Source organism: Lactuca virosa, chromosome 1 (genome assembly GCF_052849685.1).
Source record: "Lactuca virosa cultivar CGN04683 chromosome 1, Lactuca_virosa_CGN04683_v6, whole genome shotgun sequence".
Classification (NCBI taxonomy): Eukaryota; Viridiplantae; Streptophyta; class Magnoliopsida; order Asterales; family Asteraceae; genus Lactuca; species Lactuca virosa.
The window spans coordinates 51,088,268-51,160,356 of NC_136426.1; the positions used below are offsets into that span (position 1 = coordinate 51,088,268).

A 72,089-nucleotide genomic window follows, 5' to 3' on the forward strand; every position below is an offset into this window, starting at 1 on the left:
TTTGGAGTGTGTGTGCGTTTTTCTGTAGGGCGAAAGCTGTAAGGGAACCACCATGACGACCAACCATGATGGCTGCCACCCTCTACCACCGCGGCCACCATAAGGGTGGCTGTGTGGGTGTGTTTATCTTGATGTGTGTGGGTTTATTTCGAGATATTGTGTTGTAAAATTGTAATCGGTGACGGAATAATCAAAGAAAACTCATAACCACCACCGTGAGGTGGTGGCTGCCGCCTTTTGCCGCCACCAGCCGCCGTGTTGGGTGGCGGTGTGCTTTTGCTTGTGTTTAGACTGCTTTTGGGATGTTTGGACATAATTGGACTAGAACCATAACCACCACCGTGAGGTGGTGGCCGCCGCCGCGAGCCGCCGTTGACCACCACTACCCGAGGTGGTAGTGGGTGGTGCGCGACTTATGAAACCCTAGTTGACCTAATGAAACGCTAATTGATATAACGACTTAGCTTTTGGGCCCAATTGGTGTGTTTTGGGTTGGAAACCCTAATTAGGGTTTAGAAAACCCTAATCTTTGAGATTTTAATTTGGACTTATCGGGACCCACGTTTTGGGCCATTGGAATTGAATTATGAATTACACCCGATCACACCATATGATTTATCTAGTAGAGTGATGGACTTAATGGATTAAGTCCTTAATGGGTTAAATAAGAAATACTTAACACTAATCGTCATTTTATGTGAAAACCCTAATCTTGCTTGGGCCTTAAGTTGGCCTTTTTATTAGGCTTTAGTGATTGGGCTATTGATGGGCCATCCAAGAACAAGCATATGGACTAGAATATTGGATGGGCTTTAGGGCGAGGCCCATGTGAGGGGTTTGTGCCCAATTTGGAAAATTAAGCCATAGATAGGCCATAACTGGGCCTTGATGATTATGAGATGTTGGACCATTGGAAAGCCAAATGTTTGGACTCGAATAAATGGTTGGGCCTTAGGGTAAGACCATGTAAAGGTTTCGGCCCAATTTGGAAAATTGGGCCATATGTTGGGCTTTGATTCATAGTTTGACTTTTGGGCCTTTGGGTTGGGCCTTGAGTTGGAATCAAGCTAAGATGGGGGTAAGTATTTTACCCCAAGCATGGACTTATGGATATATGTTGGAACCCAATTACTGATTGGGTGTTATTTTGATGTTGACACTTCGGGAATCTGTCATCCAGCAGCTAGAGTTTTGTCCGCGGGACTTCAGCAGTGTGAGGTAAGTTACCTTCCAGTAGAAGTGGGTCTAAGGCACCAAGGCCGACCCACTAGTAAGAGTTATAGTAGAGATGATTGTCTTTGTGATAATTATCTGGTATGTTGCTATCTGTTATGATTATGTGCTAGTATGTTATGATGTTATATGATATGTGATAGGAGGGGTAGGATAGACCCTAATACCGGTCGATAGGGCCGAAGGGGTATGCCAGCACCCAGATAAGCTAGGCAGTATATGATTGTGCTATATGGTAGAGTAGGGGGTGAAATAGTCCCCGGTACCGATCGAAAGGACCGAAGGGGTAGGCCAACACCCTGATATGCTAGGCTAGGTACCGGCCGATAGGACCGAATGGGTAGGCCAGCACCTCGATATGTTAGCAGTTACCGGTTGAAAGAGACCGAAAGGGTAGATCAGTACCCGAATATGTTAGACAGTATGTATGTGATATGGTATGTGGTATGATGGGGGAACTCACTAAGCTTTGTGATTACGGTTTTCAGTTTTTGTTTCAGGTCCTTCTTCTTCGAAGGGAAAGGAGTCGATACGGTAGTAGCGCATCACACACATGATTTTCCGTACATGAGATTCTTGGGATTTGTACTCTACATTGTTACTATTTGATGATACGGTAGCAGTAAATAAATGGTTAGGCCTTAGGGTAAGACCATGTAAAGGTTTGGGCCCAATTTGGAAAATTGGGCCATATGTTGGGCTTTGATTCATAGTTTGACTTTTGGGCCTTTGGATTGGGCCTTGAGTTGGAATCAAGCTAAGATGGGGGGTAAGTCTTTTACCCCAAGCATGGACTTATGGATATATGTTGGAAGCCATTTACTGATTGGGTGTTATTTTGATGTTGACAGTTCGGGAATCTGTCATCCAGCAGCTAGAGTTTTGTCCGCGGGACTTCAGCAGTGTGATGTGAGTTACCTTCCAGTAGAAGTGAGTCTAAGGCATCAAGGCCGACCCACTAGTAAGAGTTATAATAGAGATGATAGTCTTTGTGATAATTATCTGGTATGTTGCTATCTGTTATGATTACGTGCTAGTATGTTATGATGTAATGTGATATGTGATAGGAGGGGTAGGATAGACCCTAGTACCGGCTATAGGGCCGAAGGGGTATGCCAGCACCCAGATAAGCTAGGCAGTATATGATTATATATTTATGCCCTAGGATGCTATATGGTAGAGTAGGGGGTGAAATCGTCTCCGGTACCGGTCCTTTAGGGCAGCACCCTGATATGCTAGGCTAGGTACCAGTCGATAGGACCAAAGGGGTAGGCCAGCACCTTGATATGCTAGGCAGTTACCGGTTGAAAGAGACCGAAGGGGTAAATCAGTACCCGGATATGTTAGACAATATGTATGTGATATGATATGTGGTATGATGGGGGAAATCACTAAGCTTTGTGCTTACGGTTTTCAGTTTTTGTTTCAGGTCCTTCTTCTTCGAAGGGAAAGGAGCCGGCACGGTAGCAGCCCATCACACACATGATTTTCCGCACATGAGATTCTTGGGATTTGTACTCTGAAATTGTTACTATTTGATGATATGGTTTTGAGACACGTGATCTATGGATTTTATGAAATAAATTACTTGATGATGTTTTCTTATAAATTGTTTTATGAATCGCTATATTAAAAATGAAATTTTTGGTCTTGAATTTTGGGATGTTACACACTTTTTCCCTTAAGCACTTAATGCTTACAACCAGACGTCCAAACTTCATATCCAAGTCTTGGGGAACGTCATAATCCATAAAGTCATTAACTTGGAACCTTTGCAAGGCTCGGATGAACTCAAACCCTAAATGTAGCATTCTATTTTCACCAAATGGACATAAACACGTGCATGGTTGATCCACAACCATCAAGATGCTAATTTTATGGACTAGGGACCTTAGAAACATCAAGATAAGCAAATCCTAACTTTTGGAGTGGAAGAATTTGTTGGATTAGGTGTCTAAACTCATAACTATATTTGGTATGTACTTGACCCGATAATAGCATGGTCCATTTGGGTTGCATTCACCGGAGCAATTTGATAGGAATGATATTTGAGAAAGAGGTTATTTGTGATTTATTAATATATTATAAGAATAATATATTAATTGAGAAATCATATTATTTAATTGGTATTGATCAAGAATTAATTTGGAATTAATTTAGTGATCAAAAGAGACTAATTAAATTAACAGGGGCTGATTATGTAAATCACTGATACATATAGTTTGGGCTAATGATCCATGATTGATTAGTGATGAACTAAGCTTATGTGAGAGTCCATGAAGTGTTAGTCCAAATAAATTATTTGATCAAAAGCCTAAGTGAATGGATTAGGGTTTACAAGTGACCCTTGGAATTCTACACTATATATGTAACCCCTAAGCCCTTAAAATCGGTACACAAGTATTCTAAGAAGATTATAGATGACTTTGGTGCCTTCTAAACCTCTCTCATAATCCTCCATTTGTTCTTGGTGTTTTGTGACTTATTTGAGATATCACATTTGAGGTGCTAAGCTCTTGTAAGGTCAAGTTCTACAAGCTACAACGAAGAGGTAATCATCTAACTCGTTTTTATGTTTCAAATATCAATGTTGTATGATAGTTAGGCTTCATGCTTTGGGAAATGAAAATTGCATGTATAACTAGAGAAAACTTAGATCCAAAGCATTAGGATTGTATGTGCACCATAAGGATGTTATAGTGCTCAAAACCCATCAGTGGTATCAAAGCCTAGGGTGTTTTCTGTTATATTGATGCATTGGTTAATTGTTCAAAGTTGAAGCAAATTAAAAACTGCACTCTGGCTGCTGGACTCGACGAGTCCATTGCCAGACTCGACGAGTTAGACAGTCTGTTGGCAGATTTTCGGGTTTTTTGGCCAGAATTGGATTAGGATCATTGCCATAAACTGTTTTGTATCATAAAATCTGTTTTTTCTGATATGGTAGTGACCAACCTCATCCAATTAAGTGATAAATTGTCGAATTTTTAAGATGATTACTAGTTTATATGATAAACTAATTATTTGTATTATTTGATTTGAAATTATCTTGCTATAAGAGTTAAATTAGGTCAAGTTGGTATATGATAAAATATATGATTATTTTATTAGTTTAAAATTTGATCTAAATGATTTTAAAGAGTTTCAAAACTTGCCCTCAAGTTATGGAATTTGAAAAGTCTCATTTGTGAAACACTAAATTCTAAAATTCAAGAGTCTTTGAAGAGTTTCAAAACTTGCCCTCAAGTTTTGATATTTGAAAAGTCTCATTTATGAAACATTAAATTCTAAAACCTAGAATTTTAAAAGGTTAAAATTCAACCCTTATACTATTATAATATTAAAGGATTAATACTTATATATATATATATATATATATATATATATATATATATATATGTATAAGACAAGTCAGTCTTACCGTTAGTAGGCCTCATTCACGAAGTTGGTCTATAAGGGGGGTATAACGAAATTGTTTGTAAAATGACGATTGAATGGGTGTCCACTCTTACCCACCGCTTCCTTGACTGGTGGAGGGTCGTTAGCCGAACGGGTAGGATAAGACATTAATTCTCGTTAAAAAGTATAATGATAATTATAAAAACAACTAAATATTTTAATAAATTCCCAATCTTAGTTACTTTAGGAAAAATGTGAAATTGGTGATACTCCATGAAATTGCACTTTGCACCTTGCCAAGTCGTTAGTGGAGCGTGTGTGGTTAACCGACACACTAACTTGGACTAACAAGGGTGGCAAAGGGTAGCTCGATGTTTATCATAGATCAATGGAGCGTGTGTGGTTAATCGGCACATTGATTAGGTGATAAATGACATCGAGAGTACCAAGCACATTTGCATGGTTATTCACACCTTGTTTGTGATCCTCGGTATCTCAGTCACAAACTTGAAGGGCATAATCGAGATTTAAACATGCCATTGAAAAGTTCAATGAATCTCAAAAGAATCTAGGAATTTCAATTCATTTAAAACTTAATTCTAATTTTCGTTTTTCATGGTGGAAATTGGTAAATCGTCATTTACCTACCTTCAAATATTTTGCAATTGGATTACGACATTCCTCTTCCGAGTTGTGAAATATTGTGTTGGGTCATAGCCTTAATATTTCATTTGGGTGTTATATTAAGGATTCTTATCTAATCTAAAACCTTGTCTTTCTTTTCAGATGTCTACCCCAAACGCTGTTGGCTCCAACCCTTCCGACTCTTTCTCCCTCATGAAGTTATGTGTGAGGGTGATTTTCAATGGGTTGAATTTCAATGACTGGATTCGAAACATTTGGATGGTCACTCGTTACGAGGATAAGGAATATGTCCTCGATAAAGAGCTAAAGGAGGTTGATGAAGCAACTGCTACTCCTGAAGAAATTGTTGAATATAGGGCTCATGAGAAGGTCGCGACAAAGGTGTAGTGCGTAATGCTTGCCACTATGACAACTGAACTCCAAAAGTCCTATGAGGACTACTATCCTTTCGAGATGCACCAAGACTTGATGGAAAGGTACCATCAAAGTGCTCGACAGGAAAGGTATGAAATCATTTCCTCCATGATAACAACAAAAATGAAGGATGGAGAGTCCATCACGGCCCACTTGCAAAAGATGCAAAGGTTTGTGGACCGCTTGCTGAAGTTGAATGTCAATTTTGATGAAGAGTTGACTATCGACATTATCCTACACTCTTTACATTTTTGTTATGATCAGTTTCGTATGACTTATCATATGAACAAGGAGGAAGTCACTCTAAGCAAGCTTCAAGGCCTTCTGAGAACTGTTGAAAGTAGTTTAAAAGACAAGTCTGTTGTACCCACTCCTACTACTGCTGCCCCAGTCCTGACAATTGGACATGGTAAAGGGAAGGAAAGGAAAGCTCCTTCAAAGAATCACAATGGAAAGTATCGTGATGGATCCTCTTCTAGTGGGTCTAAAGGCGGTTTTGTTGCTCCCTCATCCAATCCAAATGAAGCAGAGTGCTTCCATTGTCATGAAAACGGGCACTGGAAACGAAGTTGCCCTAAATACTTGCAGGACATTAAGGATGGGAAGATTAAGCCCACCTTCGCAGGTATTTATACTATTCAATCTAACAACTCGTCACATGCTAATTCTTGGGTCTTTGATACAGGATGTGGTTTCACATTTGTTCTAATTTGCAGGGTCTAAAAAGACGTAGGGATGTGGAGCACGGGAAGATGAACCTGATCATTAGGAATAGGAAAGTGCCGCCTGTCACCAAGATTGGAGTTTATTCTTTATTGCTTAATAATGGGTTAGAGTTAGATTTGAGTAATTGTTGCTACTCGTCAGATATGGCGAGAAACATCATTTCTTTTCATGGTTTGTATAAACAAGATTTTAGATTTTCGTTTAATAATGAAATAGGTTCTATTAATGCTTTTTATAATGATACTCTTTATTTTGAAGCATTGCCTTGTAATGGTATATATGAAACTGTGATGGTTGTAGACAACTTAGGAAATAATGTATTGCATATTGATTCGTCCAATGGTTTGGACAAAGCATTCTTGTGGCATTCTCGTCTTGGACATGTCAACAACAAGCGCATAGCCCAACTCCAAAAGGGTGGAGTGTTTGAGTCATTTGACTTAAAGTCAGATGACACATGCGAATCTTGTTTACTTGAAAAGATGACCAAGTCACCTTTCACTGGTACTTATGAAAGAGGTGAGGGTTTGTTGGATCTCATACACATCGATGTGTGTGGGCCCTTCAGATCCGCCACAAGGGATGATAACCGCTTCTATGTGACTTTTACCGATGATTATAGCAGATATGGATATATCTACTTAATCAAGCATAAGTCAGAAACCTTTGAAAAATTCAAGGAGTTTAAACAAGAAGTGGAGAATTAGCTAGGCAGGAAGATAAAGATGCTCCGATCCGATCGAGGTGGTGAGTATCTTAGTATTGAGTTCTACGACTATCTTAAGGAATGTGGAATTATTTCACAATTGATGCCACCTAGGACACCGCAGCTTAATGGTGTAGCTGAGAGGCGCAATCGAACCTTGTTGGACATGGTTCGTTCCATGATGAGTCGAGCTTCGTTACCTATCTCATTCTGGGGGTATGCCTTAGAGACTACCGCCCATATCCTTAATCTAGTCCCAACTAAGAAGGTTGCCAAAACACCTCACGAAATGTGGACAGGGAAGGTTCCCTCGTTGGCACATATCAAGGTTTGGGGTTGCGAGGCTTTTGTGAGACGAGAGACTCACGACAAGCTCAAACCTCGTAGTGAGCGTTGTATTTTCATCAGCTACCCACATAGATCCTTTGGATATCTATTTTATAGACCAAGTGTCAATGTTGTCTTCGTTGCGAGGAAAGGGGTTTTCCGCGAAAGAGAACTTATATAACAAGAAGACAGTGGGAGGCAAATTGACCTTGAAGAGCTTCAAGAGTTAAGTGATGAAGGAACCTCAAACACTAGCACTCAACCTGAGGAGGAAACTCCTGTTGAACCAGTTGACGATTCCTTACCTCTGAGACGTTCCAGTAGAGTTAGAATGGCACTTGAGTTTTATGGTTTCCATATTACTACAGATGGTGATACGTTTATCAGTGATAGTACACTGGTAAATTTGGATGAGCCTAATAACTACAAGGAAGCCATGGCGGGCCCCGAGTCTGCAAAATGGAAAGAGGCAATGGACAGCGAGATTCGGTCCATGTATGACAATCAAGTTTGGAACTTGGTTGACAATGGTCGTAAGACGGTCTGGTGCAAATGGATCTTCAAGAAGAAGACCAACATGGATGGGAAAGTACACACATATAAGACGCGATTGGTTGCGAAGGGCTTTACTCAAACTCCTGGAGTTGACTATGACGAGACCTTCTCACCAGTGGCCAAAATCAATTCTATAAGGGTTATGCTAGCCATAGCTGTATTTCATGATTATGAAATATCGCAAATGGATGTCAAAACCGCTTTCCTAAATGGGAAGTTGGCTGAAGATGTTTACATGAGTCAGCCAGAGGGTTTTGTCGATGCGAAGTGCCCTAATAGAGTGTGTAAGCTTGAGAAATCCATTTATGGATTGAAACAAGCATCTCGCAGATGGAATCTTTGTTTCGATAAGAAAGTCAAAGAATTTGGCTTTTCGAGAAGCGAGGATGAGTCTTGCGTATATGTCAAAGCTAGTGGGAGTACAGTTAGCTTTCTGGTATTGTATGTAGACGACATACTTCTCATAGGAAACGACATTCCAACCTTTCAGGAGGTTAAGTCATGGCTTGGAAAGTGTTTTGCTATGAAGGACCTTGGGAAAGCTGCTTACATTCTAGGGATAAGGATATTGAGAAATAGGAGTAAAAGACTAATAGGACTTAGTCAAAGTACCTACTTGGACAAGATGTTGAAACGTTTCAACATGGAGAACTCCAAGAAAGGAGAATTACCTATCCAGAGCAATACCAAATTGAGTAAGACTCAAAGCCCGAGTACCGATACCGAGATAGCAGAGATGAGCCGAGTACCATATGCTTCTGCAGTTGGCTCGATCATGTATGTTATGACATGTACTTGCCCTGATGTGGCCTTTGCTTTGAGCATGGTCATCATATATCAAGGGAAACCTGGTAGAGCTCACTGGACTGCGGTAAAGAACATTCTCAAGTACCTCTGAAGGACAAAGGACTGGGCCCTTACCCTCGGTGGGAGTAATGACTTGAGAGTGACAGGGTAAAGTGACGCCAACTTTCAGACCGAGAGAGATAATCTCCGCTCTCAGTCGGGCTGGGTATTTACCCTAAATGGAGGAGCAGTAACTTGGAAAAGTTCCAAATAGGAGACTGTAGTTGATTCAACATGTGAATCGAAGTACATAGCAACAAATGAAGCATCGAAGGAGGCGATATGGCTAAAGAACTTCATCGAGGACCTTGGAGTTATACCAGCTGTAAAGGAGCCTATGGAGATTTTATGTGATAGCGAGAGTGCGGTCGCCTTAACCAAGGAACCAACTGATCATGGCAGATCCAGGCATATCGACAGAAAATATCACTTCATAAGACATCGGATAGAAGAAGGACTCCTCGTAGTAAAGAGGGTATCGTCAGAGGAGAACCCATCAGATCCCCTTACGAAGGGACTGAGTAGGGTTAAGCACTTGCAGCATGCTAGGAGTATTGGGCTGAAGGACAATATTAGTTTTAGTGATTAGATAGTTGTTTAGAAACTTGTAATAGATAAAATGTAATTGACATTTGATGATTGAAAAAATGAGTTTTATTTATGAGTAAAGTTACCATCTTGTGTCAATTGTTTACTATTGTTTCAATTTGCATGGTTTAATTTCCAGAATAATAAGATTATTCAAACCATTCACAGTCGATCATACTTTGGAAGTGGGCTATGAGGTTAGACTATCATGACTTGGGTTGTAGATTGTCTAAGGTGTTTAGACATAGTAAAAGTTTGCTACAACGTTCATGAGTGCTCCTGAAATAAGATTTGAGTATTGGATTAAACCCATGCTCACATGAATCACTTCATGGAATTTTATCACGAGTGATTTTTGTTAGAAAAAGGGGATGAACAGATTGCTTGGATTCTCTGAAACTCGTGATTCACTATCAAATTGAATTATTTCGATGGTACAGATCGAACACTCAATTGGATGAAATTCAGAGATATGAAATCAGAGAATGTCTATGAAAATGTTCTTCAAGATGTACCAGAAAATGACCAAAAACGGCTATATGATTCATGTCTGAAAACTGTCACTAGACAGTTACAAACTGTCATAAAAAACTACCAAACCTGTCATTAAACGGATCTCAGGGAAAAAATGGTCAACTTTCTAAACGGACCCCAACCAGGGGCTCTGCCCCTTGGACCCCGCCAGGGGATGCCGTCCATGGGACCCCGCTCCCAGGGGCGCTTCCCCCGGACCCCCGTTCGTTTAGGGGCTTCGCCCCTAAATAACAATGTACTTTGAATCTTGAAAAACTTGAACAAGTGTGCACTACTACATCATCCTAACTTGTTCAATATTCAACAAGATCACTTTTGGTCAACAAATTTTATCCTATTACACTTAAATAATATTGATGATATAAAATCACCAACAATTGTGAGACGATAATATCATATAATCTTCAAGATGTAAAAATGACCATATTACTCTTTTGCAAAAAACATTAGTATTAAATAACATACATAACTTCAAAATTAACATTTTATTTAAAAAAATAATTAAAAATTTCATATTAAAACAAGTTCTAATACCAAATAATTAAAATTGCTTCAAAATTAACAAAGTTCTAAATCTAAATGGTTTCCAAAATCCATAACTTTAAATAAAAAATAACAAACTTTAACTGTCTTCTTTAAATATAATCTTCGCGAAAAGTGTTTTGATAGCTGCGTCCAGGCAATTCCACATTGATAACAAATTCATGTATTTTGTAAACTTCAAACAAACTCGCATGATTTCTAAAGAAGACAACTCCATGGTCTTCAACTCTTCATGTAGGAACATTTTCGTTCTAAATTGAGTATCTACAACATGAAATGGGCAGGAACAACACAAACTCGACAGGTAGTGACAGACAAATGTGCTTAATTAAGCCTCCTAATAACCAGCTTGCATCTTTATCATAAAATAGGGAGAAACAAAAGCTTGGGGGCAATTTAGTCCAAAATTCGAGATCTAACTGCATATGTTATTTATTCCCTGTTTGGGGGCACTTTAGTCCAAAATTTAAGGTTTAATTGCATTTGTTATTCGTTCCCTATTATGCACTCGCACTCCCTGGTGTTATGTGTTTAAGATGATGATGTTGAAAGAATGTCATTTGGACATAAAAAGAGAAGATATAATATTGAATTATAGGGCTAAATAGTTAAGAATGGTAGATAATGTAGTCATTATAAAATTGTAGTATTCCTTTTATCTTGTAAAGACCAAGAATTGGAATCCACAATGTATTCTAACCTTACAAGAATTACAGATCAAACCTCCATATGAAACACAAATATTTTTATTGCAGGTGATTATAAGGTAATCAAGAAAGAATCAAGCAACAAATGACATTAAACACAAAATTATACAGTAACAGAGAGAGAATAACAAATAGATAGCCATAGAAAGAATAAAAAATCGTCGGGATTTTCATTATGTAGATAACTTCAGGCCAGTTGAAATTAATACACATACATATTAACTAAGAGATGAATGTAAGGATAGGAGAGAAAGAAATAAAGAAATCGTTCAAGTGAATGAAGATATGCAACATCTCAAGTTCAAAAAAGAATGGTACCTTGCGATGTTGAGTAAAGACGATAGCAATGAGATCGCGGATTGCTGGAGGGTTCGAATTTAATCTAGAATCAATAATCAAGAATTAAATTATGTATGCGGTTGATTGGTTATGAAGACCATAGGAGACGGTGATAGATAACAAGAAAGGCGGAGACACAAGATGAGACCTATTCGAAGGGTTATTTTTGTCAGATTATTTTTGTATGGAGATGTGTTCTAATGAGTTCCACCTTTTTGGGTGGGACTATTTTTTTATTGAATTGTTCCATTGTTCTTGTCTCAGGTGTACCAAACACCATCTAAAAAACTTAGTGTTGTTCTGTTCCATCTAGTTCTACTCACCAAACGGGGCCTAAGAGAGTGGAATAAAATGGGTAGGAGAAGGGTCACTTTCACAAAGCTTAAGAGGGTTAGAAATCGTCCTTATAAAGAGAGGAAGAAGGGTGGCGAAAAAAGTCAAGCCAAGATGCAAGCAAGAATGAAATCTCAAAAGCCTTATTTATATTATTGGATCCCTTCCTAAGTTTTGTACTCTATCACATGTGGGATGGGATAGCAAATTCAAAATTCTCTCTTATCCAAGAGAGATTTCGTCCAACCCTAATCCTATAAGGGTTCTAGAATATTCTTAATCAACCAACTATTGATTAATGAATATTCAACCATTTAATTAATTAAACTGTTTAATTAATTCCAAAATATTTTACAATTAGTTTATAATTAATTATTAACAGTAATAATTAATAAATTAATTTCCTCTTTATTTATTCTACTCAATTTGGATTTTTGAGGGCAACCCAAAAGGACTTTGTTATTATTAAAAATATTACCAATAATTAATGACATTTGACACTCTTTCCAACAGTACAATCAGTTTTTATGTGGTTCGTTTTCATACGGTTGCAGTTCGGTTTTTAACTGCATAGATTTTGTGCAGTTTTTTTTCTGCATTTTTATATCACGATTAAACATTTCATATTTCACATATGACATAACTTGTTTGGGCATTTAAGACTTTCTTTTTGTTGTTTTAAGAACTCAAAGACTATTAGTCATTATAATAATAAAAAAACAATAAGACAATAATTTAAAACACTACCAACCGATTCAACCTTAGTTTGAGTTATGGTGTGATGGTCAATTGATTCAATATTTTGCTTAAAGTTTCAGTATAATATCATTTTTTTAACAAGTAATATATTAATAATTAAGTAATAAATAATTAATTGTATAAAAATATTTATTTAATGTATAAAAATCGATGCGGTTAGGTTTTTTATTTACAGTTCGGTTTTTAGCGGCTTTTTCAAAACTAAAAACACCACCACACCAAAAAAGATTGTTTTTTGCTAAATAAAAACAGCATCATTGGTTTCCTTTTCGATTTTGAGTTTTTTAGTTTATGCATTTTTTTTTTAAATTTGTGGATTAGTTTTTGTTCGCCCCTAGTTAGTAGTTACTGTTGTGAGAAAGGTTGTTTTGCAAAATTAAAGAATTTTCACAAAACCAATTTTGCAAACTAGATAAGCTTATTTTGTGATAAATGTGCAAAACATGGTTATTTTGTGCGCACTCTTATTTTGGTCGTTTTTTAATTAGCCCTAAAATAAAAGAATTGATGCTAAAATCAATTTCATATAATTGTTAGGATTCAAATCAAACAATACAAAACAAAATTCTTCCGAAAGATATTACGTTTATTTTAAGATAAAACATTCCATATAATAAAATGGCTTTAAGCAACCGCTAGATATACTTAAACTCGGTACTTTAAGCCCCCTTTGTTTGCCTTCATATCGTAAACTAAAAGCCAACACAAATTATAACCCAAAACATGTATTGCTTGCACCCTTCACTCATCTTAAATTCCCTATTCAAAGTTTCAAACCCCCAAAACGTGACCAAAGTTATCTATTCCATCTTTTGACCCATAAAACAAGGGCACCAAGTCCTTATATCTGGCCTTTTTAGGCAGTGACAAAGCACATGAGAGTCCAACAAGTGTTATATTATCTTTTCAGTTACTTCTGTTGAGTGTGTTTCATGGGCATAAGTCACTTCTCATGCACTCAACCTCTAATCATTTGATCTCACTTGCAATCTTTGATACACCTAATTTCCTCTATTTAAACCAATGACAAGTTCATAACTTTCAATCACAAATAAAATCCAAGAAAACTAGCAAAAAAATGGAAATCAATAAGTTAGTCTTACTTTCACTCGCATTGTTTTTAGTTCTAGGCTTTGTGAAGGGCTTTGATTATAGCGAGAAAGAGCTTGAAACAGAGGAAAGTTTGTGGTATTTGTACCGGAGATGGAGGAGCCACCACCACGTGGCGGAGATAAGCCGCCAAGAGAAACTCAAGCGGTTCAATGTGTTCAAGTTCAACCTGCAACATGTTCACAACACAAACAAGATGAAAAAACCATATAAGTTAAAGTTGAACAAGTTTGCTGACATGACTAACCACGAGTTTAGAAGCGTGTATGCTGGATCAAAGATTAGCCATCACCGGATGCTGCAAGGAGAGCGTATTGGAAGTAAGGGTTTCATGTATGCAAATGACGATAATGTCCCTGAATCGGTTGATTGGAGAAAGGAAAATGCAGTCACCCCTGTCAAGAATCAAGGCCGATGTGGTAACACTAACACCTTCTTTTCCTCTTGTGTGTTAGGCTATGTTTCTTTATTTCCATGATAAGTGTTGTCTGAATAAATGATCTTGGGTATGTATTACAGGAAGTTGCTGGGCATTTTCAACTGTGGTTGCAGTAGAAGGAATAAACCAGATCAAAACCAAGAAACTAGTATCCTTATCAGAACAAGAACTTGTGGATTGTGACACTGGTGAAAACCATGGATGTAATGGAGGACTAATGGACATGGCATTTGATTTCATCAAAAAGAACGGAGGTGTAACTACTGAAGATAACTACCCTTACACAGCTGCAGATGGAAGTTGCAACAAAGTAAAGGTACAACTTCTGTTTGAAAGATCCCAGGGATGAAAACTTGTAAATCGGATGTACATGTGAATCAATTTTGGAATTACAGGTGGGAAATCAAGTGGTATCGATTGATGGACATGAGGATGTGCCAGTTAATGATGAGGATTCTCTAATGAAAGCAGTTGCAAACCAGCCTGTATCTGTTGCCATTGATGCTGGAAGTTCTGATTTCCAGCTCTATTCAGAGGTATCTCAAAACTCACACAGACAGATGATATAATTTGGTTTGGAAACCTACAATACAAAAATCAAAGTCGAAACCAAATATATTAATTTTTCGAGTCCAAATCACCAACTGAACACCCTTAAGTTATCCTAAATCGCTAGTTTATGGTGGTGTTTATTTGGATTCTTACGAAAACGAATTTGTTTACGATCAAAAAACCTAAATATGAGCAGTTAATGATACGATTTAACAGGGAGTTTTTACCGGAAAATGTGGAACGGAGTTGAATCATGGAGTAGCGGTGGTTGGATATGATACGAGCGACGACGGAACCAAGTACTGGATAGTGAAGAACTCGTGGGGAGCAGATTGGGGAGAGAAGGGATACATACGGATGCAACGCGGAATTTCTGACAAGAATGGGCACTGCGGCATAGCAATGGAGGCTTCTTATCCTGTTAAGAACTCTGATACAAACCCCAATTCATCATCGATCAGGGATGAACTCTAGAAGAAATGAATAATCGAATTCTTATGTGATCTCAATACTATTTGTATGGCTATGATGGTATATGATTACGAGTTTGATTTTTATCATCAAATAGCTGGGCATTTGCCATTTGGGCTGAGTATATTTTCTCTTGGAACCAATTATTAGATTATTACTTGACTTGATCATTACTATAAAGGTACACTTCAAAGAAAATTATATGGCAATAAACTTTAACGTTGATTTAACCTTCAATGAAATAAAAATGTATATGATAGATAAAGTTGGTTAATTTATAAAATTTAAATATGAAAATACATTGAACTTTTATTTCCTTTGTATAGATGTCAGCCAAAAATGTAAACAAAATTTCATTTTATTCTTTGTTGGAGAACGAAAAAATGGAACAATGATAACTTTGGGGGCGGGTATCATACTTTGAGGGTTGTCCTCGGGTACATGAACAAGTTACGCGTTCTTGAGAAATCGTTTCCTACAGCGCCATCTGACAGAGCCCTTGACCATCGACCAAAAGTACGGCTTAGAATGTTCGATGAGCAATATGAGATTGCAACCTTTATGGTTTCTAGCATGATCCTTGGCCTTAAAAAGGAATTGGATCACTATGAACCATTTGATATTATCAAACAAGCGAAGAAAAAGTTTCAACATGCTGAAATGAGTTTTGGAATAAGTGATAGAATCTTGAGTGGGAGTTGCATCGGATGCAAGTTGCTGAACAAAATGCTCTCACTTTGTTAATAGAAAAAAGTCGTGTTCGAAGGAAGAAATTAAATGGGTTGATGTACGTCATAAAAAAGAAAAAGTGAAGCCTACAAAGGATGTTATTTATTACTATTATGGTAGATTACACACTGTAATCTTTAAGCTGAAAGAAAGTAAAGTTGGAGTGTCCGGTATAAGTGACGACATACTTACAACTCTATGTGATTGAATTGTATTCTTTTTCATTTAATTCATGGGTGTATAGTTTGTGGAACTCATATTTGTAACAATGTGTAGTGATTTAGCAGAAGCCTGAAACTGAATATAGGTAATTTGGGCTCATTTGTAGGCAACAAAACACGAACATCTATCAAAGTCATTGGAAGCTACGGTATAAAGTCATAAGTAGTGATTTGAGTAAATTACATGAATGGTCCTATGGTTTGGGGTAATTTGCACGCTTGATCCCTAACTTATTTTTTTAACTTGGAAAGTCTATATTGTTTGTTTTTGTTATGCGCTTGGTCCCTAATGTTTATTTTTGTTACGCGTTTGATCCCTGTCTTACCTAAAAAGACTATTATTTAAATGGGAAAAAAATGGTGAGTTAGGTTAGGTAAGGTGAGGGGGTGAGGTTGAGGGTGTTTTTATTTAAATAAATTAAAAAAATCAATGACAAAATAGTCTTTTTAGGTAAGACAGGGACCAAACGCGTAACAAAGACAAATAGTAGGGACCTTCCGAGTTAAAAAAATAAGTTAGGGACCAAACACAAAAATTACCCTAAACCATAGGGACCATTCGTGTAATTTACTCTTTAGATGATTGTTATTATGCTCCAATTATGTCTCATAAAACAAATTAATATACATAAAATGCAAAAAGATCCAAATATGGCTTAAATCAAACGTATACATGGATTTGTCATCGACATATAAACAAGAAACGCATTGCAAAATTCCATTTGAAAGGGATTTTGGAATCAACTGACCCCGAGTCTTGTATCTGATTAGGTGTTAGGGATTTTGGAACTAAAGAGCTTCTAGCCTAGCGGTATCAGGTGGTCCTCTCCCACTTTGAGGCCAAGAGTTTAAGTCCCGTCGTGGACATAGGTGAAATTGGGTGTTAGCTTAGGAGTAGATTAGGCAAAAAAAAAAAAAAAAATTGACCCCAAGCCATTTGATTCATATTAGTCATATTTATATGGAAAGATGACAAAGGCTCAGTACTCCAATATTAGTGAAATGGCCAAATATTTATTATGACTCATACATACATACATACATATGCCTGTAGACCTTTTAGAATTGCCAAAAGAGATTGATACAGTTACTTCGTTACATTTACTAATGACTTCAGTAGATATAATTATGTACAATACTCACACATAAACATGAAATCTTTGTCACTTTTAAAACTTTTCAAAATGGAATAGAGAATCGTCTTGGTAAGAACATAAAATCCATTCGACATGATAGTAGTAGTGAATATATGAGTTAGGAGTTCCAAGAAAAACTAACAATTTATGGGATTGACTTGCAATTCACTCTGCATAGAACACCACATTATGCTAGGAAATGCATTTGATGACATGCGAACAATGACATACACCATTTCATAACAAACAAAAAAAGTTTGTCATAAAATTATGTCATCTGTTATAAAATTTAGAAGGTTTGTGATAGTAATAAATGCCTGTCGTCAAATGATGTCATCTTGTATCAAAATTCATGACATACATTAATATATTCCATTGATTACGGTTATAAAATAAAATTAAAAAAAAACGCGGGATATCCTTTCGTTTTTGTGAGTCATCTTAAAATAATGTCATGTCGTCTTATTTTCCACTGTAACATTTTTCATCAGCTTGAAAAAGTCATTTCATGTATCCTCGATCTCAAAGCGATTTTGGATTTTTGGTGCACAAGAAATCGATTACTCACAAGAAATCTACATCCTAGATTTAAACACCGCACTCTTTTTCATTCTCCCTTCAATTGTCTCTCGTCGCCGTAAAAAGTTAAAAGAGTGCTCAAGAAAAAGGTAACATTGGTCTATTTGTTTGTCTGCTTCATCTTAACTTTTCAGCCCTTTTACATCATTTTCTTGATGTTTACCGTGTTTGATTTTGTGGGGATGTGAAATTATATAGTTTGTGATGGTTTTCATGTGCTTATTTTTTTAGCTTAGTTGTTTTTGTTGCTTGCAGCTTGATTCGTTCGACATTTATTTTTGTTGAAATTTATGTAGGGTTATTTCTTTTTTATTTTTGGATCTATTTGGTGTCTGATATGACCTTTGCTTTTAATTAAAATATTTAGATCTATGTTTTGTTTGAATCCCTATATGGATTATGGTATAGTTGATTTCAATAATTCAATTTTCGCTAAGTAGTTATTTTTAATTATAATGAAATTATATCAATCGTTTTCCAACTTACAAAAGTTTTGAACAACTCAACGTAGAGGTAGTTGGAGATACAATTTGAGCAATAGCAAGAGTACTGATAGGAGGAAGTAACATCGTAACAAGAGGAGGTTTAGGAAGGTGTAACTATAAGGAAATATTTTGACATCTTTGTTATATAAGCTTATTACAATTTCAGGAAGGATTCATACCGAATAGTGGTGCTGTGTATATGTGATGTAAGCAAAGATGATAACTAAAAAACCATCGGTTGTTTTAATAAAGGGTAGGGTTTAGCAAAGAAGGGGTCCCCATAAATTTTTTTCATTTTCTCATTATATCATTGTTTTTTGATGATAGTTGTTCAATAGTTTGAAATTTTTTCTTTTTGAATTTAGAGTGATTGTATTGCTAGTCATATATTGTTCAGGGTTTATTTTTACTAAATTGTTATATTCTATAAACTAATGCATTTAGGAAGATTTTGCATTGAAATGTGTATGTTGCTGCTATATATATACATGATATGTTTATATTATTGCTACAACTATATATGTGGACTCCTTGATTTTGTAATTCCAAACCTTGAGAGGAGAGTTAAGATTCCCAACATAGATGTAGAAAGTACAATGTCACGGAAGTGTTTTTTCGAGTTTCATTTTAAAAAGGGGGAGGAAAGGAAAGAGGAAGGGGAACAATTTTTCCCTTAAAATCTATCATCCCAAATGTTAAATGATTGGGAGGAGAAGGAAATGGTACCTTCCCCTCCCTTTATTTTCTTTCCTTTTTTTTTCTTTTCTTTTACTTTTTTTCTCCTCAATTTTAAACTAGAGAACATGACCTAAGTGATCTATTTGTTACCTACAATTTCTATTTTCATGGGGTCGAAGGCTTCTTTTGTGTTTTCCAACCGTATTCGGTTACTCTCAGTTGGTGTATACAAACAAGTTACATCTACATATTCAGTAGGTTTGATGCAAAATAATTTCTATTTCGCATTACACTTGTGTAGCTTCCTTATCTTCTTTAAGCATATTCTTAGGTTGTGCTTAACAAAACTCTAAAAACTACATTGTATGTACATATGATAGCTAAGTATGAATATGTTGAGGCATTTAATTCTACACTTGTTATAGTTAATATTAATCAAACCAAGTTGTAATAATGTCATTTTCTAACGTGGCATGTTGCCCAAATACAACTAGCCAATAAACTAATCTTAAGTTAAAAATAATAATAATAATAATAAAATAACCAATAGACGATCCCCATTCCCCACCACAATCTTTAATTTTATATAATTTTTTGTATAAGCATTGGAAAACCTTAAACCTCTAAACTCGAAAAACAGTGATGGATTGAACTTTGATGTATATAATAAGCATATAAACCAAGTCGCATTTTAGATAAGATAGGCTTCGTTTTCAAAATATAAAATTATCTCTCAAATAAAAATAATAATAGTAAACATTAGGTACAACTTACAAGTAACTTTTTAATACAAAAAGGAGAAAAACAAATATCTTATATTTTCTTCTAAAATTTTAAAAAGCAACTAAAATTTAAGAAATTTCCTCTAATAACCATCATAAGATAAAACAATATGGGCTTTTGCCATCGTAAAATAGGCCTCCGGGCTCCATCCAGTCCTATTTAGGATAATTTTCTTATATCAATAAGCCTCTCTTGTTTTGACATCTTCGAAAATATCGAAATGATATTTTAAAAATACTTTTCGATTTTATTATTTTTCGTAAATTATGAGCAATTTTATAATAAAAGAAAAACATTTTTGCAGTATAAAGAAGGAATACGAATAGCGCATTGCACAATACTTAATTTTTTTCTCGCATGAACGTATTTTGTGGTATGGAATTTCTTTTTTAGTTTTCTTTACAAAACGATTGAGATAATTCACAATATTTTTAACAATTGCAAAATTGACGGTTATAATACATTAATTTCTTAATTTTTTTGGTTGATTTTTGTAAAAATCTTAAGAGAAAAGTGGCTATTTTTATATTTTTTTTCTCTAAATGAAATTTGTAATTTCGAACAGCTCACAAGTTTACAATCAGTTGTTTACCCCCTATATCTTTGATATTAGTTTTGCCAAACTAATAATAAGATATTAATTTGGCTAAAACTAATAATACCGAAATAATTTACAACTCAATAAACATTATTTTTTTCCTCTTTTTTGATAGACCAATTACTTTTGTTAAGTCATTATCCATGTATTAAAAACCTCCTACTTTTGTTGAATCGTTCGTTTTTATATAGTATTCTATGTTCAGAATCGACTTAACAAGCAATAAAAATTGAACTTTTCCCCACATAAAATATTTATTCCTTCTTCCAAGTTTTCATAAAATATATAAAGTGGAAGCAAGAAATGAATAAAGAAAACCTGATACGATACTAAAATATTCCTTAAAAAGTCGAAAAAGCTCACCCTTTTTTCTCAATTACAAAGAGTACCCTTTTTAACAAAATACCATCTAAACCCACACCAAACATGCCACGTGTACAAACAACACCATCTTTACCATTTCCACTAAACTAAACAGATCAAACAAAAAGAAAGAAACAAAGAATATGACTCATTTCTCCTAAATGCGTGTTCAACATGCTACACTTACATGGTTGTTCATGGCGTCTCTCAATGATCTTGGCTGTTCTTGTTGTTCCCTCTTCCTCATGGGTAAAGATAAGGAAGATATGGCTTTAGCTGCAACTACTTTTCTCACTAGCAATTCCCATCTTGCTTCTTCCTTCTTGTTCTTCACTTGTTGCTCTTTGATTTTGAATTGTCTGCATAGGGGGACTCTGCAAGTCGAATCAGGTGATTCACAGATGGAAGAATGGAGTCTGAAGAGCTGCCACATACGTTTACACCGAACACAACCTCCATTAACTCTCTTCTTACAGATTGCGAAGTGTTTAATGGAGTGTTGGAGGCCTTCACATGTTGAGAACTTGCTGCAAGGTGCCCTGTTCTTGCTTGGTTCCTTGTCGTATGGTCCTACACTTGTGCAACCTTCAGTGCAGATATGCTGTAAACAATCCATCGCTTCACTCAGCTGGAAATACAAACTTCGTTCTTGAAGATGCTTCCTAGTCCGCTTTCTCCTCTGCACATTTAGATTCGATTCATTAGCATTAGCAACTCCTAATCTTTAGATTAAATCGAAGATACGATTTGGAAATTAAAGGAGCTTGAAACTAATTAGAATACGCACCAATTCGGATTCATCGATGAACTTGAGGATTTCGAGTTCGAGATATGGATCATTGTCTTGTAGGAATCCCCAACCTTCTGATTCTTCGACGACCTTGAACCTGTTGGATATCAATTTCATACACTTGAGGTAGAGATCCGGCGCATCACAGAGCCTGGCGAGTTGCAGAGTGTCGACGACGTTCTCTATCGTTAGCCGTTCGATCAACGCTTTGGTGCACTTCGCTTTCAGTTGTGGAATTAGGTAAACATGAGAAAGTGCTAGCAGATGGATCCCGAACTTTTCCATCTCTTCTTCGCTGCACCTGTTGGAATAGATGAATCTTACGAACGCCTCTGCAGCGTCACACGGAACGCCGAGAATCGGAATAGTCTTCTCGGAACTCCGGTGCTTCCGCGGCCTATCGATTATGCTTTCCAATACTGGCGAAGCTGATGCCTGAATTTTTCCAGAGAAAAAGAAGAAAATGAATATCATAATACTCGAATTTGAAGAATCGGATTATAAGATATCAACTGATTCATCTTGAAATTGCATCTCCATAAATATCTCGACCGGAAAACTAAACATTTATAGATATAACAATCCCTATTCATTTGCACAGATTAAAATTCCAACGGATTCAATCCTTTAGTTTTCCAGTCAAATGATATTCTTCAATTCTAACATTAGCCGATTAATTACCAGTATTTTAGCGAGTGCCGGAATCCGACGACCACCGGAAGTTAAAATATAGACAATAGTCTCAACAGATCCGCCAGAAACATGATCGGATTCATGATGTGGAGGTGACACAGGGCTTCTACACATTTTGCCGGAAAATTTTTTAGGAGACGAAAGTGGTAATATCAAATTTGGAGAAACGGAGCCGTTCGAATCTTCGTTGCTCTCCATCTAGTCTCCCCTTTCCATATTTATAGGCGGTCTTCCAACAAGTGTGCTGCACGACCAAAACATTTCTCTAACCCACGCTTACTGACATCCGTGTCCACCACGCTCCTAAAGGAAATATAAAAATATCAACCGCTGAATTTCCAATAATACCCCTGCAGATTAGTACTGAGGTGGCAAATGGATAAACCACCTCATCAGGAAATGGAAGGGCGTGTTTGTAATAAACTGGCTTTTGGGAGAAAAGTCAGGTCTGACGTGTAACCTAGTGGGAGCAGTCCATCTACGTGGCATGTGACTATGTTTATCTCTTTGCCTGGTGGATGACATACGACATGACACGTCTACTAAAGTAGATGTAAATTATTTTAGAGGCTGAAAATAATACGTGCAAAATAAGAAGGCCACTGCATATTGGAGTGGTAGATATTTCTGTTAGATATTTTTTTGTGTTCATTGTTTTTAGTTAAATCCCTATTTTACCCTTCAAAGTTATAACATCTAGGGGTCCAATCTCAAAATAAAAATCTAATGAAAAGAAATTATATTTTCCGGTTATCATTTTTTAGTGTTTTCTAAAATAATTTAAGATCTGATGTTATAAATTTATAAACAGATCAAGTACCTGATTACATCAAATAAAATAAAGAATTTTTGATACATGAGTTTTATTGATTATAAGTTTATAACATAGACACTTAATTGGTATTTTTTAAAATATACTTCTGCTAGGTCTAAGTTAACTGTAAAAATGTATACGTGATTTCTATTAACTTTAAGTTAGATCGATGGATAATATGATAACTGCTTGTTAAGATTTATAAAAAAATTAATTAATGCCACATTTATACATAATAGTTCGTTTTGTCAAACCTACTGCTTATTACTATTTTGGATTAAAAACTATTTAGTTGGATGGATTGGTTCAATCAAATCCAATTAAATAACCTTTTCGAATTTGGTTCGTAAAAATGGATAAATATATATAGATAAAATTCGAATAATTTGAACCAACCAAATTATTATTTAATTGGATCGATATGGCTTTATATATGGACCTGTATTCTAACTTAAAAATCTAATAACTTAATAAATGATTAGTCGGTTTTCATTTTAGTTAATAAATTTCTAGAGTTAGAGTAGGATATGTTAGCGGATATTAGATACGTTGACATAAGAACTAATAACAATTGAGACTTTTTTTATAACTTTTCACAAATTTAAAGATTGTCTATCTGTATTTTGATCGTTTTGAAAATGTCACGAAAAATAAAGAACATATTTTATTTTTGATGTCAATACAAACAATATCTTTTATATTTTTACTTATTATAATACTAATACTTATGAAATTTTCGTGTGTTTGATGGTACCTCTTCAAAATGTTAAAAATACGAATGTGCGACTTTCTTTTATTAAAATGGATGTTAAATTTTGACCCCAAAAAAACATGTTATATTTATAAGAAGCTTCTTGACTTGTTAGACCTCATCGGCTCATCATTACAGTCAAATCCTTTAAACTTTTTTCTATATTACGTACTATATCGTCATTTTTTTGTTTTTGATGTATGTGAACATAACAAAATGAACTTTTTTGAATTTTTTTTAAATTTATTTCTAAAAATATGTTATGAGTATATTGAAAAGTAATAGATATTGAATCAATTTTTTTCTTCTAGAAATGAACTATTATTAGCTGAATGATACTATAAGTTTCCATATATGAAAGTGACTTGAAGGTTTTTAAATTGAAAGCAGTTTTTGTTGGTATAAAAAGTCGACTAGTTTAACATTTGCAAGGAATAAAATTCAAGGTCATGAATTCTCATCTCGTATATTTGACTTCAGAGATTAACCCATGCATTGATAATTCAATATTCCAAGTAAGTTAATCAAATCATTAATATTTTGAATCTATCGTAAACCAGAAGTAAAACGAGCGAATTAGTCAGGTTGGGTAATTGGTCAAATGAATCAGGTCACAACAAATAATCTTGAATACAGTTTCCACATAGGTTACGCTAATTTTAAGTTTTAACCCATTAATTTTAAATTTATAGTTTTGAATACAGTTTCCAAATAGGCCCCAAGCATGGGTCGGATTCTGGAAATTAATTCAAACGAATCGTAGGTTCAAAAACTTTCTCATAATCTCTATGTTACGAATTTCTCTTCTCACTTTATTGTGGGAGCCTGGGAGGTTTGGAACATGTGTGCCAAATATGGGACTGTTACTGATATTTTGTTGTAAAGTAGAAGTCCAATCTTGGTAAATCGTTCACTTTTGTCTGTTTCATTAAAGTCACATATATTGGGGTCTTGTTTTTGAATTTATGTACTTTATGAAAGGGAAGGAAAACTTCGCTAACCATACAGCAGCCCATGCTTCCATGGAAAAACTAATGGGTAATGTTAAATTGGTAAGTTGAGATGTAATTTTTTTTTATCATTTTTAGATTATATATATATATAAATAATCTATGTTTCATATAGGATCACAATACTTGGATTATGAAGCGGAGCAGATTAAAATCTTAGTACATGCCTTCAACTGTAGAAGTTAAAATCTTAGGGCATATCAACCAGGCATTCCAATTTATATTCAAGATTAATTAGGGAAATTGATATTAATTTGAATGCTTAGAAATTTAGTAATACATGTCAAATTTAGTTCCTTATATATAAAGTTTTATGTAAATCTCTATAAACATCTTAAAAATTATCAATATATTCATTTTGATTTTTATTGAGCAATTATATTATTTTTACTTCTGCTCTACGTTATATTACCATGGTAAAGATTTAGTCATTGTTTAATCAAACGATATGAAATGGTGTATACATTATGATTAGTAGTTGGGTGACTTTCGGCGTATTAGACTTATTAGTAAAAAAATTAACTAAATTTTTACTTCACTTATTTGATTTGTTTGATACCAACATAACCAAAATCGATTCATTCATAACTAAATTGATTGCAGTTACCGTATTTACATTAAATATTCATTTCGAAAACATAAACTGTTAACTAAAAAATTATCTCAAAATATGTATCAACTGCTTACAAATTGCTCAATTCAGCATACGTTAAAAGTTGTGGTGTATGTAGTGACGGATCCACAAAAAACTTACGACACAACCATTTGAAGGCAGATTGAACAGCCTGTACTAGACGATGGCGACTTATAGCAAACGGCTACTGATTAAATCGATGAGGGTCGGCTGACATTAGAAAGCAATGCCTTTTATTAGTTTTGGCTTTGTCCATTCAATGAGTTGGTTGGTTGGGGGCACCAAATGCGGTTGCCTTGTGTGTTTTTATTTTCTCCAAATAAAATATAAGTAAGTTACAGTTTTGGTCCTTGTGGTTTACTCATTTCTACAGATTTAGTCATATTTTTGAAACGTTGATGGAAAAGGTCCTTATGGTTACAAACTTTATCAACTTTGATCTCTTTCACCGTTACTGGTTTAACTCTTTCCAATACATGTTAAATGACAAAATTATGACTTTTTTTTTATCCCTTTCTTACTTTGTCATTTATTAATTTCAGACTTATTATTATTAATAAATAAACTAATGGGTCTCACCTATCTACTCATCCCTAACCCCGGCATTGAACAACTATTGGGTATCATTACTCCACTACTAGCGTAACAAATTAAAAAATAGTAGAGAGAGAGAGAAGGGGGCGGGGATTGCGGTTGGAGTTGCAAGTAAGAGAAAGAAAATGAGGATATTAGTAGCCAGAATTAGTGCCTATAGACGAGTGAGTGGGAGAGAAATATGGCGGCCGAAGTTACATCCAAGAGAAAGAGAGCGTCAGAGGGATTGGTTGCTATAGAGAGAGAGAGATTGTAAAGGATAATATGGGTGTGATCAGTTCTAACATCAACATCATCACCAGAGGTAATAAGGAGTGGAGCTATAGAAGTGGGATTGACCGAGAAGCATGATCGGTCATTTACCCAAAAGTTAACGACAACATATGGACGGTAACATGTTAAGGTACCAAACCTGGTAAATTTTGCAACCATGGGGACCATTATCATCATTTTTTTTCAAAAAATATGACTAAACATGTAGAAAGGTGTAAACTAAAGGGGCCAAAACTGTAATTTAATGTAAAATTAAAATAATGGATGAACTTTCCCCGGCAAAAGAAAGTTCCATCCCCCGGTTGTACGAGTGCCATGACGTCAAGGAACCCGAGTGGAAGGTGTTATTATTGCATGTGTCTTATTTGTGGCACACCCTGCCTTTCAAAGAACCTACACCAGTCAACCTTGTTCACCAAAGAATTTAAACAGCAAATAATACTTGATCACCATTCCGAATCCTAGATGACCATTGCTGATACTTTTTGTGGAAACAGTAGCGTATCTTTTATTTAAGTTTTTTTTTTTTTTGTACTGTTGATAATGTTGTTTATTTATAATTTAATCTAGATAATATGAACTAATAAGTTAAGTAAAAAATAACCAAACAAACTAAATGAAAACTTTATAAAGCTACTAAACAAATCAAAACTTTATCCATCTTAATTTAGAAAATATCATCATACTCTAGTGATAAAAAAAAATATAGTTCCTATTTAATGTAATGTAAACCTTCCAAAAACTTAATTTACGCTAACTTTCATCCTATAAAATTTTTAGTTGTGTTTGTAAAATTTAAATACTCAATCATGAAACGGTATTGGATCCAAGAAGCATAACGAAATTATGTCATGCCGGAATATATCAAGACGCCTTTTGAGATTCTGCAATCAAGCATGCTTCAATGACTTTTTAATCTTATGCGGTAATTATGTAATTTTGCAACAGAGCTTCATTACATAAATACGTGGAGGCGTTGAAATGGGCAAAATGGGCAGTTGCACAGGATCCAGTTGAAGGGGGCAAAATGGGCAGCTGCACATGATCCAATTTTTTTTATTATATATTTTTACTTAAAAATAACAACTTATAATAACGACAAGAGTACTTTTTTTCTTGTTCGTTCTGGGCCTTTGAGGATATTTACTTCCTCAAGGACCGGCCCTGCTAGTTTGAATGTCCGCAACACCCCTCTCGGCTCTCGCTAAAACGAGAGAGGTGTTGGTGTAAATATTATATGTTATGTATTATATATATCTCGGCCTATGTTTGGCCTTTATTTTATTTGTCCTTTCCGTCCATATATTTCTATATATATTATCAATAATATAATTAAACGGGTTATTCATAGGAAATCATTACCCAACATTATTGAATTAATTTTTCTAATCAAAATTTAAACATTTCTATTAAATTCAACAATCAAAGAAGTTCTCTCTACTTTCGTATTTGGGTCTTATTGCTCGAGCCTCGAGTCTTGTCATAACATAATATTGTGGAATTCCGAAGCACCAAGATTCCCCACTACTACTCTAAGTGGGAATATGGACCATGCGTCAATTTAGATGTGGCTACTATCATCATCATTGTGCCATTTAATTAGTTTGCAAAATGATTCGTACTTAAGTCAAAATGTTACCTCATCATTGTCAGTCAATTAGATTACGATTTAATTGAAGATTTGGGATTTTGATATGTTTAAAAAAATATATCATTTTGTTCATCTTCCTACTTATTAAATTAAGTATTAGAATTAAGAGAATTAATGAATTTTAAATGTTATTATTTTATATAAATATAAAGATAAATATCTGTTGTGGTATGCTTTGATGAATTTGGAGGCAAAGAATGATAGGGTTTTCAAGCAATGCATCATGAATCCTACGAAGGTGGTTGACAGCATCAAGGTGAATGTGTTTACTTGTCTAAAAGAAGGGGAAAAAATAAGAGTGATTTGGAGTATCTCTCCTTTTCAAATCTTGTAATTGTTTCTCTATTTTTCTGTTTATGTTCTTTTCACTTGTTTCTTGTCTTTTAGACTCTATTACCCTTCTAGCATCTTGTTAATTTGGGCCTATTAATATATTTGCGGTTACCAAAAAAATATAAGTAAAAGGTAAAAAGATATTTAATTTCTCTACGCTTAAAGGAGTGTAACGGAATGGGTCTTGTCTAATAGCTTCTCCCACCACAAACATCAAAATGGTGATTATTTAGCACCAAAATGGTGTTTGGATTCCAATCAACCTCTAAACTTGTGGGTTTTAGAGGTCTTCACATTTGGTCTTCATATTTGATGTTAAAATGGAATCAACATAAATATGATGTTAAATTTAAAGGTTGGTTGGAGTATTCTTATCCTTCAAAACACAAAAATGGTGTGATATAGTGGATAATTGGAGTTGGCCTAACACACACACACACATACACACACACACACACACACATATATATATATATAAAGGTTCAATAGAAAACCATTATTAACCATGAAACCAATAAACTAATTTTTTTTTAACTTTTAAAGCTTATTTTTTTATCAAAAAAAAACTAAAAATATAAAAATTCATAATTTTTTATTCTTTTTCCAATGATATCAAATTCGATAAAACACACCTGAATAATTTTGCTAGATTGTGCATACCAGGTTCTCTTGACTAGGTTTGTGTAACGCCTACAGATTCGGGCTAGTCAATTTAGAAATAATAAGCGTTAAAAATGAATTTTTGATATAAGATTATTTAGGATAAATAATCTTAACCAAAGTTATAGTATATGTCACAACGATTTCGTACATATAAAGAACGCTAAAATCTGACTTATAACGAAGAAGTTATGATCCATTGAAGTTTCGCGATTTAAACCGGCACGACTCTACGTAACGTAAAAAGTAAATTTTTGATAAATTAATTTTTAGCCTTAGTAATCTAAACAAAATTTGTAGTAGTCGTTAAACGGAGAGTGTGCATATAGAGAACTTCCAAAGCTGACTTCATTTGAGGAGGTTATGATTTTTCTAAGATTCAGCGTAGCAGTATACAACTCGGAAATCGAATTTTAGATTGATCGATTATCAGCCAACACAAACTAAATGAGAATTGAATGTATCGTTAATAGGAGTTCAACGATATAAAGACAGTAAAAAACGGACGTCGGATGACAAAGTTATGAATTTTTAACGGACTTTAACTGTCTGAGACTGTTAAAATACAACTTTAAAAATAAAATCAAAATTAGCTGATGAAGTCTAAACAAAAGTTGTAGATCTCGTCGATAGCTACGCATGGATATATAGAAAATCAAAAACGGAGCTCATATGCAAAAGTTATGGATTTTACAAGATAATTAATTTTCGGATTAACAAGAGGGCGACACATTTCACGATCTGGCACAACACCTTCCTCCCCAAGGCTTATGATCTGATGCTGACACGTGGCACCCATTACACCTAGCGTACTAGGCTGCTGGGAGCCTATAAATAGAAGTCAAATTTCACTCCTTTCTTCACACCTTTCCATCCAAACTCTTCCACCCCCCCCCCCCCCCCAAGGTCCTAAGACCTTTCTCTAGCACTTCCTAGGTGTTAGTAGCGAAGCTGCGGAGAGTCAGAAGGCTCCGAGAACTAGATCTTTCGGCTTAGAAGCTCTGCCCGCGTAAAGTTCGGTTTCTCGCTAAACCACCTGTAAGTTAAGTTATGCTTACCGTACTTTAAATATAACTTATGTTTAAGTTCATTATCGTTATTGTGAACCTATAAACAAGATTTATCAGTGATTCCAAGTGGTTATACTGATTGATTTACTTATGGGATAGGTGTCTAGAATGGTTACATTGGCATGGATGTTGGATTTCAGAAAGGCTATACGCCGAAATGATCCTGCCTCCCAACTGTCCTATCTGGCTGATCCTTAGTTGATAGATCTTGAAGTAGACTTTGAATTAATGATGAATCTATACTAATAATTAGTCGCAATAAATATTAGACTAAGACTTAGTGATAATGATATTAGGTTACGTCAAAGGAAAAGACAGTTGCTAGAAGCGAAGCGTTGTCCGAATTTCGAATCGTCACTTTGACAAGTGAGTGCATAGTCTCTTTCATGAACATGATTTTAATACAAGTATTGATTAAAGTATTAAATATATGTTTATGTGTGAGATATTTGATATTACTTGAAATACGTGTTGAGAATGTATCTGATAATATATGATGATTTAGGACTTACAGAATAAACCTAAATTAATTAAGATGAGTACCGAGTAGTATCTCCTTAAGAGTAAGGGTGAGATATACACGGAGGGTAGAACTCTAAAATTTATCTTTTATCCGTGAGAATCGATTAGACAAAGTCATTCGTCCTTAGTCCAAGAGTACGAATTAGGCATAGTCATTTGTCGATAATACGAAAGCATGGATTAGACATAGTCATTCGTCCCTAGTCCGAGATTATGGAGTGGGCATAGTCATTTGTCGATAATCCGAGAGCATGGATTAGACATATTCGTTCATACCTGATCCATAAGTATAGATTAGGTAAGCCGTTCATTTTGGATCCAAAAGTGTGGATCGTGTCGTTGTGAGGATCGACAGGGCCGGGTAAATTGCTTATATGAAATTATATCTTGCGAGTTCTAATATATATACATACATATATATATATATATATATATATATATATATATATATATATATATATATATATATATATATATATATATATATATATATATATGTGTGTGTGTGTGTGTGTGTTATAACATTGTGGGATTGAAATCCCTATGTACTCACCAGGTTTCCTAACCTGACTCACTCAGTTCATTGTATCACATTTAGCGATATTAAAGATACATTCTGATGAGAGATTCAAGGAGTATTAGGCCACTAGTTTAATTACTGTAAGGCTTGTAATATTTTTTTATGCTTATGTTTTTGTATTGAAAATGACATCCCAATGTGTGACATCCCATAATTTCTCGGCCAGAAAAGACCGATTTAATTTATGCTTTTTAAAATAAAATCAGAGAAATCTTTTTAAAAGATGTTGCGGAATTGGTCCCCAAAACAAAACATGATAAAAGTTTGTCAAAACCTTTCTTTAAGAAATATATAATTTCCTTTTATATCAAAACCTCGGGATGTCATGTTCCGATACAGATCAAAAGCATAAACAAGACATTATAAGCCTTACAACAGTTATTTATAACTACTGACCTATAATCCAAAATCACTCATCATCATCATCCGACTATGCTCGGGGTCCACTACCTGTAATCATAAAAAGCTGAGTGGGTCAGGCTTGGGAGTTTGGTGAGCATATAGGGTTTTCAACCCACAATAAATAATTTATTATGCTTAAACATCAAACAATCAACCCAATTACCCAATCCCCATTATCTTATTTATTTCTTAAGGATTTACCCTAAGAATCAAATCTCACTCATTCATAAGGATTTATCCTAAGGAATAGGCACGAAGTCCATCGTTGCCCAAGGTTTATACTACAAGCACTAACAAACGTCGATTAAGAATCGACTATCCTTCATCCTATCATTCCTCAGAATTGACCTAAGGAATTTATCCAAAGTCCATTGCTACCAAGGTTCATACAACAGGCACTACGTCACATAGTCGCGAAGGTTTATACAATAGGCACTAAGTCTCATAGTCGTCAGTGTTTATACAATAGGCACTACGTCGCATAGTCGCCAGGGTTAATACAATAGGCACTACGTCTCATAGTCGCCAGGGTTTATCTAATAGGTACTACGTCTCATAGTCGCCAGGGTTTATACAATAGGCACTACGTCTCATAGTCGCCAGGGTTTATACAATAGGCACTACGTGTCATAGTCGCCAGGGTTTATACAATAGGCACTACGTCTCATAGTCGCCAGGGTTATCTAATAGGCACGAAGTCACATCGTCGCCAGGGTTTATCTAATAGGCACTACGTCTCATAGTCGCCAGGGTTTATACAATAGGCACTACGTCTCATAGTCGCCAGGGTTTATACAATAGGCAGTACGTCTCATAGTCGCCAGGGTTTATCTAATAGGCACGAAGTCACATCGTCGCCAGGGTTTATCTAATAGGCACGAAGTCACATCGTCGCCAAGGTTTATACAACAGGCACTAAGTCCATAGCTGCCAACGTACTAAATACATAGCTACCAACGTACATCTATAATGTACTAAATTCATAGCTACCAACGTACATCTATACTGTACTTTTACCCTCCTACTTTATCTACCCATGTTTTACCCAACATATTTGAAGATAAAATATTTATACATTTTAAATCATTTTAAACATGTATAAAACATTCATTCAACATCCATCTCAAATAAACAAACAACATATATACGCATAGCACGTATTTTATATAAAATACTTCATATCTATGTGTAAGATGAAAGTGACTACACACTCACCTGATTTAATGAAAATCGGGCAGCAATTCGTTTCCTAAAACGATCGTTTCTAATAAAACCGGGAGTTTTATTGAGAAACCGGGCTCTGCGAAAGGTCAGGCTTCAAAATCGAAAAGATAAATTTTCCGGGTCTTCGGGAACTTCGGAACGTATTTCGGGCTTTAGAAATGATACCGGGGCTTCGGGGAATGTTAAGATGAAGAAAATATGAAAAGGAGCTAAAAATGGCAAAACTCCAAAAGTAACCGGGAAGGCTCGCATACCCCTCTTATTTATAGGGTCCGAAGTCGGCTTAAGAATGGTGGGGTCCGCAGGCGAGGGTGCGTAGGTGCTCGCACATGGGCTGCGCGTGCGAAGTGGCTGCTGGCAGCTCCTGATTGGACCGAGGCCTAGTGGTCCGAGGTAGAGGCTTCGTGGCTTCCTGCGAAGGCTTCGGACACGTGATAAAGGGCACGCGTCGGACAGGCATTGGACCGCTTCAGCAGCTCGGATGACTCAGCCTTATTTCGGACACGTGGCACATGCGAGGCGAGGACACGTGGCCGAAGTCCACGTGTGCGAAAATTCCCGGTTTTGGCATTATTCCTCGATTTTCGCGCCAAAACTTATAAAATCCATAACTTTCGCATACGAGCTCCGTTTTTGACGTTCTTTATATGCATGCGTAGGTAAAATTACGCTCTACAACTTTCGTTTAGACTTCGACAGCTAATTTTGAATTTAATTTTTATATTATTATTTTTAACAGACCGGGACAAGAAATCCGTTAAAAATTCATAACTTCTTCATCCGACGTCCGTTTTCGTCAGACTTTTTACCGTTGTGCTACTAATGACGAGACCTTCGATTCTCGTTTAGGTCATGTCGGCTAAAAATCACTCGATCTAAAATTCGAGTTTTTAGCTGTCTACTGCTAAGCTGAAACTTCGAAAAATCATAACTTCCTCATACGAAGTCAGATTTGGGCGTTCTTTTTATACCTACTCTCGGTTTAACGAACACTATGAGTTTCGTTTAGATCACTAAGGCTAAAAAGTAGTTTATCAAAAACTTACTTTTTACGACATTCGGCACCGTGCCGGTTTGTCGCGAAACTTCGACAGGTCATAACTTCTTCGTTATAACTCGGATTTCGACATTCTTTATATATCCGGAAACCTTGAGACATATACTACAAATTGGTTAAGATTAATCCTTCTAAATAATCTTCCATAAAAAAGTCATTTTTGATGCTTATCGTCTCTAAATTGACTAGCCCGGATCTACGGGCGTTACACAATGTTTTAATATAAATAAAATACATTTCTTCGGAAATGCTTTGATAATATCATTAACATGTTTTTGGGAACAAATTTCGCGATATTATTCTTCAAAAAAGAATACTCTGATTTTTAAATAAGCATAAACAAATCGGTCTTTTATGGCTGTGAAAATTGGGGATGTCACAGTTTGCCCTCTTCTTGGTGAACCCAATGCAGAACATTCTCAATGTGTAGCTATCAGTTGTCTTCACATAAACATGTGCTTCAATCAAATACTGTCATTTCCTAACCAGAGACCTTAGTTCATTTGTAGTAAAGTTCATTCCCTGTTGAAAATACAAAGTTAATGTTGGAATAGAGATTATTATACAGAAGAAGAAAAGGGTTATGGTGAATATTGTAACATACATACAAATTGGTCAATACATTCTTCCCTTGGACATCTTCAGCTCTCAGATGGATCTTTTTATAGGCATGATCCTCATCCTTTTGGAGGTTAGCCAATGATACATCAAAGACACATTTTTGCTATCCATTTGTGACACGTTTCGAATGGTTTCACCCTCGATTCGACCTAATCTCCACCTCACCAATCCTTTCCAGATTACCCAATTATTGATTGTTGTTTGGATGTTCTGTTTAGTTTGAAACAACAATCAAAAAAAATAAAAAAAAATAAAAAGTGGATGTTCTGAAACAATAAGTATGTTTCATAGAATCTGTTTAGTTTGAAACAACAATTATATTTCTCATTATCTGTATAAACAAATTATCTGTAACTATAGTCCAAATTCCAACAGAAAAATCAAAAAAATCAAGAATGGAATGTTGAAGAAAGTTGTAGCTAGAATCAGGAATGTAAGATATGTTCTACCGAGTCTGATGACAGGTTGAGAGATAACTGCATGAAAGAAATATCATACCGATGAGGAAGCTGTAGCCGAAGTTGGAGAAAGATGTAGCTGGAATCGAAGGAATGAATCTACGACAGTCGATGATGAAGTTTTGGTTGGAAGAAGCTGCAACGATGATGAAGTGTAGGTGTGGTCGGAAGAAGCTGCAACGATGATGAAGCTGCAACGATCGTCCAAGAAGAAGAGAACGATGAAGAATAAAGGTAGGCGCAAAAAAACGATGAAGAATGAAGGCGATGTACATCTTTAGTCGATTAGGTTAAGAAAAAAGGTTTTAGTTTTGATTTTTTCAGTTGGCTTATGTTGACCGCCTAGACCGCTTATACCGCCATTGACCGCCTTTAACCTTCATTGACCAATTCCTATTAATTGCAGCGCCTAACAAAAATCATATACATTTTACCTCCGCCAAGCGCCTAGGCGGCCGCCTACGCTGATTTTTACAACACTGCCAATCATACATAATTGTGATCTGATAGATGGGTGAATAAATGATTCTACACAAGTCTACAACAAGACAAGGAATAGGAAATAAGGCTAAATCAGGAATTCTAAGGCTATAAAATCCTAATTATGCATAATTATATAATATACACAAAGCAATTAACGATATTAACTTCAACTCCAAGGAAGGCATCACAAGAATTCCCTCGACTACAAGTTATCACAAAATTTGGAAACTCTAACATGCAATTCCTGAAAGGGATCCTTAGCCTATCAACTAGCATGCATCTCTAATAGCTCATATAACATCAACTTAATCACAACATAGAAAAAAGTATGGATATTTTCATATTTCACTTTTCTCAAGCTCGGTTAATTGTACACATCACATCTCTTTTTTCCTTATTTAGGAACCGTTTTTTTCCAAAAATGTGTAACAACCTATTTTGAGAAGTTTCTTATTTTAGGATTGTGGGAAATAAAAAGATCAAGTAAAGGCATTGGGATTCAATAGAATAAGGTTTACACCCTATTGGATGTTGATGATATTGGTTAGTTGATTTATGTAACATCCCAAAAATACCAGCTAAAAAATTTCATTTTTAAATTAGGTTAATACATAAAAACATCGTTACAAAACATTCATAATATTAATTCATGTCTGAAAACCGGTAACATCATAGTAAAATATTCAGAGTACATCCCAGAAAATCCATAGTGCGGAAACAAGAGTGTGTGTGATATGCCGCTACCGCGCCGGCTCCTTTCCCCTAGCTGAAGAGGTACCTGAAACAAAACTGTAAACTGTAAGCACGAAGCTTAGTGAGTTCCCCCATCGTACCACATACCATACAATCACATAACATACAGATACTGTCAGGCATATCTGGGTGCCCGACCTACCCCTTCGGTCCTTTCGACCGGATACTGCCCAGCATATCTGGGTGCTGGCCTCCCCTTCGGTCCTTTCGACCGGATACTGGGGACTATTTCACCCCTCTACTACTACCACATAACATATATCACATAACCATAATCTGTCTAACATGACTGGGTATGACTACCCCTTTCGGCCCTATCAACCGGAAACCCTGGGGACTATCTCCCCTACTGCTACTAGCTTATAACATCATATCATACTAGCACATAAAATATCAGGTAGTAGCAAACCTAGATGATATCACAAAGACAATCATCCAACATACAACTCCTACTGGTGGGCCGGCATTGTGGCCGTAGACCCACCGCTACTGGAAGGTAACTCACCTCGAGGGTAGCTGCTGAAAACCCGCTCAACCTACGCCTGGCTGCCGCACTGGTAACCCTCCGGCTATAAATCTGTAATCATGGATTAGGTACTCACAAATACCCCTTAGGTCAAATGACTGGTCAAAGTCAACTTCTTGGTCAAAGTCAACTCTCTGATTGACTGGACTCGCCGAGTCCATATAGCGACTCGCCGAGTCCTTCTACGTCTAGCCCGACTCTGACTCATCGGGTCCCTGTTCCCACTCACTGAGTCAGCCTGACTCGCTAAACGGGGACAACTAACAAACCCGCGACTGGACTCGCCGAGTCCAAGGGGGGACTCGCCGAGTCCGACGAACAGATCTCACAATTCGCTCCAATCTTCCATCAGAACATCAACCTTGGAGATTTGGAGATTCTGGGACTATAGCTACACGTTAAATTGCTAATTCCACGTGCGACTACGAAGGGTTGGACCTCCTACACTTAAACCCTTCTTATCCTAGTGACAGTTCATATGGCTCGCCGAGTTTGAAGAACAACTCGCCGAGTTCAAGGCTATATTCAAGGGACTCGCCGAGTTTGAAGAACGACTCGCCGAGTACCAGGCAATCTTTATAGGACTCGCTGAGTTGTTCATCCAACTCGTCGAGTCTAAGGCCATCTTCATGGAACTCGCCGAGTGCACTTTGGCACTCGCCGAGTTCCCTTCGACTCTTCACCCAATCTGGCCAAATCTGAGACATGCAACTGATCCAACTCATGGGTCTCAGTTCCTAGGGTCAGGTTATCACATATACACACAAAATCTGGGGGTTTTAAGGCTTGAAGATCAACCATTGGGGACAAAAAGGAACCTAAGAGCTAATGAGCAAAGTGAGGGTTTTATTACCTGATTTGATGCCTTCCCCAGAGTAGATTTCGGGTCTACCTTCACTTCTGGAACACTCCAACTTCCTCCTTCTTCTTCTAAGCTCCAAACCTTCTTTGGAAGATCAAAATCACTCAAGAACACTAAAGGAGCTAGGGTTGTTCTCTACTGCTCTCTGGGAGGAAAATGGGACGAAATGGGTGTTTTAGAATGGGTAAAATAGGGTGCAAAGTCTGAAAATAGAGTTTCATCCAGACAGGTGGACTAGCCGAGTCCATATGTCGACTCGCCGAGTTCCCAGCTTAAATCCCGTGTCCACCTCGCTGCTACTCGGCGAGTCGGGACGCAGACTCGCCGAGTTCATGGCAAAAATTTAAGAAAATACTTAAATAAAATCGTACCAGGAATCGGGTGTTACAAATCTCCCCCACTTATTTTAGACTTCGTCCTCGAAGTCTGCTACTCCCTCCCGGAACAGCTCCGGATAATGCTCCACCATCTCATCCGTGGGCTCCCAAGTCCATTCCGAGCCCTTCTGGTGCTGCCATTGCACCTTCACCAGCTCCACCCTCTTGTTCCTCAGTTCCTTCGACTTCCGGTCTAGGATAGCCACAGGCCGCTCGATATAATTCAGGCTGTCATCAACCTGGATGTCCTCCAAAGGTACCACTGCTGAGTCGTCCACCAGGCACTTCCGCAGCTGGGAGACGTGGAAAGTGCTGTGGATTTGACTGAGTTCGGCTGGCAGATCCAGCCGGTATGCCACCTTGCCCACTCGGGCTGCAACCCTAAACGGTCCAATATACCTGGGACCCAACTTGCCCGTCTTCCTGAATCGGATGACGCCCTTCCAAGGCGACACTTTCAGGAGAACCATATCCCCAACCTGGAACTCCAAGTCTGATCGGCGCCTATCGGTATAACTCTTCTGCCGACTCTGAGCAGTCTGAAGCCTGCTCCGGACCTGCTGAATCTTCTCCGTCGTCTTGAGCACTACTTCGGTGCTCCCCATGACTCTCTGTCCAACCTCGCCCCAACATATCGGGGTCCTGCACTTCCTCCCGTACAACATCTCGAAGGGAGGACAGTCAATACTCGCGTGATAGCTGTTATTGTATGAAAACTCGGCTAAAGGAAGATAGGTATCCCAGCTACCGCCGAAGTCTAAAACACACGCCCGCAGCATGTCCTCCAGAGTCTGGATGGTCCGCTCGCTCTGGCCATCCGTCTGCGGGTGGAAGGCTGTACTAAAATGCAGACGAGTACCCAGCTCGTCATGAAACTTCTTCCAGAACCTGGAAGTAAACCGCACATCCCTATCCGTAATCACTGAAACTGGCACCCCATGTCGTGCCACTACCTCTCTGATGTAGATATCGGCCAATTTCTCGGCCGAGATGCTCTCCTGAATCGGGATAAAGTGGGCGCTCTTGGTCAATCGGTCGACAATGACCCAGATTGAATCCATTCCCCGCGTGGTCCTGGGAAGCTTGGTGATAAAATCCATCGTGATGTCTTCCCATTTCCACAGCGGGATATCCAACGGCTGCATCTTGTCGTGCGGTCTCTGGTGTTCGGCCTTGACCTTCCTGCAGGTCAGGCGCCGCTCAACGTACCATGCTACATCCCGCTTCATGCAGGGCCACCAATAGTCCAGACGAAGATCCCTATACATCTTCGTTGCCCCTGGATGAATGGAGAATCGGGATTTGTGCGCCTCCTCCATCAGGACCTGGCGCACGCCTCCGAGGTATGGAACCCACACCCTGCGGTGTAATGTCAATAATCCCCTGCTGTCATGGTCGAAGGAGGAAACCTGTCCCACAATCCGCTCACTCTTCCGATGTTCCTCCTTCATAGCCTCCTGCTGAGCCTCCCGGATCCGCTCCAGAAGCGGAGTCACCACCGTCATCCTCAAACAGATATCCCTGATTGGTGCTGCCTTGCGGCTAAGCGCATCGGCCATGATATTGGCCTTCCCTGGGTGGTAGAGGATCTCACATTCGTAATCCTTTACCACATCAAGCCACCGACGCTGCCTCATATTCAGATTTGGATGGTCCATGAGGTACCTCAAGCTCTTGTGGTCCGTGTAAATCGTACAGCGAACCCCATAGAGGTAATGACGCCAAATCTTGAGGGCGAACACAACGGCCCCCAACTCCAAATCATGCGTCGGGTAGTTCGCCTCGTGAGGCTTCAGCTGCCTCGACGCGTAAGCGATGACATGCCCTCTCTGCATCAATACTGCGCCCAAACCTGAGGTGGACGCATCGCAGTATACAACAAAATCCTCCATGCCCTCTGGCAAGGCTAAGATTGGCGCCTCGCACAATCTCTGTCTCAGTGTCTCGAATGCTGCCTGCTGCTCAGGCCCCCAACGAAAGACCACGGCCTTCCTCGTTAAACTGGTCAGTGGTAATGCTATCTTGGAGAAATCCTGGATGAATCTCCGATAGTAGCCAGCCAATCCCAGGAAACTCCGAATCTCAGATGGAGATTTCGGAACCTCCCATCTCATCACGGCCTCCACCTTGGCCGGATCCACCGAAATCCCGTTCTGGTTGACAAGGTACCCAAGAAACTGCACCTCGCGCAACCAGAACTCACACTTGGAGAACTTGGCATACAAGTTCTCCCTCCTCAAGGTCTCTAGAACCTCTCGCAAATGCTCCTCATGCTGCTTTCGCGTCTTGGAGTAAACCAAGATATCATCAATAAATACTATCACCGACCGGTCTAACATCGGTCTACACACGCGGTTCATGAGGTCCATGAACGCGGCAGGAGCATTGGTGAGCCCGAAAGGCATCACCACGAACTCATAGTGGCCATAACGTGTCCGAAATGCCGTCTTCTGCACATCCTCCTCTCTGACCCTCACCTGGTGATACCCTGAACGCAAATCTATCTTGGAGAACCAAGATGCTCCCTGAAGCTGGTCAAAGAGGTCGTCAATCCTCGAGAGTGGGTAGCGGTTCTTCACTGTTACCTTATTCAGCTCCCTATAATCGATACACATCCAATGCGACCCGTCCTTCTTCTTCACAAACAGAATCGGGGCTCCCCAGGGTGAACTGCTCGGTCGAATGAAACCGCTGTCTAACAGCTCCTGAAGCTGTGTAGACAACTCCTGCATCTCAGGAGGAGCCAACCGATACGGTGCCTTGGCTATCGGAGCCGCACCAGGGACTAGGTCGATCCTGAACTCCACCTGTCGCTCCGGAGGTATCCCAGGCAGCTCCTCGGGGAATACATCCGCGAACTCTCGTACTACGGGCACATCGCCCACCATCGCCTTACCCGCCTCCCGGGTGTTCATGACATGTGCGACATATCCTGCACAACCCTGCTGAAGGTAATGCCTCGCCCTCGCTGCCGAACAGAAGGCTGGCCCTCGCTGTGATCTCTCACCCTGAATTACTAACTCTCCCCCACTTGGGGCTCTGACTCGTACTAACTGCTGCGCGCAATCTATCACTGCCCCATTGGGACTCAACTTATCCATACCAATAATGACCTTGTTTCCCCGCAATGGAATGGGAACTAGGTCAACCAAATACCGCTCTTCGAACAACCTCAATACACAATCTCGGAAGACCTCTGATGCTCGCACCGACCAGTCGTCCGCAATCTCGACCTCTAAAAGGCAATCCAACATGCCCGAGGACTCAGGAAACTTCTTGCTAAGTGCAAGAGAAACAAAGGATCGGGTAGCCCCCGAATCAAACAACACCTGGACTGGAATACCGTTCACATGGAACGATCCTAAACGTATATACACAGAGCACATATCAATATCATAAATCTCATATAAATAGGCCAGAGGGAAAGAATCATACCCGTCACCACATTGGGTGCAGCGCGTGACTCCTCGGCTGTCAGCTGAAATGCCCGGCTCCTCACCACCGGAGCCTCTGCCTTGCCCTGCCGGCCATCCGTAATCCGCAGGGTCGTTGGAGCTGGCGCCCGTACTGGCGCTGCTGCTGTCAACTGAGGGAAATTGGCCCTCTTGTGGCCCCTCTGGTTGCAGTGGAAACACAGCAACTCGGACGTCTGAAATACCGGAGTAGGAGCAGTACAATCCCTGCTAAAGTGCCCCGTCTTGCCGCACTTGTAGCAGCCTGACGATCCTAACCTGCATGGTCCCTCATCCGACTTGCCGCATTTCCTGCAGCGGCTACGACTCGGTGGGCCTCTTGGGCCCTGATCTGATCCCTTGGGCTTCTTCCCCGAAGCCCCAGTCATCTGTCCCTCCTCAGCCTTTCTCTTCAGAATGTGACCCAGATCAATCTCCCTCTCCCTTGCCCTGGCAATCATGGACTCCAGGGTAGGGCAAGCTGAAAAACTGACATGCTCCTGGATGTCGGCTCGGAGCATGTCGTGGTAGCGGGTCCTCCTCATGTCCTCATCACCCGCGTACTGAGGTACCAGTAACGCCCTCTCCCGGAACTTGGCGGTGATCTCCGCCACTGTCTCTGTCGTCTGCCTCATATCCAAGAACTCCCGTGCTAACTGCTGGAGCTCCACCACAGGCGCGAACTCCGTCCTAAATCGTGTCACAAAGTACGGCCATGTCATATCCTCAATGGCCGCGGCTCCCAAAGAGTCACAAACCGACTCCCACCAATCTCTAGCTCTGTCACGTAGACACCCTGCTGCAAATCGTACCTTTGACCCCTCGGGGCAAAAGCTGATCAGTTGTGCAGACTCAAGGTCTGCAATCCATCGTCTGGCAGCAATGGAGTCTTTCGCCCCATGGAAATCTGATGCACCACTGCCCCTGAAGTCTTTAAAGGACAGTGTGTGTGGTCCTGACTGGCTAGCCGCCATATCACTCCTGAACGCCCTGAGACGATCCTCCATCAACTCTACAATACCCTCCTTGATCGACCCGAAGATGATGAGAGTCGACTCAAGGATGCCCCTGGTAATCTCTGACGCGATGAACTCGCGTAGACTCTCATCAACTGGTTCGGACCCTGAACCCGAACCCGATCCTGATCCTGAGCCTCCCGCTCCCTGTCGTGTGGTCACCATACTGCAAAACATAGCATAACCACCATCAAACTATATTCCACTAACGAGGCTCACATACATATCACAAGTCCCCGGTCTCGTCTCGACCCTTTTTGAATCGAGTACGGATCCTCCGCTTTCAGTAGTACGGGCCCATACTACCTTCCACGTCTATCCGTACTTTCCTCAAGAATTGCCTCAACTCAACCAAGTCCTTTCTACTAATACTGCGGTTCTCGTGCTACTCTCGCCCTAGGCTTGCCCTAAGTAATCGCCACCCACTCTCTGTCATCAGCTGCACAAGAAGTCCCTGCTTTCTTTCCCTAACTAGCTCGCGAATACTATTACATATTACTCAGGCTAGATAATTCTTCGAATGAGAGGTCCTACCCTACAACGGTTGGACTCAGACAAGAGCTGCGAAGCAGGGCTAGACCCAACCTTCTGAAATTATTTAGTCCTTGCAATATGTAACGTAACATATTCGTTTACTAGTTAGTGAGAGACAACTAGAACTCCTAAAAGCACATAGCAAGCAGCATTCGTGCATTGAGTACACATAATCAAGTATATACTATTCTGGCTATCATACTGACTGATCTGTACTAGCATGCAATTCTCATAAAGCTGGAACACATAAAGCAGGCACATAAGGCATCATTCCTAGATCCTTAGTCCTATTCTAGCATACTGTTCTACTGAAATTGGAACTGGTAATCATAACAATAACTTGTATGGGTACTTTGGGGAAAACTTACTTGAGCTCGGCCGGTCGCGCACATCACACACCTTGTTCTTTCTTTCTCGAAACTCTTTTACTTAGTCTTTAGAAAAATCATTTCTTTATATAAAAAAAAATCTTTTAATCCCCTCGATTTGAGTCCAGACACCCCCGAAGGTGTGTCCGAATCCCTCAAACCAGGGCTCTGATACCAACTTGTAACATCCCAAAAATACCAGCTAAAAAATTTCATTTTTAAATTAGGTTAATACATAAAAACATCGTTACAAAACATTCATAATATTAATTCATGTCTGAAAACCGGTAACATCATAGTAAAATATTCATAGTACATCCCAGAAAATCCATAGTGCGGAAACAAGAGTGTGTGTGATATGCCGCTACCGCGCCGGCTCCTTTCCCCTAGCTGAAGAGGTACCTGAAACAAAACTGTAAACTGTAAGCACGAAGCTTAGTGAGTTCCCCCATCGTACCACATACCATACAATCACATAACATACAGATACTGTCAGGCATATCTGGGTGTCCGACCTACCCCTTCGGTCCTTTCGACCGGATACTGCCCAGCATATCTGGGTGCTGGCCTCCCCTTCGGTCCTTTCGACCGGATACTAGGGACTATTTCACCCCTCTACTACTACCACATAACATATATCACATAACCATAATCTGTCTAACATGATTGGGTATGACTACCCCTTTCGGCCCTATCAACCGGAAACCCTGGGGACTATCTCCCCTACTGCTACTAGCTTATAACATCATATCATACTAGCACATAACATATCAGGTAGTAGCAAACCTAGATGATATCACAAAGACAATCATCCAACATACAACTCCTACTGGTGGGCCGGCATTGTGGCCGTAGACCCACTGCTACTGGAAGGTAACTCACCTCGAGGGTAGCTGCTGAAAACCCGCTCAACCTACGCCTGGCTGCCGCACCGGTAACCCTCCGGCTATAAATCTGTAATCATGGATTAGGTACTCATAAATACCCCTTAGGTCAAATGACTGGTCAAAGTCAACTTCTTGGTCAAAGTCAACTCTCTGATTGACTGGACTCGCCGAGTCCATATAGCGACTCGCCGAGTCCTTCTACGTCTAGCCCGACTCTGACTCATCGGGTCCCTGTTCCCACTCACTGAGTCAGCCTGACTCGCTAAAAGGGGACAACTAACAAACCCGCGACTGGACTCGCCGAGTCCAAGGGGGACTCGTCGAGTCCGACGAACAGATCTCACAATTCGCTCCAATCTTCCATCAGAACATCAACCTTGGAGATTTGGAGATTCTGGGACTATAGCTACACGTTAACTTGCTAATTCCACGTGCGACTACGAAGGGTTGGACCTCCTACACTTAAACCCTTCTTATCCTAGTGACAGTTCATATAGCTCGCCGAGTTTGAAGAACAACTCGCCGAGTTCAAGGCTATATTCAAGGGACTCGCCGAGTTTGAAGAACGACTCGCCGAGTACCAGGCAATCTTCATAGGACTCGCTGAGTTGTTCATCCAACTCGTCGAGTCTAAGGTCATCTTCATGGAACTCGCCAAGTGCACTTTGGCACTCGCCGAGTTCCCTTCGACTCTTCACCCAATCTGGCCAAATCTGAGACATGCAACTAATCCAACTCATGGGTCTCAGTTCCTAGGGTCTGGTTATCACATATACACACGAAATCTGGGGGTTTTAAGGCTTGAAGATCAACCATTGGGGACAAAAAGGAACCTAAGAGCTAATGAGCAAAGTGAGGGTTTTATTACCTGATTTGATGCCTTCCCCAGAGTAGATTTCGGGTCTACCTTCACTTCTGGAACACTCCAACTTCCTCCTTCTTCTTCTAAACTCTAAAACTTTCTTTGGAAGATCAAAATCACTCAAGAACACTAAAGGAGCTAGGGTTGTTCTCTACTGCTCTCTGGGAGGAAAATGGGACGAAATGGGTGTTTTAGAATGGGTAAAATAGGGTGCAAAGTCTGAAAATAGAGTTTCATCCAGACAGGTGGACTCGCCGAGTCCATATGTCGACTCGCCGAGTTCCCAGCTTAAATCCCGTGTCCACCTCGCTGCTACTCGGCGAGTCGGGACGCAGACTCGCCGAGTTCATGGCAAAAATTTAAGAAAATACTTAAATAAAATCGTACCAGGAATCGGGTGTTACAATTTAAGCCCTGGTTTGTGTTTTAAAGCTAAGGGGTAAATGGGAAAATTTATATGTTAGGCTTCTTGCATGGATTATGGTTTTAAGTTCGACATGTTTTAAGCCAAAATTAACTAGATAGAAGTGTGGGGATCGTCAATATCTTTCCGTGGATATAAAGATCATCGAAAATGGAGTTGAAACGAAGAAGTTATGACTGTTTGAAGTTGAGGTGGTTTTGGGTGAAAGTCGTGGCCACGGTATGGCGATCAGTCAAGCCCAAGCCCATGATTTTTTAGGGTTTTCAACGTATTTAAACTTAATGTTCCATATTTTTAGGCATTTTATCATCATCCATCATCTCTAGAACCTCTTGGAAGAAACCCTAGCCTCCACCTTCAAGATTTGAGCTTTTCATCTATCCTTTCTCCTCTTTTTGATGTTTTTCATGTTATTTTGATAAAATAAGAAGATCAAGAAGTTTATTTTTGTTGCAAGGAATGATGCTTCAAGTTTTGATCCATCAAAGGCACTACATTTCTGGACCATTGTGAGTATAAAGTTCCAATCTTGCTATCTAGTTCATTAGATCTTGCCATTTAGGTTTTTAGCATTTTTGGTCCCTTTTAATGAGTGATCTTGGAGTTGTGAGGACTCCAACATCTTTTAATCAGCTTGGGATGTTTCCTGGACCCCATGGACTAGGAAAGTCAAGATCTTTTGCCTTCCATTTTAGCCATGCAAGTTATCTTGGTCCTTTAGGTCATTTTGGTGTATTAAAGTTTAGATCTTGGAAGATTGTGGCATTATTATGAATAAAGTGCATCGCTTTTTATGGGTATGTTCCCTTTTGGTCCTTCGTATTTTAATGATTTCACTTTTGGCCCTTATTGTTAGTACGCGGGGCATACCACAGGGTACGCTTAGCGTACTAGCTGAGAAGCTAGTATGCGAGGAGTACCATGTGTATACGCTTAGCGTACTAATGAGAGGATGGATTGCATCTTCGGGCACATTCGCGGGGCGTACGCTCATGCACTCAGGACATGCGTGCGTTTTAATGAAACCCTAATTTGGGGTGTTGCACCCTATATAAGCTCCTTAAGTCCCTAGGGATGGCCTCTTTTATCAACCTCCATTGCCCTAAAACCCTAATCTTGAACCCTAATAGCATATTTAAGTGTTCTTGAGCCTTGGTCTTTATTTTTGGTGGTTTATGCTCCTTGAAGTGATAGAAGAAGAAGCTGGAAGACTCATTCATTGGGGGGAAGCTTAGAGATCCAAATTTAGCTCCATCTTTAGGTGACTTTTGAGGTATAAAGTTCATACCTTGGCTACTCTTTGTTTAGATCTATTCATGTTATGGTTTTATGCTTCTTTGTCCCTTTTTGGTTGGTCTTGATGGGTTAAGACTGTTTTAGAAGCTAAGAGGGTGTTTGTGATTCATTTTTTCCTTTAAAAGTCCTTTTTCTTAAAGGACTTTTTCTAAAAGGACTTTTTCTAAAAGGACTTTTTACAAACGTTGTTTTTTAAAATGTTTTTGGATTAGCTTTTGAGGGGAAAAAGTCAAAAGTTGTTTTTAAAAAGTGTTTGGTTTAACTTTTAGAGTAGTTGTGAGGGTATAAAAGTAATTTAGGTTTTCAGTGGTTCAAAAGTTTCAAAAAGTTATGTTTTCCTGACTTCTCAAAACATTCATTTTCCTTCTATCTAAAAAGTTCCTTTTAAAAGTTCTTTTTCCTTTACCAAACATCTTTTTAGTGTTTTTTTAACTTTTAGGAAAAGATAAAAGTTAAAAGTTGTTTTAAAAGATAAAACAAACACCCCCTAAATCTTGTAGATCTGGATGTTTGAAGAGATCCTTAAGCTTAAAGGTGCAAACTTTATGGTGTTTATGGTCTCATGCATGCATTAATTCATCTATTAAGTCCTTTTGAGCTTTAAGAGCTTCATTAAGTCATGCATGCACGTAAAGTTGGCAACTTTACGTGGTAAACCACCTCAAGGATGTCAGATCTAAGTTTTGGAGTGAGTCTTAATCGATTAAGAGCTGGAAAATGCAAGTTGGCCAAATGGAGGAGTACGTTGGGCGTACAAGCAGGTACACTTAGCGTACAATCCCTAAAGAGAGTACGTTGCGCGTACGTGCTAAGTATACCCCTCATACTCAACCAGTTTGGGCTTCGGTGTTGTGGGATTCTCGGTAATGGGCTATGTTGGATTTTGGTTGCCTTGGGCCTTGTTGGGCCATTAGAATTCAAGTGTTTGGGTTAGGAATATTTTCAGACCTTGGATTAAGGCCCATGAAAGGGTTTTGATATGGGCCATGTTTGGGCCTTGGGTTTTTATTTGGATTTTTTTTAGATTGTTGGTTTGGGCCTTGGCTTTAGGCCAAGTTGGGTAAAGGGTAAAAGGGTCTTTTACCTTAGTTTAGACTCTTAGTATGAGTTGGGATCCAATTATCAATTGGATGTTATTGTGATTGATAGCTCGGGGATTTGTCGGACCAGCAGCAAAAGATTTATCAGTGTGATTCAGCAGTTCGAGGTGAGTTTCCTCACCATGTTTAGCGGGTCGAAGGCACCAATGTCGGCCCATGATCTGTTATGCTAGAATACTAGATGTTTGTGTGACTCTTGTATGTGCGAGGCACGTTATGCGAGTTTGGGCGGGGCCGGTTATACTCCTTTGGGCGGGGCCCGTTATGCGAGTTTGGGCGGGGCTCGTTATGCCAGTGTAGGCGAGGCCAGTTATACTCTTTGAGCGGGGCGCAATATGTGTTATTATGTATGGTATGTGGTATTTTGGGGAACTCACTAGGCTTTATGCTTACGGTTTTCATTTTATGTTTAAGGTACTTCCAGTTCCAAAGGGAAGAGCTCGGGATGATTGCAGAGCACACACCACTTTGTTCCGCATTTTCTTGATTTACTCTGACGTGATATGAGGATTGATACATTTGTTTTATCTGGATTTTTATGATGATGTTTTTGGGATACTGGTTTTATTAATTTACAAATGAAATTTTTGGGTCTTATTTTTGGCACGTTACATAAAGTTGGAAACTTTATCCATCTAGACATCTTGTTGATTCAGATCTAAAAGTTGGAGAATTGGAATTAATGGATTAAGTTAAGAAAGATGCATTTTGGGTCCCTTTGAGACTTAAAACCTAGATCTTGGTGGTTTGGACCTTCCCAATGGATAAAGTTAGAAAATTTATCCATTAAGAGCTTAGAAAGGATCATATCTGAGCTTTGGAGCTCTTGAAATCAGAAGAAAATAGATTAAGCTCATTGAGTTGTCCAGACCAGTCTCCACGGCGTGGCCTTAGGCTGCCACGGCGTGGTGACTGGGGGATTAGCGATTATTTTGGCAATTTGTGTCGACGACGTGGCCAAGGAAGGCTACAATATGGAGGGATGCTAATTGACAATTTTGACTTTGAATTTGAACGTTGACTTGTTGACCAGTTTGACTTTTGGAAAAAACTTAGGTAGAATCGAGTATTTGACTAAGGATTGGTCTCGGTTTGGTTTTAGGAAATTCGGGTTGGTTGTTATGATGTTGACGTAGTTGTGGGCTTCTGTTGAGTAGTTCAAGTGAGTCTTCTCACTGTGCTTGTGGGTCAAAGCCACTAATGTCGGCCGACTAAATTGTGTATGTAGGATGCTAGCTCTCTTTGTGACTCTTGCATGTTTGAATGATTGGATTGAAATAAACCCCAGGACTGGGCCCATGATTGTATGTTGGGTTGAAATAAACCTCAGGGAATGGTCCATTATTGTATGATTGGGTTGAAATAAACCTCATGGTTGGGCCCATCAGTATATGGTGGGTTAAAATAAAGCCCAAGGTTAGGCCCATGATTGTATGTTGGGTTGGAATGTACCCGAGGGCTAGGCCTAGTTGTATGTTTGGTATGTGGTATTTTGGGGAACTCACTAAGCTGTGTGCTTACGGTTTATGTTTAAAATGTTTTCAGGTACATCTGGTTTCAAAAGGAAGGGTACGACTTGATCGCACTGCATCCCGTGGAGATTATTCTGCAAATGATTATTTATGATTTTACTATGATGTTTTAAGAATACTTTTACTCTGATCGCCTTTTGGATTAACGAATGAATGGTTTTGACTTAATTAAAAATGAAAATTTTACTCGGTATTTTTGGGACGTTACAAGTTGGTATCAGAGCCTTGGTTTGAGGGATTCGGTCACACTCTCGGATATCAATGAACTTAAACTGAGGAGTTGTTAAACTTTTTGAAAGAAAATAGTTTTTCTAAAAATGTTTCTACAAGGAAAAGGGATGTGATGCGTCCAATCAGCCAAGCTCAAGTAAGTATTTCCCAAAATACCCATAAGTGTGTTATGCTCATTATTTTGGGTATGAATATATGATAATTGCGTGCTAGATTAGGGCTAAGGATTTGCTCAGGATTTCATGATTGAATGCTAGGAGAGATACATGTATAAGCCTATTGGTTGAGTTTGTGGAACAACATGCTAGTATGGATTTCAGATTTTGGATAGAATAACCTTATTTGTGATTCTTTGTAGCCTTGGAGGAATTAGATTTTGTGACAAATTTGGAATCTATGTTGGTGGAATTGATTGCTAAGTGTATGCTTTAAAAATTATATACAATTAAGATCATATAGCCCTAGAAGGACTGATTTGGCCTTATTTCTTGTTCCTTGTCTGGTTGTCGGCTTAGGGTAGAATCATTCATTCGACAATCTATGTGATCCCGTTTTGTGTACAATTTGCATGCATAAGGCAACCAGAAGTGTTGGTAGAAGTTCCTAGCATCGCAGAAGCGAGTTAGTTGGAGGATGACTTTTTATGTTTTATGGCCTATAGAGTGTTACTGCCTAAATGTTGCTTGCTTTGTGCTATGTGGGATACATATTGACATGATCTAACTATTAAATGAATATGTTAAGTTGCATGCTGCAAGGTAAAATAATTCTACAATGATTGACTTGGCCCTATTACATAACTCTCGTTTGAGTCCAACTGTTGTAGGGTTGGGGTCTTTTATTTGAAAGATTATCTAAGTTTTGTTGAATGCAATTGTATTCATGAAGTAGTTAGCTGATATTAATAGGAGTTCTTCAGCAGTTGATGGCAAGGTGATGTGGGAATCTTGGGAGAGCCTAGGAAGTGCCTTAGAGGAATTGGTGTGTTGTTTAGCGGTGTGTATCTGTTGAGAGCCGGTATACGTAATTGGATCGGACGGTAGAAGACATGAGTAGTTACTTAGAGGATTCAGAACGATTCTTGAGGAAAAGTACGAATAGGTATGGAAGGTAGTATTGGGCCCATACTACTGAAAGAACAGGATTCGTACTGAAATCGAGGAGGATTTAGGGGATTCTAAGGAGTTGATGGATGGTAGATTGTATGGTTTGGCACCACGATTCATTGCAGTGTGTTTCTGCCTTTATCAGATATCGATTATGGTTGCTCGGGTTGAGGATGGGCCTGGTGATTGTTTGGGCCTTAGTGGCCATGTCAGTTGGGGCTTGAATGGTGCAAACATAGTTGAGTTAGTTGATTTTGAGGTTTCGAGGGCCTTACTCGAGGTAGTTTAAGTTGAGTCGCGGGACTCAAGAAGGGAGCGATCGTGATGATCGGATCGAGGATTGCAGCCGGAGACTGAGTGATTAGCAGATGGAGTGTGATGTCACTATCTTCGACGGGGTTATGTTCTACCATATTTCCATGTTCGTAGGAAAGAGAGAGCAGATATGTGATTTTCAGAGTTGGGACGTAAACCCAACATGGGGCTAGATGGTTGCAATTTTTGCCGCCATTATGGCAGTATGGGAATGCATGAGAGGATTCTTGTGGTATGGTTTCCTTGAGATGAGATCAAGGGTCTACTTTCTTTGGATATAGGCAGGTCAGGTGCTAGTTGATGTTTTCAGGTGATAAGGGAAGTGAACTGGGAGCGATAACTTTTGTTGTCTCTAATGTATCCCGACTATGAGAATGTTTCCCCTTGTATTTATCAATGATTCTCATGTCAAATTGATAGGCAAGGTGTGTGGTAGTCCAATTGTTTCTAGATAGAGAAACAGTGTTATGAATGGATCGTTAGAATTATTGCTTGTGCATCTGCATGGGATTCTTGATGTTAAAGGCGGTTATGAATGGGGAGTTTCCGAGGTATCCATCTGAGATTCAAAATCTCTTTGAGTTTTCTTGGTCTTTATCTAGAATATCATCTTTCGATGTGTTATACACTCCATGGGTCGGGGATACTATTTATCTGGTTGAGCCGGTTTGAGATTTGGTTTGTTTGCAACTTCATTTGGTGGTAGTTCGAACCCTAAGCGGGGGAGAACTGGGTATTCTACTTGGAGGATCATCGATCTGTTCAATTTTATGATTTCATAAGAATGGGTCGCCGAAATTTGCGGTTTTGGTATACGAGGCTTTGGCTCAAGATTTGGTCAAGTCGACGGTGCGGAGTAGGTTTCCATCAGGTCTATGTACACTGAAATGCATGAATTGTCTTCGCAGCAGGAAGCTGTTGGATAAGGAGCTCGTTGTAGCTAGTGATTCCTTCGGGATGCCGGTGAATAGACCAAGAGGTGTTTGGGTCGCTCATGTTGAGCATCGGTTGTGGAGGGAATTGTCAGATCGTTATATAGATTGATATTTGTAGTCTAGGTTAGGCAGTTGTTCATCGGTTAATCAACTTCAAATTTTGGTTTGTGTTGATCCATATGGGCTTTGTTTAGTAGTGTGTTGGATTATTGAATTAGTTGTCAATGCGTTCTCGATCGTTGTGCATTTCGTTCATCGTCAAAAACTGAACATTGTACCTTTTGATCATGGGTATGGGTACCCTCAAATGTTGATTATGGAAGTATTGTTTATAGCAAACTCGGGTTTGGTTGATGTCCTTGGTTACAGGGAGTTCAGACATCAGAGCGGTGTTGTTTAATTTTTCAGGATTGGCTATGGATCTTCTCAGAATCTAATATTAACATGTCGTGTCGGCAAGGTTGGTAATTGAATTGATCCGAACAGGGTTTTAGCAGCATTTTTGATAACTGTGGAAGTTTGATCGAGCTAGTTGCGTAATGGTGGAATATGTTCAGTTTCAGTCGAGGGGCAGGATCTTGTTTCAATAACTTATGAGGATGTTTCTATTAATTATTGAGGTTCGTTATTTCATTAGATCTACTGTTACTTCACCCTTTGGGTAAGGTTATGAGGAAAAAGAATGCAGTAGATTCGGGGTTGGTTATGGGTTCTCTTAAGGGTGTGTATTGGGGTAAATTCATTAGATATTGTCGTAAGGGATGTATGTGGACTGAGTATATTAACATGAGAACACTTGGATCAGTTTATTGGTATGGTTATTGTTTGGTTTATAGCTCTTGAATTGGAACAAGAGTGCAACCGCCCATCTTATTCTTTGGTTGTGCGCGACCATGTTGTCGGCTAGTTTTGCGTTGGTAGCAGCCTGTGATGTGACAAGAATTATGCGTGATAAAAGGGTATGATCCATGTTGTGTTTGGTTAGTGTTAAGAGGGATGTTGATTGGGTTCTTGCAATTCGGTGGGTTGATGGTTGTGTACATTTAGGTCATGAGGTGCTAGTTGTGAGGCTTCAGTCCAATGATGGAATGACAGCAAGATTGGCATAGTACCATGAGCTTATCGTTTTTGTGGTTAGAAGGTGTCTCGATGTATCATGAACCAATGTATGTAGGATTCATATGGGCAGGACCCAGTAGTCATTTTTAGTCGTTGGCATGGTTGGGTGTGAGTGTATTTTTGGGAGTCGGGAGACTCAATGACCAACTGGTTTGGATCATGTGGACAGTAAAAGTTTGTTGAGGGTATTAGGTGTGCATCAGAAGTCTCTTGTTGAATGGGTGCATTGTTGGTATATGCTTGCTTATGTGCTATTATTAGGAGGCGGTATTATCAGAAATGGGTTTAGGAATGAAACTTTGGGTCATGAGGATCGTTGATAATATTTTGAATGAATTGTTAAGTGGTTGTACACCTGATCTGATGAGGGTTTTGGATGCAATGTAAGACTCTTGGATGGACCATCATTATTCTCATGGGAGCAACATGTTGGCGATGATTTTTCAGGAGGTCAAGCGTGTGTTTCGGGATTTTGGGCACAATTGTGAGGAATTCAAGTGTGTGTCACATATGGGATTGGTTGAAATTTGCGATCGATATGTTTTGAGTTTTCATTCTGCATGGTTTGGTGGTGTTCCTAGTCAAGGACTAGATATAGGTATGACGAATGGATGATCATCAGTCTTAGGGTATGGTTTCTGAAGTTTAAACTGATGGGTGCTGGTCTTGGGAGATTATTGAAGACGTTAGTTGTAGTTTCAGCTTTGAGAGTTCCCAGTTTGAGTGGTTCTCACTGGAAGTTTGGTCTTACAGTTAGGAAAAGAAAGATTGTGGTTGGAGTTGAGTATTTTCAAGAATATTAGGTTGTTTCCTAGTAACTACGGATTTCCGAGTGATCTCTCGAGTTTTCTATATAGATGCTTGGATTTCAAAGTGTTTAGAGGGAGCTTATGGAAGATGTTGGCGTTGTTTTCTGAGATTCTAACCAAAGTGGTTTTCGAGGACGAAATCCAGTTAAAGCGGAGGAGAGTTGTAACATCCTGTTTTAAGAAGTTTCTTATTTCGGGATTGCGGGCAATAACTGTATCAAGTAAAGGCCTTGGACTTCAATGGAATAGGGTTTAGACCCTATTGGATGTTGATGATATTGGTTAGGTGATCTAAGCCCTTGGTTTGTGTTTTGGAGCAAAGGGGTAAAATGGGAAAAATTATATGTTAGGCTTCTTTCATGGATTATTGTTTTTATTTCGACATTTTTTAAGCCAAAATTAACTAGATAGAAGTATGGGGCTCGTCAATACCTTTTCATGGATATAAAGATCGTCGAAAACGGAGTTAAAATGAATAAGTTATGGTTGTTTGAAGTTGAGGTGGTTTTGGGTTAAAGTCGTGGCCACGACGTGGGGATCAGAGCCCATGGTGTGGGGATCATTAAGGTCGAAGCTCATGAATTTTAAGGGTTTTCAATGTATTTAAGCTTAATGTTCCACAATTTTTGGGCATTTTATCTGCCTCCATCATCTCTAGAACCTCTTGGAAGAAACCCTAGCCTCCACCTTCAACATTTGAGCTTCTCCTATCTCATCTCTCTTATTTTGGATGATTTTCATGCTATTTTTATGAAATAAGAAGATCAAGAAGGTTATTTTAGTTGTAAGGAATGATGCTTCAAGTTTGGATCCATCAAAGGCACTACATTTCTGGACCATTGTGAGTATAAAGTTCCAACCTTGCTATCTAGTTCATTAGATATTGTCATTCAGGATTTTTGGCACTTTTGGTCCACTTTATGAGTGATCTTGGAGTTGAGTGGACTCCAGCATCTTTTGATCAGTTTGGGATGTTTCCCAGAACCCATGGACTAGGAAACTTAAGATCTTTTTCCTTCCCTTTTAGCCATGCAAGTTATCTTGGTCCATTAGGTCATTTTGGTGTATTAAAGTTTAGAACATGGAAGATTACGACATTATTATGGATAAAGTTGGAAACTTTATACATCTAGACATCTTGTTGATTCAGATCTGAAAGTTGGAGACTTGGACTTAATGGATTAAGTTGAGAAAGATGCATTTTGGGTCCCTTTGAGACTTAAAACCTAGATCTTGGTGGTTTGGGCCTTCCTAATGGATAAAGTTAGAAAGTTTATCCATTAAGACCTTGGAAAGGATCATATCGGAAGAAAATGGATTAAGCTCATTCAGCTGTCCAGACTAGTCCCCACGGCGTGGCCTTAGGCTACCACAGTATGGCGATTGGGGGATTAGCGATTATTTTGGCATTTTGTGCCCACGACGTGGCCAAGGAAGGCCATGACGTGGATGGTTGTTGATCGGCAATTTTGACTTTGACTTTGACCGTTGACTTTTTGACCAGTTTGACTTTCGGTCAAACTTAAGTAGAATCGAATATTGACTAAGGATTGGTCTCAGTTTGGTTTTAGGAAGTTTGGGCTGGTTGTTTTGATGCTAAGGTAGGTATGGGCGTCTATGGTTTTAAAAACTTTCGGGTGTTAACCCACATTTAACAAAAACCGGTCCCACAAAAACATTTACAAATTTAAAAAAGTGGGTGTTACTATTAAGCATCAATACAACCATAGCAAGCAAATAAGAATTACATCAATACAATTAATAAGGAACTTAACAAGTTCCACTCCATTCTCTATCACTTGACTTCTAACTTCCATCTATCATTCTCTCTCCTTAAGTATAACCTGAGATACATGGCATCAAAAAGAGATACGTAAGACAATAATGTCTTGTGAGCTACGTGGGTTTGAGACCCAAAACAGTTATCACATTTTCATCAAAAACGTTTCATCTTTGCAAAACATAGTTTTAGACCATAAAACATTTTTAAGCATTTTCAAGGAAAACTCATTTCATACATGTCATAAATATCATTTCATATCTTCTCATTTCATTTGAAAATCCATATTTCCATATTTCATTTTCTTTTATCATTAAGGGTTAATTTCGGTATTATACCGTTGCCATTTTTATACTTAGGGTCTACGTCCAATAAAGGAACCACTCCCAAGTCTAGACCAAGGTGGAAAGAACAAATCAATCCACCAATGCATCATTTCCATTAGGACATAAGTCATTAAAATGACCAAAATACCCCTTAAAGGTTCCATTACTAAATTTTATTGTTTCATCTCATTCCTTATGAAAAAATATGAATGTAGGCAAAAACCGCGCGTAAATCCAAGTCCGTATGCAAAAGTTATGAGGAAAATACTAAAGTTCAGATTTTTGGTCTAGCTGAGCACTCTGCTGTATGTGCGCGGGCCGCATGCCTGACCACGCGGGTCGCGTCCCGCATCAGCTCAAACACACCCAAAAACTCACTTTTTTGAGTCCTAAACTTGTTTGGGTGGTTTTGATCTTTTAGGTAACAATTTGTAACACTTTTAAAGGTTTCCAAGCACTACTAGAGGATGTTTTATCATGTCAAAACATGCAACTTAATTCATCAAGCCCTCTATCAAAGTGTTATGTTCATAATGTTTACAAACACTCAAATGAAAGGGTTAAGAACTCAAGTTGCTCAAAACACTCTTGAACCAATATGAATTATTCCCAAATCATTTAATACATCAATGGGTGTTGTTAAGTACATAAAACCACAATTTATCTCATTGCAAGTACTTCATCCAACCATGGAATCCTCGATTCTATTCCATGTTAATTGCCCTTTAGGCTAAAACAATCACTAGAACCACTTATAGCTCAATAGATGCTTCATGTTTATGTTTCAATATCATTTATAGAGTGTCAATTCATGTTTATGAATGTCATTCACTTCTAATATATAAATCATCATGTGGTTATCCTTAGATTTCCCAAAATGCCCCTTATGACCACAAATTCCATGGGTTAATCCAATAACCAATCTACACTTAGTATTTTGCATATAAATTATTCTAATAGCATCCATTCATGGTGATGAACTTCATTTGATCAATAATTATACCTTAATGCATAAAATCCATTAATGTCATCACAACTTTTCCAAATCGCCTAAAAATTCATGTTTATGCAACATTCTACATCATGGATGTGTTTGAGTATTCCAATTGGATTCATTGTCATCAAACATCATCTAGGTCATTGAATCCATTTCAATTTAACATATAAACATGAAATTCCCAATTTAGATTTCTAGGGTTCATGGAGATTTTTACCCAAATCATCAAATCTACCAATATAGTGACTGAATTGATATTGGAATCACCAAAACTACTCAAGGGAGGTTAGAAACCAAAACCCTAACCCTTAGAAGAAGCTAAATTCGACATTGGTGTTTTCTCCAAGCATTGAACTCGAAATTTAGGAGTAATAGGGAAGAGATTATACCTAACACGCTTTTGATTCCTCTTTCCTTTGCATAAATGCTCAAAATTTGTCTTGTATCAAACCCTAGGATCCAAGAACGTGAAAAATCGCCATTGGAGAGGGTTTTGGAGATCAAATTCGTTCTTCATCCATAAGGGAAGAGCGGGTGCATCTTATGTCCCACATGTTCACATTTGGTTCCTCTAATTCATGCATTTTGTCTATTTTTACCATTACTCCATTTATTTTAACATTTGACTTAAATATTGACATAACAAGTCCTCTTCCATCAATTATTTCCACTAACTGAGTCAACCCCTTGGGTCAACTCACTTTGTCAATTTGGCACTTTTACCCCCTTTAACTTTTAAAAATGTTATTATTTTCACTTCTAACTTTCTAGACTTCATATCAACTAATGATATGTTTATTACTCAATGATTTAACTTTATAAATCATCTTTTATTTATTTTCTTTATTAATCTAAGAATCTGGTCTTAAATTTTAGGATGTTACAGTTGAAGGCACCAATATCGGCCCACTAAATGGTGTATGTAAGATGTTTGTTGTCTTTGTGACTCTTGTATGTTTGAATGATTGGGTTGAAATAAACCCCAGGACTGGTGTTGGATTAGTGTCTAAGCCCGTAACCATATTTGGTAAGTACTTGACCCGGTTGTGCATGGTCCTTTTGGGTTGCCTTCACCAAAGCAACTTGACTGGAGAAATAATAGAGAAAGAGGTTATTATGGTTTATTAATATATTATAAGAATAATATATTAAAAGAGAAATCATATTTATTTAGTTAACATTGGTCAAGAATTAATTAAGAATTAATTTTGTGATCAAAAGAAGTTAATTGAACTAGGGGGACTGAACTGTAATTATGTGATAGTTGCAATGTAGGGCAAAGGATGCCCTATATGATAGGGTGGACGAATTCAAGGGGATAAGGCCTTAGAATTCGTCCATGATAAGGTTTCTAGGGTTATCCTTTGGGCTGCTTGGTGGCTAAGCAACCAGATAAGGATAAGGACTGAAACCCTAATTCCTACACCTATATAAGGACCCCTTGGCATAAGAAATTTGGCCACTTGATACCTAAGGTTCCTAGAGCCGAATTTCATACCTCTCCTCTCTCTCTCTCTCTTGCCTCTCCATTTGCTCTTGGTGTTTGTGAACCATTAGAGGTACTACACTTGTGGTACTTGCTTTCAAAGACAAGAAGATTCAATATACAAGTTGTTATTGCAACATAACAACAAGAGGCATGTATTCCATTCTCCTTTATGTTTTTCGAAATTACTAGGAGCATGATAGGGTTCTTCATGTGTTCATAATGTTGTATATCTAATAGCAAAACATAGATCCAATTCTAGGGTTGCATGCACACATAGGATTGTTTGTCTAAAACCCATCAGTGTTATCAGAGCCACTGGTTTTGTTGTTTTCAATTAGTTTATACAAAAGTATGAATTGGACACTTTAGGGTTTATGGCCAATAAACCCTAGGAGGCAAGATTTCGAAATTAGGGTTCTTGAACCCTAAATTTCGAAATTGATAAGGGTTTCCCAAACCCTTTCCTTAGCCTCCACTATTTCGAATTCTGAGGTTATCCAACCCTAGGGTTTCGAAATTTGCCTCCTCCCCAATATAAGATTCCTAAATTTTAGGGATTTAGATATTGCCATATCTTTTGATTATCTCTTTAATAGTTTAATTTGGTAATTAAAGATTTTGAATTATCCCATCCCATATTTTAGGGGATTTAAGGGATTAGGTTAAATTAATTATTTAATTTAATAAGATAATCCTTCAAGATTTAATAATTCAAATTAATTGTTTAATTTTGGGATAATTATTAAATCAAAGTTTTAATATTTAAAATTTTAAATTAAAAGGTTTAAATTTTAGAAATTTTAAATTTGATTAAAACCCTAGTTTTTTGAAAAAGTTCAAATTACACCCTTATGGTTTTATTAAAATTAATTAAGTGTATAATTAAAAGAAAGTTAATAAATCCATAATGATATGGTTTGTATTTAATTAAATTAAAAGTGTAATTTATTAAATTAGACCACATAGTATTTTAAAAGTGTAAAATGCACCCTTATACTATATACATATCATTAAAAGTCTTATATTATATATGTATAACTTAAATGCTAGTCTTACCGTTAGTAGGCCTCATTCACGAAGCTGATCTATAAGAGGGGTATAAGGTTATGGCTTATAAAATGGTCGTTTCATGGGTGTCCACTCTCACCCACCGCTTCTTTGATTGGTGGAGGGTCGTTAGCCAAACGGGTAGGATAGGGCAAACACTTTCCATTAAAAGTATAATGAATTATAAAGTAACTAAATGTTTTATAAAATTCCCAAATCTTAGTTACTTTAGGCAAAAGTGAATTTGATGCAATTCCATGAAATTACACTTTGTACCCTTGCTAAGACGTTAGTGGAGCGTGTGTGGTTAACTGGCACACTAAATGGGTTCTAAGCAAAGGTAGCAAAGGGTGACTAGATGTTTGTCATAGTTCGGTGGAGCGTGTGTGGTTAATCGGCACATCGAATAGATGACTATAACATTGGGGGCACCATGTAAGTTTGCATGGTTATTCACACCCTGTTTTGTGATCCTCGACATCCCAGTCACAAATCGAGGGGCATATCTATATTTAAACATGCCATTGAAAAGTTCAATGAATCTCAAAGGATCTAGGAGTTTTCAATACATTTAAAACTTAATCTCTTTTTCGTTTTTCATGGTCGAAAATTAGTGAATCGTCATTCACTTACCTTCAAATGTTCTGCAATTTGGGTTACGGCATCCCTCTCCCAAGTTTTAGATTATTGTGTTGGGTCCTAGCCTTAATATCTCATTTGGGTGTTTTATTAAGGACTCAATCAATTAACTAACTTGAATTTTCTCCCGTTTTGTTGATGTCTGATTCTAACTATGGTCTTCCCAAATCCCTTGGAACAAGCTTTCCACATGAAGATGATATTCCACGATTCGATCAAGGAACAAGAGATCATGCTTCACTTCCTCCACCTCCTCTTATTATTCTCCCTAACCCACAAGTTCAAAGGCTTGAAAAGTTCAAGCTCACTCAAGCCATTTTCGCAAGTAAACATGAAGAAGGCAAGTCAGTGTGTGCACACGTCTTAGAGATGAAGTCACACATTGATAGGTTAAGAATGTTGGGAGTCGTTGTCTGTAAGAAGTTGGCTGTTGACTGGGTTCTTCGGTCGCTTCCTGACTCATATAGTGAGTTCGTAAGAGAGTACTATATGATAGACCACGACGTGACCCTCATCGATCTCACCTATTTGCTTGTTGCTACTGAATCAGCAATGATTTGGCGCACTAGAGAAGCAAAGTTGATTGGTGGATCTGCCTTCCAAACCTCTATGGACATAGGCAATGGCAACAAAAGGCATGCCATGGTCGAAAAGTTTGATCATAAGAGAAAGGCAAAGTCTGAGGTAGTTTCGTGTGCTGTTCCAAAAGAGTCAATTTGCTTTTATTGCCAAGAGAATGGGTATTGGAGACGAAGCTGCCCTGTCTACCTGAGAGATCTAAGAGATGGGAGAGTCAAGACGTATGGATCTACTTCAGGTAAAATCCATTGACTAACTCTATAAGTTCCTATTTTTGATTCTTGATACATTATGTGATAAGATTACATTTTTGATGTTTTGTAGAATCGAAGAAAAGAAAGGAAGCTTAAAGGAAGAAGTGAGCTGAGTCTGATCGCGGAGAAATGGATTTCGATCGCATGGATTCGAAGATCGGATTTTTTAGCCGCTACTTTTAGAGTTATGATAGATTGCTTAGTGTAGTTTTTCATTTGAATTGCATTGTAAGGACAAGTTTTTCCGCATCTTTTATAAATAAAATAAATTTTTGTTTTTGTCTTATTTATTTATTTCCTTGCAATGGCGTATATGAAAAATTGACGTTTGTGTATTTCTAGTTTTAGCAATGTTGAAATGGATGTGATTCTTAGTTATGTTATTTGTGGAAATGTCAAGAATTTACCAAATAAAGAAAGATTCTTGTCGCCCGAGTTTCAATTGGACAGAAACTTGGAATCATAGAAATTGTATTGTATGATGAATGAGAACCTTCATATTTGGAAAATTAAGACTAATTCCTTGACAAAGAGTCAAGTGAAGGACTAGGAGAACTAGTACACAATGTTGTGAACTAGTCAAATCCACCACAAAGAACAATAACATTATTCGTCATGATTTACTAAAAGTCTAGTAAAGGTGATTATACTTACAAGATGAAGTGTAATTCTGAATCATTGAAAAGTTTCAATGAATGGCAGAACGAATAAGTAGAATCAATGAAGGCAGAAAGATAAAAAGTTTCTCCAATCTAAGAAGAAGGGAGAGTACTTTTGTATCATGTTTATGATCATCTTAATGATTAAGAACCATATCACAATTCATCCTCTAAGGACACCTTAGTGCACTAGTATGGCTAAAAAGAGGAATTGAGAATTGTTGAAGTGGTTAAGTCAATAAGATGTATCGTACTTCGTTCCAAAATCAAGTCTTAGAGTTACACTCCAAGATTGTGACTTGAGTGACATAATCTTAAGTAGGAATGTTCTTACACTTTCACGTTTTGGTAAGTTGTTATGTCTTGAATAAGACAAAGACCAACTAGTACCAAATTGCGTATAGGTTTTGTCTTGATATAGACACGCACTAACTCTTGGATATTTGTTTTGTCAAGAAATGTTTCTTGATAAGAGAATCTAATATGTCAAGAGGTCAGGGGGAGTCTAAAGATCTTGAAAAGTTTCAAGAACAAATGAAGAAGTAAACCTATTAAACGCTAGCACACGACTTGAGGTTTATAACCTATCGTGTTGACAAAATTTTATTTCTATGCCATTCCAGTTAAGTCACTTATGCATATGAGTTCTACGAGTTCTCAATTGACTACATAAGGGCAAACACCTTGTTCAATGAAAGTACATTGACTAGCATAGGTAAGCTACTAAATAACTTGGAAGCAATGGTGGGGCCCTTGATGGCAAGAAATTAAGAATGAACAAGTTCTGTCCATAAGAGTTTGAATTTGTCACAAACATTATCTTATAATTATGCTTATGACAAATTTGCATGGATAGGAACACACGCACCATAAAATCTAAGTGTCATAAGGTTTCTCTCCTTCATGAAAATGATTGTGAGGAAACGCTTTCACTAAGATAGATTTTAAGGAGATAGCGATTATGTAAATTGCATTCTCAAATTCGATTATGATTACGGCGTCCCTCTTCATTGTTCGAACTGTGAGATTTGGCAATTAGTCTGAACATTTGGGACTTAGTAATATAAGTTCTGAATTAGTTTAGACACACATGTGAGCTGTCTAAGGAAAGGTGTGTGAGTTTGAGAAGCTTAGATAAAAGGCTTATCGAAGCACATCGTATTGGAAATATGAACTTTGGAAGTCAATAAGTATTGTCTTCTAGAAGTCCAACTGTTTTCTGAATACGTGTCAAAGCTAGTGGGAGTATAAATGTTATGCCGGAATGGATATAATCATCATGTTAGTGGGAGCATGATTATTATTTTAAGTATTTCAAGTTGGCAATATTAATTATAGAAAAAAAAAAACAAAAGTTTCACTTGGCAAAGTTGCAGGGGTTGAAAAGTTGTTTTTTGCTATAATTAAGTGAGAGAATGTTGTACTTCGTTTCCAATCTAAAAGTTTAGATCGAGAAATTTTAATTGAATTTGGTCAAGGATATACTTTTATTATTTGCATTCTCAAAGTTCGATTATGATTACAGCATCCCTCTTCATCGTTCGAATTTTGAGAACACGGCAAATAAAAAATATTATGGCAATTTTATAGGAAGAAACTGGTAAAGTATCACGTTTTTCATTATGAATTGTATCCCATACGCTTCGGGTATAGGATCGATTGCATATGATGTAATATTCGACCGTTCTAAAATTTTCCAAATGCTTAGGGCATTAAGAGGGAAAAGGGACTAGAACCGGTTTGACTAAAATAATTAAACAACTGTCAAAGACAATCTGAGGTTCGCCAAGGATTGGTCGCTTGCGGATAATTGGAAGTATAGTCATGGATGGACCATATTGGCATTATTATGAATAGATAAGATTCTATTTGGAATGAGTTATCGCATGGCAAATATGGAAATGTTTCATTATTGGGAGTTGGACGTTAAGAATCTATGTCTAGATTAGAAACTTCTATGCAATAAGGATGTTCAAAGGAATGTACATTGAATATGAGACTTCATGACTATGGAATTGTCTTGGAACAATATCCAATAGAGCACTTTATAATTTCATTGGCAAAGTCTTGGTGACTTTGGCGCTGTGATATTACGAATGGGCCGTTGCATAAAATGTTAGAATCTAACATATTCTAGTAGTGGCGAGAATTTGTATTCTTACACTAATTGATTAAGATTGGGAATTATGAAATGAGCATCATTGGAAATGTGTTCATTTGATCTATTTTACAGAGTTAGGGCCATAGGTAAACATAGTGTGCATGCTTGGTGCATGGGACAACTGTTGTTATAATTCAAGTAATAAGTTGATTACCCAAAACAACAAATAATGAGTAATCAATATGGTGATTAAATAAAAGGTGTTTTATTTATACCCAAAGTTTGGGGCCATATGGGATTAGTATTATTCTTGTGTTTCACTTTGCATGTTTTGACTTCCCGAATAATAAGATTATTCAAATCCTCCACAGTCGCTCATACTTTGGAAGTAGGTATGAAAGAAGACTGTCATGAATCCGTCTGTAGATTGTCTAATGCGTTTAGACATAGCATAAGTTTGCTGCAGAGTTCATGAGGGCTGCTATAAGATTAGACTATTGGATTAAACCCACGCTCACTTGGATCGCTTCATGGATTTTATCACGAGTGATTGGTGAGACGATAATATCTTATATTCTTAAAACCGAGATGTGTGAGTTGTATTCTGCAATTCGGTTGCACATTGATAATATGTAAACGCACCAGTAACTTGGTGTTATAAAACATATTGTTGTGTGTGATTTTATGAGTAGGTACAAGTGAGCATTCGAGTCGAAGTTTATCCGTTCCTTTTACCCAAAGTGGATAAAAGCGATATTTATGGGCCCCTCGATGATTTAATGATGACACCCTAAGCGCTTGGCCAAGTTGGGACTAAGTTGATGTGTTCAATTGTAGTCTGTTGTCAGTCGTCATAAATCGGAAATCGAGAAACAACACATAGACTGAGAGAATGATTATAATCCATGTCTCATGTCTATACGATATCTAGAATGGAGGAATATATGATCCCTTATCTAAAGGACAGGTTGTTGATAAGATCAGAGTTCGACAGCGTCTTTGAAAGCTACAATTGCTAATCAGATTCTACTCGCATTTACGGTTACTAGACTTATCCAAGTGGGAGACTGTTGGATTAGTGTCTAAGCCCGTAACCATATTTGGTAAGTACTTGACCCGGTTGTGCATGGTCCTTTTGGGTTGCCTTCACCAAAGCAACTTGACTGGAGAAATAATAGAGAAAGAGGTTATTATGGTTTATTAATATATTATAAGAATAATATATTAAAAGAGAAATCATATTTATTTAGTTAACATTGGTCAAGAATTAATTAAGAATTAATTTTGTGATCAAAAGAAGTTAATTGAACTAGGGGGACTGAACTGTAATTATGTGATAGTTGCAAAGTAGGGCAAATGATGCCCTATATGATAGGGTGGATGAATTCAAGGGGATAAGGCCTTAGAATTCGTCCATGATAAGGTTTCTAGGGTTATCCTTTGGGCTGCTTGGTGGCTAAGCAACCAGATAAGGATAAGGACTGAAACCCTAATTCCTACACCTATATAAGGACCCCTTGGCATAAGAAATTCGGCCACTTGATACCTAGGGTTCCTATAGCCGAATTTCATACCTCTCCTCTCTCTCTCTCTCTTCCCTCTCCATTTACTCTTGGTGTTTGTGAACCATTAGAGGTACTACACTTGTGGTACTTGCTTTCAAAGACAAGAAGATTCAAGATACAAGTTGTTATTGCAACATAACAACAAGAGGTATGTATTCCATTCTCCTTTATGTTTTTCGAAATTACTAGGAGCATGCTAGGGTTCTTCATGTGTTCATAATGTTGTATATCTAATAGCAAAACATAGATCCAATTCTAGGGTTGCATGCACACATAGGATTGTTTGTCTAAAACCCATCAACCGGTTCCATGGTTGTATGTTGGATTGAAATAAACCTCAGGGCTAGGCCCATTATTGTATGATTAGGTTGAAATAAAGCCTAGGGTTGGACCTATGAGTATATGATGCGTTGAAATAAACCCCAGGGTTGGCCCCATGATTGTATGTTAGGTTGGAATATACCCCATGGATAATCCCAATTGTATGTTTGGTATGTGGTACTTTAGGGAACTCACTAAGCTTTGTGCTTACGGTTTATGTTTAAAATATTTTCAGGTACATCTGGTTTAAAAGGAAGGGCCCGACTTGATGGCACTGAATCTCGTGGAGATTATTCTGCAATGATTATTTATGATTTTGCTCTAATGTTTTAAAAATACTTTTACTCTTATCGTCTTCTGGATCAATGAATGAAAGGTTTTGACTTAATTAAAAATGAAAATTTTACTCGGTATTTTTGGGATATTACAAAATGATTATGAATAATTTTTAGATCCTTAGTTTGAGTATGGAGTCACATAATGTGACATCCCCAAATTTCACGGCCAGAAAATACCAATTTGTTTATGCTTTATTTGAAAATCAGAGTATATTTTTAAATAAATATATTGCGGAATTTGTTCCCAGAAAAACATGATAAATATATTATCAAAGCATTTCCAAAGAAATGTATTTTGTTCATATTAAAACTTTGGGATGTCATCGTCAATACTGAAACATAAGCATAAACAGACATTACATTTATTTACACTAGTGATCTACATCTCCTTTAAATCTCTCAGTGTAAAGTAGCTTCGTATCGATACATGTGATACAAATAAACTTGAGTGGGTCAGGTTAGGAAACCTGGTGACATATACTACAACTTAGTTAAGATTATTTATTCTAAATAATCCTCTATTAAAAAGTCATTTTTGATGCTTATCGTCTCTAAATTGACTAGCCCGATTCTGCGGGCGCTACAATTATCTCCCCCTTAGGATGATTACGTCCCGGAATCATCAACAAAACAGGGCTTGTATAATGACTCCATGCGTTGTCTCTTTATCCTAGGTAATAACCGTAACTTCTATGTTCCTTCGAATGAGTTTCTAACTCTTGGACTTCTTGACTGCAGGTGGTGCTAAATCTTGCACCCGCTCTTGATCCTATATTGGACTTTCAATCGTAACCTTCAAGTTACAAGATCGATCCTTATTGGAGAATCTTACTTCTTCTTAAACAAACTTAACTTAAGAGAAGTTATTTACTTCGATTATCATAACAGACCGATGGGTCATTTTCTAATGACCTCTCATCGTATGATGCAACGCTTAGACTCAGGTCTCTTAGAGTCAAATTCCAGAATGGAATATACCTTCCTTCATGTTCTAATGTGATATAATCACATTTTTGCATGTAGCATTTCTAGCTATAGGCTTCTTACTTAAACAATGGTCGCAATACTTCTATTGATAACTACGATTAAATTTCACTTCGATCTTCTAGCTTAATTCGGATGCTACATCGAACTTGGTTCTCTAAACCATGTAACATACTCGTCTTTGTCGGACTCGATTTGATATGACCACTAGGGTCGGAATATCAATCATCTTCTTAGTCATTACCGAAACGATGGTAACGACAGACTTGAACAAAACAGAATCAATTCCTAGCTTCTTGGTAACCTTGTGACTTTCCCTGATCCAAGTGCGAGTCATGTGCTTCTGGTAGTATATGCATCTACTACCTTTCGCACCTACTCATACTCGTCCCAAGTATTGTCTCACAGTCCCCAAGTCCTAAAATCACAAAACAATTTAACACATACGAGTGTGTCCAAATAATCATAAAATTTTCCTAGACTCTACTAGGACTTCTTCCATGCGTATCTTCAACATAATTGTGCTTCAACTCGGTTGGTGATAGAAATTCCAGACCATGGGATAACTTTATGGATTATACCAAAAATCCTTTCTTTCTGCTAATCGAAAGTGTACTTCTACCGTACTAGACATATTATTTATTAAACGCATTCTAAAGGCAAGATACCTCTCTTAGGATATCTTCCGATAGGTATCATTCACTATCGTAAGCCTTATTATTTCCTCTATTCTATCAGTCTATCATGGTTCGCATCACTTCCTGAACTTCTGCCATTGTGATAGGTTCAGATGCAGGCGCAACGACCGATGCATGACCCATCACATTCTTCGGCTCAAGTTGTCGTCTTCCTCGGATATTTCCTAGTATGTATTCACCATTACGTTTTGTACACCCAAGCAGACGTTCGGTGTACCGAGGCGAGAATTTAAGATAGGAAAGATTTTATTTACGATAGACGTATAAATCTCCTTATTACTCCGAAAAGTTACATGCCAGTTCTAATATCATAATTAAACGTTTAGAAATCTGAACACATAAAATTTCCAGATCCGGTCTGCAATAGACCATAGATCCGAACAAATAATAGCATATAAGGCATCTTTATAGCTATAACATAAAACATTTAGCACATAAAAGCAATTTAGGCATCTAATCCTAAAGTAAGCTAGTGTTTGTGTCAATTCAGGTGTACTACCTAAAATATATTAGACACTCGTCTCACAATCATCGCTTAGCATTCTAAGTTTAAGGTAGTGTTTGTTTTTTCTCTGCAGATCTGTGTGACCTCTTCTGTCTGTGCCGCGCAGACATTAGCCTTCGCAGACTGTTTGTTTTTTTGAAAACTACAGGCCTAAAAATGTCTGCGCGCCCTCTTCTTGGCGCAGATGTGGACCAGAGTCTTCTAACATCTCCAGACATCTTCTAGCCTAAAAAACATATATATCTTTACTTTTTTTAAGTTTTTTTTTTTAATTTATATTTTTTCCAACTTTATTAATGATAAACAATTTGAAAAAAAAAATTACAAAACTTAAAAAAAAAAAAAACTTTCGACGATACAAACATGATATTTTTAAAGATTTATTACAATAATAGTCGTTGAAGTTGTTTATATAAATATGAAAAAAAAATCATAATATATTCTTATATTTTTTTGCCAAATTTTGTAAAACATTATTTAATACAGTATCGTCAATTTCTCGAGAAAGTATTTATGGTACGTTTTTAATGGATTTAATTGAAAAAATCAAAGTTTATTTCCATCCATTTATGTATCAAATTCTTTGATCACTAATTATAATCTTTAGTTATAACTTTGCAAACAAAGTTGTTGGTTTTTATCAAATATATACGTTAATTCATACCATTTTTATTTTTATTTTTTATATAAGAATACATAAAGTTGATCTAGATTCGTTAATTATTTATAACAAAGTCATAAAAATATTAAAAAATCACTTTGAAGTTTAAAAAAACCACTTTATTTAGATTTCAGTTTATTTTAGTAGCCCGCAGATGTTAAAAAAACAAACATTCTTCTTTTTTCAGACCGCAGACGTTTTGCCTGAGAAAAAACAAACAACACCTAAGTCTAGAAATTTCCTACAAATTCCTAGTTCACTTAAACTAATGCTCTGATACCAACTGTGACATCCCCAAATTTCACAGCCAGAAAATACCAATTTGTTTATGCTTTATTTGAAAATCAGAGTATATTTTTAAATAAATATATTGCGGAATTTGTTCCCAGAAAAACATGATAAATATATTATCAAAGCATTTCCGAAGAAATGTATTTTGTTCATATTAAAACTTTGGGATGTCATCGTCAATACTGAAACATAAGCATAAACAGACCTTACATTTATTTACACTAGTGATCTACATCTCCTTTAAATCTCTCAGTGTAAAGTAGCTTCGTATCGACACCTGTGATACAAATAAACTTGTGAGTCAGGTTGGGAAACCTGGTGACATATACTACAACTTAGTTAAGATTATTTATTCTAAATAATCCTCTATTAAAAAGTCATTTTTGATGTTTATCGTCTCTAAATTGACTAGCCCGAATCTACGGGCGCTACACATAAGTGTTCATCCAAATCCTTCAAACCAGAGATCTAATACCAACTTGTAACGTTCCAATTTCCACAACTAATTTTTTCATTATTAAATCAAGTAAGAACATAATTTCCAGAAAACCAAGTCAAGAAAACATAAGTACCAAAATACATTCATCCCAAAATCAGAGTATCACAAAATACAAAATAATGCAAAACTGCCGATGAGAGTGTATAGTCAAGCCTTTGCATTCCCATAATCATATGAAGTACCTGAAACACATTTAAATCCACAACTATAAGCACGACGATTAGTGAGTTCCCCGAAATATCACATACAACACAACATAATAATCAACTATAGGTTATCAGCAACCCTAGGACTATCAACAGTCCTAAGGACTATTAACAGTCCTATGGGCTCATAGCAACCCCGTGGGTTTTCAGAAAACCTGCGGACTATCAACAATCCTGAATTTATCGGCAACTTAATAAACACGTATAACATCAATCATCAAATAATACTCAGCTAGTATAGCATGCACCCTACTATGATATAAGTAATATAGTGAGAAGACTCACTTTGCAGATAGCAGCTAAACACAACAACTCTTAAATAGTACAGATCGATACTACGAGACACCTAACAGCAATAAAGAAGTACCCTCTAAGTCTACACCCTAACACCCTCAGGTTGACCAAAAGTAAACAATTGTCAAAAGTCAAACGGTCAAAGTCAATTTCAGCAGACCTCCACGTCGTGGCCACCCATAGGCTACGTTGTGGTAGCTTCTCGACAAAATAGTCGGGTAACCATCATTCACCACGTCGTGGCGAGCAGACTGCCATGTCGTGAAAACTAGGTTTTCACAACCTAATGGATTAAGTTCTCAATCCATTAAGCCACCCATTAAAACACTCCAAAAAAAGCTTCCTAACATCTAAAACAACATAAAAATCGATGCATGTACAATGCAAGTATAGCATTCAAACTAAGTCAAAAATGGAGAAATAAAACCAAGATATCATGCATGGAGCTCAATACACCAACAAACTTCAGATCCAGAACATATGTCCACCAAGGGACCTCAATGATCCATAAAGTTTCTAACTTTATGGAATCCAAGTGTAACACCTGTTTCGAGAAAGATACACTTTTAACCCTAATTTATAAAGGGTTGGCATTTTGGTCTGTACGTCGTGCGTACTCGGGGTGTACGTATGGTGTACTCTAGCATGAGGAGGCGGGTCTTGGACGCGTACGCCATGCGTACTCATCATGTACGTCGCGCGTACTGTTAGGCGTGTCAAACCCAACAAATAAAGGGGTACGATAGACTCCAAATACATTGCTTTAATGCACTAAAAAGGTAGTACAAGGCAAGCAGGGTCGAACCACAGAGACACGGGATAAAAGTCTATACCTCTTTGCGCAAGGTACTTTGGTTACAAAGGGGGATTTGTTTGCAAAAGTCAAATAATGAAAATAACAATCACCTTTGAAACATGCAGAAAAATGAAATAGATTTGTAAACAAGTTGTAAAAGTGCTTCCAGTTCTAGTTCTCAATGTTGTCATTTAACCTGATTATGACTTGATGCAATTTGTAATTACTATTCTAAGTTGGTACTGAAAGATATTAGCACGCTCTAATACCTCTCGCTTGCCAAATTATCTAACCAAAATACATTATTTGACTAGACCTAGCTTTACTAATTCAACCTAAACACGCTCTTAGATTGTATTGAAAAGCTGCATTAAGTTTTGTACAAGCTTCCCAACAATGTTCATTTCTTCTCATACGCTCGAAAGTGTGAAAACATGTGATAAATGTTCTACAATAAGAAAACCTATTGTTTGTTACCAACCATTAACTTTATAGAACGATTAGGTGCCCTAAAAGTTAATTAACTACACAAAAATTCAATTCATGAAAGTGGCCAATCAAACACAAATCAAATTTAAGGATTCTAGTTTAAACAAGAACATAATCACTAGAATAGAATCACAAATCAAACATCAAATCATATGCTTCAAGTCAAGCAATCAACATGTTTTGAACAAGAACTAGAAACTAGGGTTTCTTAGCCACACATGACTAAGAACAAATCACAAGAACAAAAGATGGAAATAATGTGTGATTACAACTTACAAAATGCTAGAAATAATGTTTCCAAATGATTATTGATCAATCCCTTGCAATAACCTTCAAATTCCCTTCTCAAAATATGCTCTGATATGTTGTGTATGTCCCCAAATGACCCAATTTCCAGTAATATGAAAAATAGAAAAACTGCCAAAAGTTAGTTTTCTTGGGTCGAACACGGCCCGTGTTCAGCTTGGTCAACAGCTTTCCTTTTGGTCAACACGGCCCGTGTTGATTTTGCAATGTAAATCCAACACGGCCCGTGTACCCTTCTGACTCCGACTCCCAACTTGATTTTTTTCAACTTTTTCGTTCTTCGCCCGATCATCCCGAAATCTTTGCCAATGCTTCCCGGCACCTCCCAAAGCGCATTCCAAGC

At 37.8% G+C, this 72,089-nt stretch overlaps 2 protein-coding genes and 2 long non-coding RNA genes across 5 annotated transcripts; 2 read left to right on the plus strand and 2 right to left on the minus strand.

Annotated features, from left to right (window-relative positions):
* Positions 1 to 13,158: 13,158 nt before the first annotated feature.
* Positions 13,159 to 15,113, minus strand: LOC145127455 (uncharacterized). Of its 2 annotated transcripts, XR_013716447.1 has the most exons (4): positions 14,983 to 15,113; positions 14,012 to 14,786; positions 13,758 to 13,933; positions 13,159 to 13,665 (listed from the first exon to the last, which is right to left on the minus strand). It is a non-coding gene; the product is annotated as an uncharacterized LOC145127455 (long non-coding RNA). The 2 variants fall into 2 exon arrangements; XR_013716441.1 differs by having other exon boundaries at positions 13,159 to 13,933.
* LOC145127397 (vignain-like) lies at positions 13,733 to 15,339 on the plus strand. The gene is made up of 4 exons (XM_079062619.1): positions 13,733 to 14,183; positions 14,284 to 14,519; positions 14,599 to 14,739; positions 14,972 to 15,339. The coding sequence occupies exons 1-4, from the start codon at positions 13,733 to 13,735 to the stop codon at positions 15,227 to 15,229; spliced, it is 1,086 nt and encodes a 361-aa protein (XP_078918745.1). The 3' UTR covers positions 15,230 to 15,339.
* A 5,400-nt stretch (positions 15,340 to 20,739) lies between these two features.
* Positions 20,740 to 22,494, minus strand: LOC145127524 (BTB/POZ and TAZ domain-containing protein 1-like). The gene is made up of 3 exons (XM_079062719.1): positions 22,270 to 22,494; positions 21,586 to 22,023; positions 20,740 to 21,477 (listed from the first exon to the last, which is right to left on the minus strand). Exons 1-3 carry the CDS (start codon positions 22,477 to 22,479, stop codon positions 20,968 to 20,970), a joined length of 1,158 nt encoding a protein of 385 aa, XP_078918845.1. The 5' UTR covers positions 22,480 to 22,494; the 3' UTR covers positions 20,740 to 20,967.
* A 1,801-nt stretch (positions 22,495 to 24,295) lies between these two features.
* On the plus strand, positions 24,296 to 25,135 carry LOC145104709 (uncharacterized). Its single transcript, XR_013707150.1, has 3 exons — positions 24,296 to 24,361; positions 24,828 to 24,898; positions 24,972 to 25,135. It is a non-coding gene; the product is annotated as an uncharacterized LOC145104709 (long non-coding RNA).
* Positions 25,136 to 72,089: the final 46,954 nt, after the last annotated feature.

Bases quoted from the DNA above. Each gene is read 5' to 3' on its own strand.
- LOC145127397 (XM_079062619.1), top strand. From the start codon at position 13,733: ATGGAAATCAATAAGTTAGTCTTACTTTCACTCGCATTGTTTTTAGTT. The intron at 14,520-14,598 runs GTACAACTTCTG...TTGGAATTACAG, and splicing joins GAAGTTGCAACAAAGTAAAG to GTGGGAAATCAAGTGGTATC. The intron at 14,740-14,971 runs GTATCTCAAAAC...ACGATTTAACAG, and splicing joins ATTTCCAGCTCTATTCAGAG to GGAGTTTTTACCGGAAAATG.
- LOC145127524 (XM_079062719.1), bottom strand. From the start codon at position 22,479: ATGGAGAGCAACGAAGATTCGAACGGCTCCGTTTCTCCAAATTTGATA. The intron at 22,024-22,269 runs GTAATTAATCGG...GGAAAAATTCAG, and splicing joins CGGCACTCGCTAAAATACTG to GCATCAGCTTCGCCAGTATT. The intron at 21,478-21,585 runs GTGCGTATTCTA...CTAAATGTGCAG, and splicing joins TCATCGATGAATCCGAATTG to AGGAGAAAGCGGACTAGGAA.